Source organism: Pipistrellus kuhlii, unplaced genomic scaffold (assembly GCF_014108245.1).
Source record: "Pipistrellus kuhlii isolate mPipKuh1 unplaced genomic scaffold, mPipKuh1.p scaffold_m20_p_13, whole genome shotgun sequence".
In the NCBI taxonomy this organism is placed as follows: domain Eukaryota; kingdom Metazoa; phylum Chordata; class Mammalia; order Chiroptera; family Vespertilionidae; genus Pipistrellus; species Pipistrellus kuhlii.
The window spans coordinates 11,004,984-11,062,272 of NW_023425438.1; the positions used below are offsets into that span (position 1 = coordinate 11,004,984).

The 57,289-nt window shown below is 49.2% G+C and overlaps 1 protein-coding gene across 1 annotated transcript; it reads right to left on the reverse strand.

The window, feature by feature from the left end:
- Positions 1–3,806: 3,806 nt before the first annotated feature.
- On the reverse strand, positions 3,807–29,695 carry LBH (LBH regulator of WNT signaling pathway). The gene is made up of 3 exons (XM_036434866.2): positions 29,432–29,695; positions 26,808–26,910; positions 3,807–6,491 (listed from the first exon to the last, which is right to left on the reverse strand). The coding sequence occupies exons 1-3, from the start codon at positions 29,455–29,457 to the stop codon at positions 6,303–6,305; spliced, it is 318 nt and encodes a 105-aa protein (XP_036290759.1). The 5' UTR covers positions 29,458–29,695; the 3' UTR covers positions 3,807–6,302.
- Positions 29,696–57,289: the final 27,594 nt, after the last annotated feature.

The window sequence follows — 57,289 nt, forward strand, 5'->3', positions numbered from 1 at the left end:
CTAGAATAAGGGCTTCGCAGCCTCAAATTTATACAGTCCCAGTGAGGTAGTGCCCCTCCCACCTTCCAACTGACAGACACCTCTGCCCAGTGACGCCCAGAGAAGATGCTGAGCCTTAGGAAGGGGTGGGCCTCACAGCTGGGAAGTGGCCGGACCTGCCTGGGACCCCCTCTGTTCATTGCCACCAGCTTTGGGAGGCCACACAGGAAACGTCTGTCAGTGGTCGGCAAACTCCTTAGTCAACAGAGCCAAATACCAACACTACAACGATTGAAATTTCTTTTGAGAGCCAAATTTTTAAACTTAAACTTCTTCTAACACCACTTCTTCAAAATAGAGTCGCCCAGGCCTTGGTATTTTGTGGAAGAGCCTCACTCAAGGGCCTAAGAGCCGCATGTGGCTTGTGAGCCGCAGTTTGCCAACTACTGGTCTATGCGATCATCATCACTGTAGCTATGATAACAATGGCCGTGTTCATTTCCAATTGTGTCTGTAACAAATTACCATAAAACGAATGACTTAAAATGAATTTATGATCTTACCGTTCTCGAAGTCCGAAAGGCGAAATGGGTGTCACTGGGCTAAAATCAAGGTGTTTCTGGGAACTTTAGGGAGAATCATTTCCTAGCTCTTTTTTCCAGCTTCTAGGCATACCTAAATTGCTTGGCTAGTAGCCCCTTCCTCCATCTTCAAAAGCATCGATGTTAAATCTACAAATTTCTCTTTTGCCTCCCCCTTTCATTGCAAACACAATTGTGATAGATTGGGCTCACCTGGATAATCCAAGCTCTCCCCGAATCCAGGCCAGCTGATTCAGCAATCTTCATTCCCACTTGCCATGTAACATAACATCCAGGTTCCTGAGATTAGGACATGTGCCTCTTTGGGAGAGGGGGCATTACGGTATTCTGCCCACCATTATTCTACAATAGCTACTGTTCCTTGAGCACTTATTATGTGCCTGGTACAATTCCAAACATGTTACCTGTAATAATGCACTTAAACTTCACCATTACTCTATGTACCCATTTTACAGGTGAAGAAAGTGAGGTGCAGAAAACAAAAGTAACTTTCCCAAGTAACTTGACATAGCTAGTAAGAGGTAGGACTGAGCTACAGATCTGGGAGTATGATCTCAGAGCCCATTCTCTTAGCCGCAAGCTCCCTTCAGTATTTGGAGGACAGATGAACGAACTGAATTCTACCTCACTTACTTCTTCCGTTGATGACCCAGAAGTCCCTTCAGGATGTGGTAGTGCCTCAGATCCATCCATACTGACTGCCATATGTCTCAAGTCAGGTAAATTTGGATGGACTGACCGGTAGACTTTTAGGGGCTGGGATGCCTGGCGAGCCTGCTTCCTTCCCCCGGGGGGCTTCTCACAGTGGGCAATAGTGATTCTCTGTGGTATCTGACCTCAGCTACTGCTCTTTCTCTGTACTCCAGCCATGCCAGCTTCACAGATATTCTTCAAAAAGGCCAATTTCTACCGCGGAGCCTTTGTGCTGGGTTCATCTCTGCCTGAAAGCTCTCCCCAATGAACAATATACACAAAGCTCAACCATCGCTTCAAACAGATCACAAAGGAGCCAGGCATCAGGCCTATTTAATGGGTCATGTCTCCCACTTCCCTCCCCACTAATTTGGTGGGAAGAAGGCATTAAAGTTCCCGACCAGACAGACCTAACTGGTTTGGCTCAGCGGATAGAGCGTCAGTCTGCTGACTGAAGGGTCCCAGGTTAGATTCTGGTCAAGGGCATGTACCTTGGTTGCAGGTACATTCCCATTAGGAGGTGTGCAGGAGGCAGCTGAATCGGTGTCTCCCTCATCAATGTTTCTAACTCTCTCTCCTTCTCCCTTCCTCTCTGTAAAAAATCAATAAAATATATTTTAAAAATAAAGTTCCCTCCTTTTCCCTGCTTTCGCCACCCCCCACCTCACAGTAAAGACTAAGGAAGTTGGGTTTGCAAACAGGGAAATGTCTTCATCTTGAAGTTTCCCTTGACTCTGCCGTGCACAGATATCCCGGAGCAAAAAGTGGGAAGAGAAGGCAGGAGCTAGTTTCATAGACACCAGATCTTCAAGGGAAAGAGAAAAAAAAAAAAAAATCCTGACTTGTGTAGCACCTACTGAATGCTCACTTTCACACCCCTGTACAGGAGGACTAGTCTGTCTCATAAAGGACACTAAGGATTGTGGACATTAAGAAACTGGCTCCCATTGACACATAGAGGGGCAGAGCAGAACTTGAATGCAAGTCAGCTTGAATAACACAACAAAGGTCACCAGGTGCCACTCAATGCTCCCCCTTTAGGGAGAGAGGAAGCAGTCTGGGGTGGAATAGGGACGGTATTGAAGCTATTGGCCAACCATGAAAAAGAAATTTATTTATAAATGCATAATTTTTCTATTTAGAAAATTACATGAAAACCATGGGAACAGAAGTGAAGACAGACCTTCCTATCTCCTGGGACTATAGCCGGTGAATATCCAATTGTCCCAGCATCATTTGTTGTAAAGACTAACCTTTCTACTGAGTTGCCTTGGCATTTGTCAATATCAATTGACCATTTATGTGTGCATTTATTTTTAGATTCTCTATTCTGTTGCGTGAATCTATTTGTTTGTCTAGATGCTACTCACTGTTTTGATCAACTGTAGTTTTGTAATAAGGTTTGAATTGAATTCTTTGTTCTTTTTCAAAATTGTTTTAACAATTCTAGGTTCTTTGCATTTCTGTATGGACTTCAGAGATTGTCAATTTTAAAAGCTTGCTGGGATTTTGAATGTGTTGAACCCATAGGACAACTTGGAGAAAATGACATCTTAACATTATGTTCTCAGATCAATGAACATAGTATATCTCTCTGTTTATGTAGGTCTTATTTTATTTATCCCAGCAGTGTTTTGTAATTTTCAGTGAAGAGATTTTGCACATCATTTGAAGATTTATCGCTAAAGTTTATATTTTTTGAGGCTAATGTAAGTGGTATTTTAAATTTCAACTTCCATTTGTTTACTGCTATTATATAGAAATACAGTCAATTTTTAATATATTGATCAGAGCACCCTGTTTTTCCTGCCTTGTATTCACCATATTTGTCATTGAAATGTACACTACAGCAATGCCATATAGGGCTGGAACCATTGCTATTTTGTTTAGCCCAAACCTCTCAAAATGCCCAATAATTAGTCAGCACTCAATAAATGGTTTCAATGAGTGCTAGCACTTTATTTAGCTGCATACACACCCTTCCATTCACCCCTAATTTTTTGTGAACAAACTTATAGAGGCCCAGTGCACAACAGGGGACAATGCAGCTGCCCCCCTGGTGGTCAGTGTGCGTCATAGTGACTGGTGGTCATTCTGCTGATTGTTTGATTTGCATATTAGCCTTTTATTATATAGAATATTGGGTATTTCTCTTCCATTAGAATTGTGGTCTGAAATTGTGTATTAAAACCTTCCGAGGTGATTCTAAAACATACTAATGCTTCAGCCTCATGCCGGCCTACTGAAAGCCACCTCCAGGGTGTAGGGTACAGGTATTTATATATTTTTTAAAAAAAATATTTCTTGGTGATTCTGATGTGCATCCAGAGTTGAGGAACACAGGCACAGAAAAACAGGCTGCCTGCATTCAGCCAAGTTATAAAATAAAGCCGTGGATGAGCTCCCCTGGAAGGTCCAGCAGGTGAGATACGTAAGGATCTCCCCAGCCTCCTCTGAGAGTTGTGCCTTGGTTTCTCTCGCACTGTCTCCGCTACAATAGGGCAGGAAGGAAAGAAGGAAACCAGAACTGAGTGGAAAGCATTTTCAAACTTTATTTACAACTGTCACAGTGACAAAAAAGTAGTTTGGAAAAAAAAAAAAAAAAAAAGCTAGTTTCTCCCTGAGCCTCAAAAAAGAACAGATAGAAGTTACAGGAGGTTCATCTTACAACAGGCATGTTTACTGAAATACTAGTTTGTTTTTTCAATACGATCAGTTAGAAATACACACAAGATACTTAAAAAAAAGAAAAAGAAAAAAAGAGGAGGCCAGACAGGAGCTCAGCCACGTGTCCAAGCGTGACTGGGTCCCCCCCAACAGGCTCACCGCTGAGGGGCCTGACTTTAGCCGTCAGCATCTGACCTGCTCAGACTCCACATGGTCGTACAAAGGGGTCTAGCGACCAGCAAAAACAACAAACCACCCCCATAAACACACACGTACACAAAGTAGGTCTGTTATGCAGTTTACAAGCACGTTCCCATCACACGGACAGATGATACAGGGGAGCACACTGGAAGGGGACACGGAGACACAGGGTTTTAAAAGGCGAGAGAACCCATCCACAAGGGAGGCACAGGATGAGAAATGCTGCCGTGAGGGATTGGGAGTGGGAGGGAAGGGTCTCCGCAGCCAAAACCGAAGGAAAGGGAGAGCGAGAGAGAAACACGCCCAGGGCAGGCTGCAGGCTCTCCCACTTCCTCGAGGAGCTGGAAGAAGTTATTGCCATCGATTGGGTGTGAGGAACACAAGCAGTCAACACAGAGGAGGGGAGCAGGGGCGATGGGAGAGTGTCGGCTGCCCAGAACCAAACCCTGCTGGCTATCAAACAGCACCCCCTGGTCCTCCTGCCCAACCTTCCCCGGAGCCGCACAAACCTTGAGGTATTAAATCCAACCTTGCTGCAAGTCCGAACCCGGGCAACCTGGACTGACTGGACACCTGAGGGCTCACTTGGAGGCCTCGCTGGGCAGAGTTCAGCCCAGGGCTGCTCTGGAGCCCACCTCTGGGCGGCACCGTCCGCTCTGAGATAGAGATGAAGAGTGTCCTGCCTCGTGCGGCTCCTGGTGGTTCTGAACTATGATAAGAAGCTCTAAGTCCAAGGCTAACTTTCTCAGGGAACCGTGCCCTTGAAGGGGATAGGCGGGAGGTGGGCTGTGAGGAGGGCCACCGTTCAATGCTCCCCTCACCATGCCATCCTCCCACCTGCACCCAGGAAGGCAAGGGGAGAAGCCAGGGACCTCATGACACCCTTTAGTGTCCCACTCGATCCCAAGGTGGCTGCACAGAAGCCTCCTCACCCATCCAGTAATTCCCGGGCCTCGCCAGCTCTCGGGATGTACCTAAATGAGCTCACCTCCCCAACAAGAAACAGAAAACGTCTCCCCTGCTCTTCATGCAGCTCCCACCGGGAAAGCAGGCCCCAAGTCCACACGGAGTGGGTGATGCCGCTGACTAAGCTGGCTGGAACCCCCTGCGGGGCTGGGAGCCACCTGGGCCTCATGGCTTGGCCAGGGGATGGGAGGGCATGGTAAGGAGAGAGGAGGGCCAGCCTGGGAGAGCTTCCCCCTCCCCCACTCGCTCTGTGCCCCTCTCAGACTAAGAGCATGTGTGGGGGGACCTTCATGTCCAAGTGTCCACATCAGTCCTCCGACAAGGGCAGGAAGTACTCTCACTACTCCCAAAAGGGTGAAGGGGGGTGGGGGAGACATTGAGTGGGAGGCAGAGCAAAAAGGATAAATAAAGGGAGAGAAGCTCAAAAGCACTGCTTCTTGAAAACAACCACTCCAGCTTACCGCAGGTAGGTCCGCCTGCCACAGCCTGGAGCAGCGGGGCAGAGGGGCCGTGGAGGAGAAATGGGGGGCCTTTCCCTTTCCCGAGCATCACCCCAGCTGGCTCTGCAGGCAGCCAGGGTGCACTGCTCTCCTCTCCCCGCCTCCCCTGTAACAGGCAGCACACCTGAAAGGAAAGCCAAGGCTGGCGGAGGCTGAAGCTGCAGAGAGATGAAGACTTGGTTTTCGGATGTCCCCGCAGCAGAGAGATGGCTCACTGAGAAGCAGGTCCTTCCTGGCTGCCCCTCTCTGCTCAATGCTTTCCTTACACCGTGCGTTTTCTCTTTTGTCCCGTGTTTGTTCTTTTAGCCCAAATGTTCCTTGCTCGCTGTGCACGCCCCATCCCCTCACCCGCAGGGCCCCCTGGAATCCCAACACTGCCTCTGGGTGCTGAGTTCAGATACTGATCTCGAAAACCAAAGCTTCCCCACACCCCAGCCCCTGCTCGAAGCAGCTTCCTTTCTCAGAAGGCCTTGCAAAGGGCCCCGGAGGGCTCCAGGGCGGCTCGACATAGTTCAAAAACAAAAAGAAAAGAAAGGGAAAGAAGACCAACTCAGTGATAACTCTCGAGCAAAACGGAAGCCTCGCCTGACGTTTCAGAACAACGGAGGCCCCCTCTCTTCATCCATCACAATGGGAAAGAACACAGTTCAGGTACAGATGCTGGCTGTTGTGACCTGCGGGAGCCGGTGGGAATCTACTGCTCCTTGTTCTCTGCCGCTGTCTCTTCACAGTTGTCCTGCTCGTCCTCCTGGACCAAGAACTCCTCGGGGGGCCACCGTAGCTCCCCGCTCTCCACCTCCCCCTCTGTGGGTTCCACCACGATGGAGGGCAGGCGGTCCTTCAGTTTGCAGCAGCGGTCAAAGTCTGACGGGTCGGGGAAGATCTGAAATAAAAGCAGAGCGAGCGCCTGGTCACGTACAGATCTAAACTAGGGGTGTCGAACTCAATCAGAGAAGGGGCCAAAATCTAAAATCCAGCCTAAATCACGGGCCGAATGGTTTACTGAACAGTCATAAACTGTCATTGTGATGGAAACGCAGCGGAGTGCAGTGATGACAGCGCGGTGTGGGCCACATTGCAAGGCCTGGCGGGACGGATTTGGCCCGCGGGCCTTGTGTTTGACACATGTGAACGGTGCAGCTCCTTTCCTTTCTCTCACACCTGCGGGCAGGGCCGGGCACCTGCGGTATGCCATGGACGGTGCTAGGCAGGGGTACAGCAACCAGGAAGTGAATTCTGGGCAACAAGGGAAAGCATCCCTCAGCTTGAAGCTGAAAGGTTAAAGGGCAGCACCCCCAAGTCTAAAAGGTGTGGTAGCTCTGTTTGTACTATTTGTTTTATTTTATTTCTGATAAAATGATTTGAAACCATGTCATCCTCAGTAAGCCACATCTCTGTTTACAGCAATCATTTCACTCTGCCAGGCTGGCAGGTCTCACTCAGTAGCTCAGTTGGTCAGAGTGTTGCCCTGATACACCAAGAGTGTAGGTTCGATCCTGGTCAAGGCACATACAAGAATCAACCAATCAATGCATAAATAAGTGGAACAACAGATCAGTGTTTCTCTCCCTCTCTCAAATCAATTTTTAAATTAAAAAAAAAAAATCCTGCCAGGATCATTACTGGCACCTTGTATCAGCCAGCTACCAGGTGCTTTACATTTATAATTTTGAACTAGTCATACTGACAAATAGGTGTTTCTGGTAGTATCTTAAAGAATCCCGGGCTTAGAGAAGCCCAGGCCATGCCGCCTGGAAATGGGTGGTGGAAGGAGATTCAGACCGAGGTCTGTTTGACTCAAGTGCCCGGGGGCCCCAGTACCGCCCCCCGCTCCTCCCATAGGTGGGTCCTGATCTCCTTTCAACTGAACAGTCAAGGCCAAGTAAGGGTTGAGCTGTGCCTGCCAGCCACAGGCAGGCTGGGGACAAAACCCCAGGCTCCCTTTTCACCTGTGAGCAATTCCTGGCCCCTCAATAGCTCCACACCTGAAAGAATTGACTTCTCTCTCCAGAGTCCCATCAACGAGGCTTTTTAAAAATGCCTACCTACTGTGTGTCCTGCCCAGAAGTGGGAGAAACCCCAAACCAGACCATAAAATCGAGACCCCTGTGTATTCCCTTCGCACACCCTGCCCTGTGACTACAGCTGACCCAATTCCTTGCCGAGCAGCTTAAGTACTTAATCCGATGGGCTGCTGGTCCCTTGCGTTCACAGTCCTTGGTGACATGTCCCAGAGCTGGAGAGAGGAGCCTCTGGGACTCTGGGGCCCTCAGAATCACAGGGCACCTTCAAGGCCATCTCTTCCAACCTCTCTAATGGATAGCTGAGGAAACGGAGGCCCAGAGGGGTCAGGAGACTTGCTCAAGTCACACAGCTCGTTAAGTAGCAAAAGAAAGAAAGGCAAAACCAAGAGTGGGTGGGGAGAAACACACATGTGAAGAGATGCCTGGCTCAGATCCCAACAGGCCCACGGCAGCAGACAGGTGGCCTCCATTCCTCAGGCCTTCTGTGGTGCTACGAGGGGGCCCCATCTTCCTGTACCCCAACCCCAAGCAGTGCTGTCCCAGTCAAGTCACCAACATGTCACAGGTCACACGGGGCTGCCGGGAGTCATGGGCCTCACCGAAACCTCCTCCCCAGTCCCTGCAGACAAGTGATTATTAACAATTTATCCAATAAAGCCTTATTGCTGGGGATTAAGCCTTAAGCCAGCTGCACAACCAGGCATCATTAAAGACTTAACAAGCCTTATAAAAGTACCCTAATGGCAGCCAGGAGGAAAACAAGGCAAGGGAGGGACTTGGGGAGTGGGGCTGGAAGAAAGCACGGGGCAGGCTGACCCCACTGCGGGCCTTCTCCCCCTGATGTGGCCAGCCCTGCAATCCTGCCCCCGGACGGTGCTGTGCACACAGACCCGCAGGTGCTGTGCTGGGAGAGGGTCAAGGGCCTCTCTGGGCCGCCCCTCACTTCTTGTGCAGAGGGAGCCCCTCCCCGTGTGTGATGATACCAGGCGCCCTCCCAAGCACAAGCTCAACATGAGTGAGGAGAGCCCCAACAAGTGGAGAGCATGCTACCGTCTACGAAGCTTTCAGACATCACCTCCTTTCGGCCGCACCACCCCCAAGAGCAGGGAGAGGCTCTGAGGGCCACGTGGACGAGCCAGGATTCAAACCCAGATCTTCTGTTTTCAATGTCTGTGCCTTCTGATGCCACTGGGTGAACATGCCTATTGTACAGACAGAAAACTGACCAGGGAGGGTGGGCAAGACTATGGATTTCCATGGCTCCTTCGGCTGCTGGGGCCCCATGATGACCCTCCGGGCAGCTGAACTTCCCAGTTCGGACAGTTGTTCTGATTCTTTAGGACACGAGAAAGAGCTGTGAAATATCAAGAGGAGATGGACACCTGGCCCAGGACAGACTCAGCCCCCTACCTTGACCCTGTGACTGCAAGCCCAGGGCTGTGCCTACTCTGTGACTCCCATATGAATCTGTGGTCACCCATCTGAGCAAGAGTGACAGGGACAAGGAGGAAGAGGAGGAGGAAGAGGAGGAAAAGAAGAAGGAGGAGGAGGAGGAGGAGGGTAATAAGGATGGAGAACATGGAAGTTTGTTTTAAGCTGGAAGCAGGTCTTTAGCTAAAATGGGGGGGGGGGGGGTGGTTTTAAAATAATGATGATGATGGGAAACGGAGACATGCCAGGCATATCTGCACATCCCAGATCAGATTCTCCATCTTTGCAATAGTCCTCTGAAGTAAGCAGCGGTATGATCCCTATATTATAGATGAGGAGACTGAAGTGCAGAGAGGGGAAGCGACTTCCTCAAAGCCACAGAGCTAGGAAGTAGCAGATCCGGGACCCAAACTCAGACCTAAGGACTTCAAGTCATGTGTTCTAGGATAACACAGTGTCCCTCCAAAGACCCCAGATTTTCATTATGTCCTTGACATCCCTTGTTGAACCCCAACCAAATCCCCTCAATCACCCCTTCCTATCTCACTAGATGGGTACAAGTGCTGGGCAAATACAAATATAATAAAAGCCTTTGAGGACCCATGCTCAAGTCACGTCTGAATGTCCTTTCTGGAACAGTTTCAACAGGACTCATGTAAGTGTTCAATCTGCCAACAAGAGGCAGCCATGCTAAGGCAGCAATTAACATAACTCCACACAATGCCTCTCATACCAGCAGCTGCACAATTAAGTCTCTGACGTCCTTGGGGGGGGGGGGGGGGGGGAGTCTGAGCAGTGAACTTCTGATACTGCTTAGCTGCCAGAGAACTTTGCTCCCTGAATTGTTCAAAGCAGGCGCCATAAACACATAAACACACACACACACACACAATAAAACTTTGTTTTTTACAAAGCCTGTTAATTACATTTTTAAAAATCACTGTGATAATCTAACCCTTCCATCAGAGATTTTAGTTTATTAGCAGATAATACCCATTTATGACCCCGAAAATGGTAGCTCTCCAAAGACAAACAAAAGGCACCCAGAAACCAGCAGCTCCTGGTTTCCCCGCGCACAGACAGAAAGCCTCGCGGAGAGCAGGATCTCGCCTGCGCGCTCTTATCTCCGGCAGCTGCTGAAGAGGCTGACCCTAAGGAGGTCAAGATTTTTCCACTAAGTCATGCTTTTTAATCATCTGGGCAGCAGAAAAATGAGAGGTTGCCACTGCTATTTGACAGGGTGGGGAAGGCAGTGGAAAAAAAGACTCAAGTCCGCCTTGCCAAGCACATGACAGGTAGGGCCAGGGCGGCAGGCCAGCCCGGCGTGCCGTTTGCCTGCAGGAACTGGCAGGGAATAAGGAATGGCCCCTGTTCCAAAAAGAAAAGGCTTCTGGTTAAACCGCTTACCCCAAAGCGCCCCTTCTCTCTGGACAAGGAAAAGCAAAAGAGGAGAAAAGAAAAGAAAGAAATGGGCAGGAAGTGATCAACCGAAGAACTTGTTTGCATATCTACATAACCCATGGACACAGACGATAGGGTGGTGAAGGCCTGGGGGCAGGGGATGGGGGCAGGCTGTGGTTCTCTCAGCTCTGCCCTTTCCTCCCTCTGCCAGTGCTGGATTCCACAATCCAGCTCTCAACCTCGGCTGGCTGTCAGGGTCAATGGTCTGGATTAAACGAATGGACACCATGTTCCCTCTTTTATAAATGAAGTGACAAACACATCAAGAATACCCCGGGCCCCAGGTATCCCCCTGTGTAGAAACAGCGGGCACACAGACATGGTCCTGGTGAATTTTATGGGAGACACATCTCAGGCATCCTTTGCAGGGTGACCTCAGATGCCAAGAGGCCCTGACGTTTTGGGAACTTAAGTGGGTTCAGTCAAAAGGTCAACTTTAGGTCCTTCCCGGAGGAAGAAACGACCTGTGGCATGTGGTTTGGATGTGGGGACACTAGAGTTTCTTGCTGTAGATCAGAGCTGTCTGACAGAACTTTCTGTGATCATGGAAGCGTTTCCTACCTGTGCTGCCCAACAGTAGCCATTAGTCACACGTGGCCACTGAGCGCTTGAAGCAAGGCTAAACATGTTTTCTTTCATTTTTATTAACATAAACGTATAGGATATATTTAAAATATGTTTGTTCCTGTGGCAACCACACTGGACAGCACAAACATAAGCGTGTAAGGAGAAGGACAATGCGGGATGTTTGGCTGGTGGACCCACACAGGTGGCCTCGGAGCAGCGAAGTCTGGGGTTAAGGGCGAGCCCTGCAGATGAGGAGCTGGTCGGCAGGCTTTTGGCTTAAGTATAAGAGTTGCCAGTCAGCCAGCTCCCGTTTCAACCCTGGAGGGGGCCTGAAAGGCAATACCAGGGCCCCAAAGGCCTGAAATTTGGGGGCCTAGCTATCAGCTGTCTGCCTCGGAGCCAGGTGACCTAAACCTGGCCATCTCTGGGGTAGTGAGAGGAGCGAGATGTCTGGCACCTGGGGTGGAAAATGTGAGCGATGCTGGTCGGACCGGCCCTCCCCTGTGTGCCTGTGCGCGTCCCTCAGCCATCGCCCCTGACAAACAGCCGGAGCTGGCCACAGAGAGAGGGCTCAGCAGAGAGCTGAGAGATGCTCGCGGGGAAAGCGGACACCGGCAGGTGGAGGGGATGCAAGGTGGCTCGCTGGACACAAAGGGCTCATTACCAGCTCTGCAAGCTGAGACCTCGGGAGCTTAACCGCCCTGCTCCTCTGGGCCGGGGTGGGTGGAAAGGGGAGGGAGGTCGGGCAGAGGGCCTGCGATGAAGAATCAGGTAGCTCCCCCAGGACCTGAGAGGGATCTGCTTCTGTGTCTGCCTCTCCCCTCTCTGGTTCCAAAGGGGGAAAACGTCACCTCCGACCTGCTCTGGGCAATGGCCACTCCCACGGGAGTCTGAACACCCGGCTGAGACCTGGCCCCAAGGCATATCGTCTCCATGACCATGGCCACATCATTTTAACTTCTCTGAGTCTCAGCTGCCTCCTGAGTAAAATGAAGAGGGAATTTCCATGCTACAGCACTGTTGCAAGGTTTCCTTTATGCTGCATGTTGAGTGCCATCATAGTACCTGTCAGGCTCAAAGAAGTGGAGACACCCCCCCCCCCCCCCAGCCCTTCCTCTATAAATTGGGGTTAATGCTAATTTCCATTTCATGGGGCTTTGGAAAGACTAAAATACAGGGATCTGTGTACGTGTTCTGTGAACTTTAAATTCCTAATGATGGTTCTTATTAGGTTAAAATTGGGGTCTCCAGGGACCATTTAGAGCAGTGGTTCCCAACTTTTTTTGGCCGTGCCCCATCTAAGCATCTCTAAAATCCCGATTCTGGGAACATATAATTCTTATTATTAAAAAAGTGAGCTCCGGGAGGGGGGGGGGGGCAATGTTAAAATATGTACACAGATAAAAATTTAATAAAAAATGTAAAAAATAAATTAATTAATTAAAAAAGTGAGCTCCTATTCATGTGGAGGAAGCCCAAGAGGCCATTAACTTGGTCTAAACAAGCTTCCAAAGAACATGGCGTCCATGAAAGAGAAAAATAAAAGAACGAAAGGACAGTTGAAGTCTTGAGGAAGAAATCACTAAGAAATTGTTTAAGAAATAATAAATATATGCCGAAACTGGTTTGGCTCAGTGGATAGAGCGTCGGTCTGCGGACTGAAGGGTCCCAGGTTCGATTCTGATCAAGGGCATGTGCATTGGTTGCGGGCACATCCCCAGTGTGGGGAGTGTGCAGGAGGCAGCTGATTGATGTCTCTCTCTCATCAATGTTTCTAGCTCTCTATCCCTCTCCCTTCCTCTCTGTAAAAAATCAATAAAAAATATTTTTTAAAAAAGAAATAATAATAAATATAAAGGGATGCGAAAAAAATATCAGATACATTTCAAAACATAAAATAGAGAACTGAAATGCATAAATATGTCACAATATATATTTAATATACTGTATACGAGGCCCCTAGAACCATAAGAAATGCAAAAAAATTCACTGTTAATAACTCATTTTCAAATTGCCCCCCTTAAAAATCAAACTGCCCCAGGAGGTGGGGCGTGTGCCCCACCTTGGGAACCGCTGGTTCAAAGTGAAGGGCTGGGAAGTCAATCACTATGGCTTAGGACAGGAGCAAGTCAGCACCTCTCCTGGGCTTGTGCTCACAAACTCCAGGCCAGGTTCTTTGGAGAAATGGTTTGACCTCATTGCTTCCCTCCCAGCCCCTGTTTCCACAGGGCCTGGGTTCGCCAGCTGGGATGGAAGCCACTGGCTTATCCAGATCCTGGTCTCTCGGTGGAAGTCCTAGAGCTGGAGGTCTTTCCATTCTGTGCCTCTCCCTCAGCCTATTGCATGGGAAAGTCAGGCCCCTCCTGCCCCTCGAATCCCCGGAGTCTGGGTTTCTCACTTCTCCTGCAGAACAGCAATGTACTGGCTCTGTGTGTTTCTTCCTTCCCAGGAGGGAGGGGCTGGTTTCTAATCCCGGGCAGATCTCTACCCGTATCCTGCGTTCCAAAGGCTGAGTGAATGAGCAGCAGCAACTAGTTAAAATGAAAAGCACACCCTGCTTTTTGGCCCCCAACAATAAGGCAAGAAATATGTTCTTTGCAATACTTCCATCCTGCTATTTTATCATCACCGCAATCATTATTATTTACATTTTACTGACTTTTCAAAGTGAAATGTGGTTGGTAAGAACAGAAGAGTTACAGCGAAGGGGCAGAGTGGCTGCTGCCCAGATTCAGGGAGGGAGGAACATTCTCCAGTTCCCGGTGAGATGCGAGTCACCCTCTTCTCCATCCTTGAGACTCTCACCTGGCTCAGATCTCGCCTGACGGCGGCTACGGAACAGCCACCTCAACCCTCTCCTCCCCTGCTCTGGTGTTTCTGATCCTATAGGAGACTCCAACAGAGAGTTGAGGCTCAATAACAACTGTTGGATCTCCTTCCTTTGAATTAAAGATGCTTAAGCCTCTAGCCTTGCCTTAAAAGAAAAGGAAATTCCCTGGATAAACACCACCTTTCATAAACATCTCTCACACACACACCCATCCTGCAAGATGAGAGTTCCAAATTCCAATTAATTAGCACTAATTACTCCTGATTACTCTACAGGACGGAGAGGGCTGACGGGGGCCTTTGGAATGTGAAAGAATGTTCTCCAGGTTCTCTAGGCTGATGAGAAAAAACTGCAGTTCTCTGGCTTAGATGATTGAAAAATACCCACATCCTATCATCTATACTATCAACATTGCCCTTTGGAAAGAGGACACGCCTCCCAGTCACCTCTGGGCCTCTGCAGAATTACAGATCCCTTTCTCTCTTTTCTCCTTTGGTGCTACCCAAAAGTCCCACAGCCCCACCCCCTTCTCTCAGAAAGCCCGGATGGATGTGGCTGCCATTTCCAACCACTCCCTCATTCTTCATTTTGGAGACAAAAATCTCGAAGACCTGGCCTGGTCCCTCCCACAGCCTTCCCATCGTTGTCTGGGGTTTCCTTCCTAACCCCTACCAAGCCCACCCCTGTATGGGAACAACTCTTTCTGGTCTCTAGGACCTCATTACCGCCCTGCCCACAGCCTTCACTCAGCCTCCGTCCGCACCACCTCTGCAGCACACGACCTGGCCAGCCAGCAGGCTTTGGGCCGTTCACTCTCCTGATCCTCATGACCTGGCCCAGGTTCACCTGACCTGTCCAATCTCGTCTTCCCCATGCCTCCGTGGACTCAGAGTCATTCTAGGATTTCTCCACCCTCACACAGCTTCCTAACTTCGCCTGTCCATCTTAGGCTGCTGGCTCCCCAGTCCACAGCTACATGTCCACCTTCCCACGCTCTGTGAGACATCTCCAGTCGGATGATACCCATCACCTCCAACCCACCTTGTCCCACACTGAGGTCCGCAGCTGATTTCCGTGTCTTTAAGTTACCCCCCCCCCCTCCCCCCCCCCCCAAGCAGGAAGCCTTGCTTGGTAGTAGGTCCTGTAAAAGAGGCCTGGACATTTCAGTTGGTCATGACCGCAGTATTGATGCTAAAAATCAACAACACCCTGAAGTAAACAGGGCTCTATTCCCAGCGGAACACTCCTCTCACGGAGGCCGACCACACTCACAGGAAGGCGAAGGCCCTGCTATCCTCTGGTCAGACATATTCTGTTCAGTTTAGAGCGGTGGTTCTCAAAGCTCAGTTCCCTACGTTCTTTCAGAGAGGGAATGTCCATGGAATTATATACTTTCTTAACAATACTAAGATGTTACTCGCCTTTTCTCCTGGGTTGACACTTGTACTAGTGATATGAAATACAATGGTAGGTGAAATTGCTGGCCCCTTAGCAAGAGTTAATAAATGCAGTGATATTAACTATATTTATAGTCATTCTATTTTTCGCCACAATTAAAAATTTTTATTAAATATTGACTCCTAAGTGCATGTTGTTTTTTTAAATATTCTATGTGATGAAATGGAAAGTCAGCATAAAACACCTTTGCTGCATAGCAAAGCACAATGGTTGTCTTGAGGAGAGAAAAAAAAGCATTTATGTGATTGAGTTGTAAGCTGAACTAGCCACTTTTCCACGGAACACTATTTTTACTTGAGAAAATGACCAACAAACTATGATTATCCAGATTTGATTATTTTTAGCAGACATGTTCTCAAAAGTGAATAAAATGAGCCTCTCACTTCAAAGGAAATGACTGATGGTGTTTGTTACCAGTGATAAAAATTGAGCTTTCAAACAAAAATCAGAATTTTGGAAAACATGTATCAGCCACTGTAAGCCTGACAGTTTCCTAATACTTGAAGAGCTTCTGATGAAGCCAGTGGAGACATTAACAAATATGATTTTTTGACACTATATAATGATATGTGTCAACATTTGGAAGATCTTTAATGTTCATTTGTGAAGGTTTCAGATTCCACTTGTCCCCTAATCGGTTTGGCTTGGGGGACAGAGCATCAGCCTGTGGACTGAAAGGTCCCAGGTTTGATTCCAGTCAGGGGCATGTACCTTGGTTGCCAGCACATCCCCAGTAGGGGTGTGCAGGAGGCAGCTGATTGATGTTTCCCTCTCATCAATGTTTCTAATTCTCTATACCTTCCTCTCTGTAAAAAACCAATTATAGCCGAAACCGGTTTGGCTCAATGGATAGAGCGTTGGCTTGGGGACTGAAGGGTCCCGGGTTCGATTCCAGTCAAGGGCATGTACCTTGGTTGTGGACATATCCCCAGTAGGGGGTGTGCAAGAGGCAGCTGATCGATGACACTCTCTCATCGATGTTTCTAACTCTCTATCTCTCTCCCTTCCTATCTGTACAAAATCAATAAAATATATTTAAAAAAACAAACAAATTATATATATATATATATATATATATATATATATATATATATATATTTTTTTTTTTTTTTTTTTTTTTTTTTTTTTTTTTAAAGAAAGGAATCATCACTTGTTGAGTCTAGGTGAAATATCAAAGAAAAACATATTTCTTTTTGTGACTACATATTCTTTTTATAACTACATATTTGCATAAGCCAGATTTTCTTTATTTACTATAACACATATGACAACAGATTGAGGCAGAAACAGTTATGAGAATCCAGCTATCTTCTATTAAGACAAGTCTCCGTTATGTTCAGATCTACTACCAAACACATTTAAAAATGAAAAACAATGCTTTTCTTTTCACTAAACTTTTCTTATTTTGGAAAATATATTTGTTTTTATAATAAACTTATTTATGTTTAACATGTAATGGTTTTATTATTATAAAGGAATTAATAAATACAATTTAAAAAGACATAATCCTCAGAAGACATCATCAGAAAATATAATCCACATAAATAAATATCCACGGGGCTCTCAATCATTTCTAGGAATGTGAAAGGGACTGAGACCACAGTGTGAGAACTGTTGGCCTAGAGAACCCACAGGAGGAGGATTTATAAGTCATGGTTGAAAGTGAATACATTTTAAACCTGGAAAAGCTTTACAGGGAACCCAAAAGCTGCCTTCAGTACAGGAAAGGCTGACACAAGGAAGAGAGCTGACTTTTTAACTCCGGGGCTGATCTGGGATCAGGATTTCGGATTTCACCTCACCACACAGTGTTCTAATAACAAAGGTGATACAACCCACCCTCCCCCAAAGACAGAGGAGTCAAGGCCCAACGAGGTGACGAGAGTTGCCCGAGATGACACAGAGAGAGGCAAAGCCAAGATTAGAGACCAGCTACCCAGATGCGCAGTCCATAATCCCTCCGTGCCGAGGGTGTCTGGGCTCCACGGCACGGGCAGCATCCAAGGAGCACCTACGTGAGCCAACACCATGCTCCGTGTGCTCCCTCTGTCTGACAGGAGGCTGGCACAGGCGCACAGGTGCCTTCCCACCCTGCAAGACTGTCGTCCACAGTCCTGATTCTAAGAACAGTGTATACATCCACAATCTTGTTTGGGTCCCTCCTAAAAGGATTTTGAAAAATTGTGTCTCCTTTCACCTGTTTCTAAACTGACACCTAAAACCTCTGATATAAATCTTAACATTTTAAAATAAAACCTTTATGCCACTCTTTTCAATGTACTCAGTTGGCCACAGCAATTTGATATCAACAATCACCTATTTTAAAAAACAAAACTCATAAACAAGCTCCTAAGTCAAATCTTATTCCTTTCTCCATTTAAAACTAAAACTATATTTCCAGTCTACTTCCCTATAGGATTTTCCTTAATGTATTTTTAAGTTTGAAAGTTTTAAGTCATTAGCTTTTCATTCTTCACTGCAATAAAAAAGATGTATTTGTGTATATAAAATGACTTAAGGTTTTATGTCTCATGACACTAAGGCTTATTAATTTAGAAATATTCTGAACTGGCTTATTGTGGCTATTAGAATATAACTGATCAGTAAACATACCATAAATAGTTATTAAGCACAATGATACATTATTTAGATTGGTTTCTTAATGTGAGAGATAGATAGGAAGATTTCTGGAGCTTTCTAGACCATAACATTGTGAATGATTCATTTGTTTGATGCTGCCAGGATTTCTATATCCTGGAGGAAAGCACCTTAAAATATTGGGGGGGAAAGGGGAAAGGGGCAGGTCCTTCTCTTAAAAGGGGGAGGCGGGCAATTGTGATGGGAAAGGTAGGAAGAGAAAGCCCGTCTCCAGGAAATGCAATTTTAGAAAAGCAACAGAAGGAAGTTGAAGATGTGGAAATTGATTTTCCGAAAATGCTCTCTGCTGTCATATCCCTTGGAAAGTTTCTGTGAACCCCGGGGGCAGCTGTCCTCCCGTTTTAACACTTTGTTAAAACACGAAGTAATAAAAAGATTCTCTTTAAAAAAAAAAATGAAGTAATATATACATAGAACATTCTGTGTATTAAAAAGTAATCTGGCGTGAAAACCTCCAATATTAGGATGCCAAAGAAAACAGCTAGGAAGGATCTGACCTTTTAACTGTTATATCCAAGGGGGCAAATGACCAAACGAATACAGAATTCATCACTGAGGACTAGCGAACCTTTAAAAATGCTTCCAACTAAGAGGATCACATTCAACTCTTGAAGAAAAAAAAAAAAAATTCCTTTGTGGTGACAAGAGTTATGTCAGCCTCAGGAAGCCCTTATCCCTTCCCGCCCATGCACACATATGGCTCAATTCTATTTCTGCTTTACTCATTGTTTGAAAAACATAAAACCATCTCCACACAAATGGGAAACTGGTATTGCTTATTATAGATAGCAACCGTAACGTTACACTGGCATTTTTAAAGTCTGTCGGTGTAGCACCTAAATGAACTTTTTGAACCATCAGGAGTATGTGGGCCCTGGACCATGGCCAAGGCTGCTTACTCGCTGCGAAGCACCTGGGGCCTGCAGGGTTGGGCAGAGGGCCCCTGAGCCCTGAGCCCAAGTCTCCGTTATGTTCAGATCTACTTCTAAAAGCACAGTCCATGCTTGACTTCAGCCATGACCATTCATGAGCCAGACCTGGAACCCCGGAAATACCAAGATGGCTCAGGGGACGGAGCATCCATCTGTCCAACTTCCATGGGACCCCAGGCTGAGGCCACGTCACTGGTCCTCCTTCAGGTCACGTGGCACGCGGATGTCATGAACAGGATAAAGGAGATAAGGAAAGCCTGTACAAATATACATGTGTAATTTTGTCCCCACACCCACTGTGAGACAAGAATCCGATCACCAGCTATTTTGCAACGCTGGCTAATGGCCTAACATCAACTGCGATCATCTCTGCTCAAAATAAGCAATTAACAAACAAGAGGAAGATATACATCTCCTAACCACTTCAAAATAACCAAGCGCCTTTCTGACTCGATCCACAAAGCTCCATCCCTCCAGATCTGACACCCGAGAGATCCTCTTTGCTAGAGCTTTCAAGGCCGGAGGCTTATATTCGGATAAACTCTTTGATTTGTTTTCTGTTTTTAAGGTAATAAAGAGGCTTAATAATGTTGAATCTCTTAGAATCAGTAACTCCACTTCCAGGAATTTAGTCCAAGGAAACGAATCAGAACGAGGCAGAGATTTACGTAAAATGAGGCTTGGAGCGGTGCTCTTTATAAGAACAAAACATGCCACCACCTAACTTTCCAAAGATAAGAAGTGGTACATAACAGAATGAAATGCCAGTTTACAAGGAACACCAAATTACAGGAGCACAGTCACAGAATTGTAGTACGTGAACAAAAAGATTAGGTGTAGCATAGACAGTATTAAGTCAGTTTTTTAAACACGCAAATGCACATTAATATACTGGAAGGAAACATACCAAAATGGTTCAGTAAATAAGAATATGGGTGTTCTTTTCTTTATGCTTCTCTATATTTTTTTTCTACATTTCTAAAAGGAATGAATATTACCTTTACAATATAGCATACACACACACACACACACACACGCACACGCACACGCACACGCACGCATGCACGCCCTTGGGAAGGATGCCTCTCAAATTCAAGATGGGCAAAGCAAGTATTTCCACTCTTCAAAGTAAAGACAGAAGGTGTACTATTAATTCTGCCTGGGGACAACTATTAAATTCAAGGTATTCTAGTAACAGAGACCAACCACCTCTGGACTGAGGTTTGTGAACACCCTCGTTGCTCAGGCCAATCCTACTTTGACCGAGAAGCCCAGACCCTTCCTCTCCATTGGCTCCAATGAAATTCCTGCTCCAGAAGCAAGCTGTCGCTGCTGCTTCAGCTAAGTGCTTGGGTGCCTCTTCTGCACAGTTTACTGAAAAGGAGCTCCTGACAGTGCAAGGGCATGAACTCCAGCGGGAGGGGCCGAGGGAGCTCCTGAACATCCCCTTGGTCAGAGTGCTCGCTGGACGGCAGCTGGAGAAACTTCTGGCTGACTGTAGTTTTTTGCTAAGACAGGTCTGCGCCAGAAGGGGCCCTTCCCTGCTGAGGAGCTGAGCCGCAGCCACAGGATTTACTGACTAAGACTCCTCCTGAGGTGGGCTAGGGGACAGGGGAAGGACAGGTGGTGAGGCGACAGGCAGCAGAGGTGGCACGGGGCTGACAGACTGGAAAGCAGTAAAGTCCCATCAGCTCTGAGCTCCGTGTGAATGAGGGGCTGTCTTCATCCCCTTCGAGGATTATTTTAGGACTCGGGCCTGGGAGATCATTTCAGGACATTCACTAGACACCAGGAATAGCTCTTGGCTCCAGTCACAAGATTCGCCACCCAGACTCATCCCTTTCCCTAACAGTACAGTCCTCCTTTCTACCCAACTTGGGAGACTGGGGCGGCAGAGAGAAAATGCTGACCCTACAAAAGTCTACGCCATGGGGTGACCAGGGTAGAGGGATGGTCCTCAGTGCGGGGAAGGGAGGGAGCAAGGGCCCAGCCAGCCCCTCAGCCCTTGGTGAGCAGCTCCTGGAGGACACCGCATGGAGCACCACAGGAACAAAGCAGAGTCTAAGACACAGCCCCAGCTCCAGGCGCCATGAACACGCCAGCACTTGAGAGGCGTCGGGCCTAACACAGGCCCTTTGAGAGCAGGCCGGCTGTATGGTTCCAGTGTGCGCCACGTTGGCTCGGAAAGTGAAGAGAGCTTGTTCTCCCCCTGGACGGGCTACAGACGCACTGTTGTGATCACGGTGTGTGTGAGTAGGGGGTGGGGGGAGAGGTAGAGGGGAGGGGGCCCCCCCACGGGAATAATTCTAGCCCTCTGCAGGCCCTCACCCAGGGGCCTTCCACACAGAGAACACTATGTTTGTGTCCAGGCTTCGGGCCTGGGAAGGAAGGTGCTGGACCTCTTGTAGGAAGGGGGCTGGGGCCGAACAGCCTGGGCTGACTCCAGAAGATGCAGGCTGCAGACACCATGCCGCTCAGAGCACCAGACGCCCTGGGCTTCTGCACCTGGCAGCCCTCCCTGCCTGACTTGCATCCCATGATTATGATGTGTACCAAGGGGGGGGGGGGGGGGGGAGCGGGACAGGAGAAAGAAAACTCGCTGCGATTCCAGTAACGTGCCGTGTCCATGGCTGGATGTCTCCTGCCAAGTGCGTTGGAATGTTAGCTTTATGTCTCTCCAGGGATGACCGAGGCCTTTTAAGTCTCATGTTGTGAAAGATGCTTTCCTGGTGACTGTGGGGCCTCCAAGGGGCCGCTCAGCAGAACGTGCGGGGGTGCCACAGCTGGGGGTCACCCGCGAGACACAGGGCGAGGAGGAGAAGGAGGCAGGCAGCTGAAAAGGCAATGCTCAGAACAGACTCGTGAGCAGGGGCTTGTGGGAGACGGAGGCAGGGGGGTAGGAAGCAGGAACCTCCCTTAGAACTTCGCTCAGAGAAGAAGCTCAACCCATCGCCTATTTCAGCACGTGCCTTTAACAGGTGGGAGGGGCTCGGGGAAAGGCAGGCTGGTGTAGACGTGAGTGAAGACAGCATTTCTAACCACTGACTTCAGTGACTGAGCCCAGCCTGTTCGCTGCTTCTGATAAAGAGTGAGGAGGGGGAGAAAGGAGCTGGCTATTGTCAGGCCAGGGAGCTAGAAGAGGCTGGAATTCCATCTAGGGAGAGGTGAGCGAAGCCAGCCTAGAGCTTTAGGTCCCTCCTGATGCGGAGCTAGAAGCAAGGCACTCGGACTGCCAGGAGCAAGTGACAGGGCTGTGGCAGAATAGGCCACCCCCCGTCCCTCCTCCCTACCATATAACACACCAGGATGTCCCTCCCTCCGGTCGTGGGAGATGCAGGGGAAGACGCAGGGAAGCTCTGTGGATCCCAGGGAGGACATGGGCACGGAGCTCAGTGGTGTGTGAAGACCTCTCTCCTTCTGGGTGACAGCACATCCTTCCCTGAGAGGGAGAGCCGCCGCCTGTGTGGCTGGAGGATGGGCATCAGGTGGTAGGAGTGCGTGACGAGACCAGCAGAAGGAACACAAAGGGCCTCCGGGAAGGGACACGTGTGCCCATCCGAGAGGAATTTAAAGAGCCTGGGGAAGGATAAAGTCATCAGATCTTGGCCCAGAGGCTTTAGAAGGGACTTAGCCAGGGAGTAAACCTGGAGAAGCTCAGCGCGCTGTGCCGGGGGGGCCCTGGGGTGGTGGCAGCATCCGTGTCCCAGGCAAATGCTCAGGACCCCTCCTCCCTATTCGGGACCTGGGCCAATCATGGGCAACATGGAGGGAGACCCGATCAGAGAGGCATTCCTAATGCCACACACTTAGAGCCCCTGAGACAGGGTCGTGCAGAGCAGCACTGACCTGCCTCCTTGAATTAGGGAAAGGAACAAGGCCTTAGACGGCATAAGTTCTATCCCAGGGCAGACCCACAGATGCAGTGTGTGTGTGGGGGGGGGGGGGGGGGGGGGGGTGCAGCCATCAGGGACATAAATATCCTCAATGAGACCTCCCACTCAGCCCCGTGAGCTGCTGCCACCCACAGCCAGCCCAAATGCACTCAGACTTTCTAGTAACCGTTTACTCACCCAACTGGTGGGTGTTGTCATTCATGCCAAGTGAGTACGCAGACAGGAATTTCTCTTCACGACTCTCTGAATAAATGTGAAGACAAACCAAGGCACTGGCTCTGTTGATTTTTATACAAAACAGCACTAACGTCCGAAGCACAAAAAGATCGGGCTTGCCTGAATCTTTCAGGGCATACCAAGGCATTTTCTGTAAAGCTGGGACCAGCATTTCTGCAAAGCTGGGACCGGCATGAGACAGAGGCGGCCCTTTGCAGGTCCTGAGGTGGCAGCGAGGCTGGCTAGCTTTAGAACCAGGAGACTGGGTGGCACTGAAACCACCACCACCACCACCACCACCATCACCACCACCACCACCGTTTCGGCGGCGCCTGCTCTGTGGAGGCCCTGAGCCAGTGGGCACCTTGATTTGGGGAGGGATGTAAGAAGGGTGATGGCTGCTGGGCACCAGGAGGGTCAGCAGACACCCCCCTGCCCTCAGAGACCTGAGCAGAGAGAAGGCAAAGTGGGACCCACATCCTCAAATCCCAGGGCAGCATCCTTTCCGAGCACAATGTGCCACAGGTGCGGGAGGGGGTCAGCCACAGCGCGGAGAAATCAGGAAAGCGGGCCTGGGAAGTGGGAGAGTGACTGACAAAGCCCAGTGCGCCTATTTGCTTTACGACCTTGTTCCAAGGTCACATCACAAGCCTCTGATTCTATTTCATCTGCCAAGTGGGGATTGATGTCTCCTTCCCACTTTCAGTTCCCTGGAAAAGCAGGTCTCAGTGAAAAGCCGTGTACTATTATTACCCGCAGGCAGAATGCCAAGAACAGAGCTCTGAGATCTTCCGCCCCCAGATCCGAGCCCAGCCTGAGCATGCACAGTGGACGGCTCTGGCCAAGCACAGTCCCAGCCAATCCCCAGCGCGCCGGTGGGAATGTGTTTGATGGGAAGGCACTAGCTTGGAGCGCCCGAGAAGACCCATCAGAGAGCCGTTGTTAAGCCAGCTCTCTGCAGAGCCCCGCACCTGACATCCAGGGGGCACGCCAGGGGGGGATCTGTAGATGCAACAAAATTTTTTAGAGAGTGAGGGGCCTTCTCAGAGTCCTAATTTTCTTTCAAGGCCAGCCCCAGTTTGACCTCAATCCAAGCCTTCTCATTGCCACATATACCTGGATTGACCATGGCTTCTGCATTGCTCCACGAGTCTGCCTCGGTTCCCGTTGTTATGTATCTGCTGGCTTCCCCCATGAGCCCTGAGCCCTGTCTGTGCAGGTGCTCAGCCCAGCACCTTACCCTTATCAAGGGGCCGATGTTTCTTGGTTAAATATGACAGGCTTTGCCGAAACCGGTTTGGCTCAGTGGATAGAGCGTCGGCCTACGGACTGAAAGGTCCCAGGTTCGATTCCGGTCAAGGCCGTGTACCTTGGTTGCAGGCACATCCCCAGTAGCGGGTGTGCAAGAGGCAGCTGATCGATGTTTCTCTCTCATCGATGTTTCTAGCTCTCTATCCCTCTCTCTTTCTTCCTTTCTGTAAAAGATCAATAAAACATTTTTTTTTTTTTAAAAAAAAGATGCTGGATTTCCCAAACAAATAAAAAAAAATCTAGTGTGTGTGTGTATATATATATATATATATATATATATATATATATATGACAAGCTTTCTCTTCACCAGCAACCAGAGACCTTTCTGAAATTCTGTGAAACTTCTAGGAAAGGTATTTTAGAACTGGATAGTAGTCCCCGCGGCAGCGACAGGTTTCCTGCAGGGCTGTGAGATCGGGACCGTGGCCCTCAGTCCAGCAAGCAGGGAAGAGCTGAGGGCCCGTTCCTCAGGCAGCACCAGGACATTTTGGGAGCCCAGAGGTGATGTGCTTTTCATCCTGCCGTTGCAGCCCCAACTCAGGCTTCCTCGCCCCGTCGTGTTGCAGCCCCGTCCTCCATGGTCGCCTGCCCTCTCCCTCAGACCCAGCACGACGGCCTGAGAAGAGTGCCCTGTAGGATCTGGCCTTTTATCCCGGGACACATTCAAACGGAGAATATAAAAAGCACACACCGCACATACCAACGGCTGTGCCTGGAAAGGTTCTGTGATGGAAATCTAAAACTCAGAACTGAAAGAAAACCTCACCTGTAACCACAAAGGGAGTCAGTCTGATTCAGTGGCTTGGAAACTGGTATTTGAAAACACCCCAGCGGGTGAGCCAGGAAACTTCTGCCCTTCGACAGGCTGTGGGGCCGATTGTCTCGCTCAAACCCACTCTGGGTGTAGAGGATATAAACCCCCAGGAAAGGGTATCTCCCCGACCACTCAGGCCACCTGAATATTTATTTCCAGCCAGAAAATGTGTTTAGACCACACTGACAAAGCAAAGGGGTCTTCTTGAACTTCCCCAGCATGCCTGTGAGTGACTCCCCTGCCACCTGCCAATCTACTTTACCCAAGTAAAAGCTTTCACCAAGGCAGTCTTTGATCACCCTCTCTCCACTGCATCTACCTGGCTTTCTATTTGTTTCTTCCTTGACTACATAAATGCCCCTGGGAAGGAATGGCTAGCCGGAGCAAGTCTGGAACCCGGCCAAGAACCAACTCGAGATACAAACACATGATCCATCAGAAGAGCAAGGCTTTGTAGTTCCAGACCCAAGTCACCTACTGAGTCTGAGCCTGTTTCCTCATCCGTAAAACCAGAATTCCCCGCTCAGGGCTGTGGTCAAGAGAGAGGGAGGCACTGGCTGGGTAGTTCGGTTGATTAGAGTGTCATCCCCATGCACCAAGGTTGCGGGTTCAATCTCCAGTCAAGGCACATACAAGAAATAGCCAATGAATATATAAATAAGTGGAACAACAAATCAATGCTTCTCTCTCTCCTTTCTTCTCTCGTTATCATCTGTACAGTGTGTGGCCCACAGCAGACATTCAGTTAATATCTGCTGAATGGGCCCATCACTCTACCTGCCCGCACGCCCATTTTTCTTTCCCTGGCCAGCCACCCTACACAATTCCCCTCGCCCCAAGGTCTTTCCTTAAAAACAGACTCCTAATGTCATAACTTAGGGGCTCTCCTCGGAAATCTGCCCCACAGCTAACCACAGGCGTTCCAAGGCTGAGGATCTAGGCTCTTACTTACGCCACATGTTTGGTCCTTTAGATAGTATGTTAAATCCACCACACAGGACGATTTCTAACTAGATCCCAACAGTGGCGCCCCTGAGGGAGCCTCTCTTTGGGGAAAGCTCTCTTCAGTTCTAAATAGTTTGAACATGAACTCTGTTGGAATCAGTTGATCAACCACTGTCCTGTGGAAAAAGCAGCCTTTGACACAGCTATCTCTCCACCACACCGCCCTTCCCCATTAGCTGCCCCTCAAAGCGACCTTCCCACCACCCAAGGCCAGGCTGGGAGGGGAAGTTCTTTCCGAACTGACTTCGCAGATTACTTCCTCCTTAGCTGCCTCGAACGGGAGAGTCCGCAGCTGCCCAGGATGACTAATTATTGAAATAATAGCATTGGCTCACGTTTGCTGAATCCTTACTGTGTCCCAGGTTCTAAGTGTGCCTTATCCACATTCTATCATCATCATCATAGTGAATCTTCCCCACCGTTTTATGAGGTAAAGACTATGGTTGCCCCATTTTACAGACAAAGAAACTGAGGCTTACTGGCATTAGGGGACTTCCCCGAGGTCACACCGCTGTTAGTGGCACTGGGAGTCTGCCACCGGGCCCAGCGAAAGCCACGGGGCTCCGCAGAGCTAGAAGGAACCCAACACTGAACTCACCTGATAGGAAAGGCCATCCTTTTGGGGGTTGAGGCCAATCTCCTCCATGGATGGGGTGCTCATCATCACCTCAGTCATCTCGGCCGATCTCAGATAGTCAGGGCTGCCAAGAAACCCAGACCAGAAGTCAACACACACACACACTTTCATATTCCTCCTCTCGGTCTCTGCTGCTAGATCAAGGGAGTGTCTGGAGGCAGGGTGAGAGGTGTTCAAAACACAGCTCACAGAAAAACAAGCTCACACCCCGAGGAAGTGCTGCACAAGGCCAGCGCATGGGCTCTCCATTTGATCAACAAAGCCCATTGTCTGAAAACCTCTCCGGCAAACCCCCTCTTCCCTCCTCTCCTGTACTAACCAGTCTCCACTGGCACTGAGGGATGGGTTTTTCTTTTAAGTGACAGGACTAGAAAGAAACCAAAACAGCAGGTAACTGAGCCATCCGTCTATATGAACACCAATGCAACCCTTCTCCTGGGGAACTGCATCATAAAAACAGGTCAGCCTCAGGGAAACCAAGCCCAATAACGCTGCCTTCTTAAATTCCTCTCTGGTGTTACTTTTTTTTTTTTTCTTTCTTTTCCAAAAGGTCCCACTTAGAGCTCCAAGGGGTCAGCTTTCTGCAAGCTTCACATCTGCCATCCAACCCCCTTCTCCAGCCACAGCCACAGCAGCTGCAAGCTCACAGCTTGAAAAACATCCCTGGATAAAAAAAAAAAAAAAAAAAAAAAAAAAAAAAGCCTTAAGGATGCCCGGACTCTGATCGCAAAGGAAATTTCCAGAGGGGCCAAGCTGGCCCACCAATGGCAGGCATGTGAAAGTGCTTTGTACTCTGGAGGCAGGATGCAAACATTCCATTACTCTCACACTGGCCACAGGCACATACAGGGTCCCGAAAGCATGGAGCCAAGTGGTAGCAGCGTCAATGTACTCACTACACAACACCCTTTATTTTCATGCCTTTACACATGGTTAAAAAAAAAAAATTAAAAACGGAACGGGCTGTAGAGAGATTGTGTCTAAGGAAACAGAAGTCCCAAACGCTTCTTCATTTCATGGATACCACGGAATAGAAACGATGTTGGATCTGCGATCAGACACAGGAGGTTCTGGCCCAATCTCTGCCACTCAGAGGCTGCGTGGTTTTGAACAAGTCATATCACTTCGCTGAGCCACAGGTGCCCTGTGTGTCTGTTACCAAGATGCTAATAATGCCTACCTCCCAGTTATGCTGAGGGGTGGGGGGGTGGGGGGGGAGTGCCAACCAACTATAAAACCACCCCAAATCTTACCTTCTCCAGGGATAATAACCCCGGTGAGCTCTAAGGGGTTCGCCTTGGCAAGTGTTAGCGGCCACGGGCACAAAGCCTTCAATAGCCTTCAGTCTCACCCATATGGCACCTGGCTGCTTACACCCACCCCACGGAGGTGGTAGGGAAGGGGTCTAAGAGAAGATGCTGGGATTGTGGCAAGTTTCGGGTCAGGAGCGGGGATTCCAAGGGCATTTCCCTCCCGGGTCATGGAGAGACTGCCGTCCCCCCTTCCTCGCCGCCCCCCACCCCCCATCCCTCAAAGAGCTCGGCCAGAAGAGCGAGAGCGCACAGGGCTCTCTGCAGGCTCCTCGCCTGGACTAGGGCGCTCGCTCCCCCGCCGGCCGGGAAAGTTGAAGTGAGAAGCAGGAACTTTCTGGAGGGCACCCGGGCCGAGCGGGAGCGCGCCGGGCTTGTCTGCGGGGCCGGGCTCCCTGCGCCCGCACCTGAGCGCACGCTCCGCAGCCGCCGGCGCTCGCACCCCGGCCTCTCCTCTCCCCGGGCGCAGGAAGGAAGGAAGCAGCCAGCCGCAGGCGCAGGTCCCCGCGGCCCGGGGCCTCGCTCCGCAATAGGCGCATCCCTTCCAGCCCAATCCCCGGCCCGGTGCAAACCTCCGCTGCCCTCTCCCTGCCTGGCCCTGGCTCCTCCCCAGCCCGAGCCCCCCCAAAAGCGCGTCGGTTTGTAAGGGCGATGGAGAGGGACGGGGTTGGAAAGGTGCAGCGTGCGCTGGATCTGCTGCTGTGGCTTCAGACGGGTTACATTCTCCTTCTCTTCCCCCCCCGCCCCCCCCGCCCTCCACCCTTCCGAGATGGGAGAGCGTTTCCCCGCACCGCACGCTCCGAGCTCTGCAAACGCCGCCTGCACCAGCTCAGCCCCGCTGCCCCGGCCTGGGCGCTAAGACTTGAAAGCAAACAAAAAGAAAAAGAGGATTGGGGGGCGGAGGGGGCTTGAGAAGAGCAGCAGCCCCCCAGCACAGGGCAAGGCTCCTGCAGCCCTCCCCACAGGGTGTTTTATTAGCGGGGTTCGGACGTGACCCCTGATTCTCCCCCCCATCCCACCCCAGCATACCTACACCTTCCCAGGCGCTCCTGGAGTGAGGGCTTTGAGTTCACTTCCTTTGTCTAGAATGCTCTCAGCACCACCTCCCCCCACCCCCATCGTTGCAACCTTGACGTTGACTCCTGCACGGGCTTGGGCGGCGGGTGAGTGCCACGCCGCCGCCGGCTCGCTCCGCTGGCACCCGAGCTGGCACAAGTGAGGCGCCCGGGCCCGGTAGCCACCACGGCCGCGAGATGGATGCCCCAGGATACTCACCAATGAATGGGGAAATACACAGACATGAAGTCCTAGGGGAGGCTGACCCACGCCCTTGTGATTTAACAACGGTCACTGCGTCCCGGGTCAGGATGGATGGCACGGGCGCGGGCGGGCGCGGCGGGCCGGGGGCGGGCGGCGGGGTGCGGGCACCGGGCGTCCGCGGTCCGGCTTCCGGAGGAGACAGCCCCGCTGCCAGCTGCCTCGGCGGCAGAGCGGACGGACAGAGCTCAGGGTTCTCCACCGAGCTCGCGGCCCCACAAAGAGCCCGGGAAGCCGTATTTATAGGGGTGGAGGCGGGGCCGGACCCCGCGAGGCCCCGCCCGCCCGCGCCCACCCCTGGAATAACGTCACCAAAAGTATGAATGGCTCCGGGCCTGCAGGTCCTGCGGGCCGCCGCTCGGGGGCGCGCGCGGCTCTGCTCCTCGAGGGCCGTGTTTGCTGCAGCTTCTAGTCCTCCCCCCCCCGCCCACCCTCTCCCCCCGGGCCCACGACTCACACACGCACACACGCGCGTGGATCCGCGCGTGCGCACACACGCAGGGACGAACCGGGGCTGGAGTTCAATGTCAATGCCGCCTTGGAGCTTACAAGCCAGCCCGCGTGGGCGCCCCCTCCCTGCACTCACCCCTAAGGGCCTGGGGGGCGCGGAGGGCGCTGGGCCCGCTTCTCCTCCGGACGTGACCGCTGGGCGACCGCGCTGCGCCGAGGGAGGGCGCCGTCCCTGGAGCCTGGCCGCCGGGCACCAGCGCTCTCCTTTGCACTAGCTCGCCCTCCCCAACCCGCACCTCGGGACCCTGCTGCAGCGTCCACCCCCCAAGCGAGCCCCCCCCCCCTCCCCATCGCTGCGTCCCCGCTATCCCTGGCGAGCTGCGTGGAAATGAGAGCAGCGCTTAAAGGAACAGTGGGAGGTGGGAGGGGACGCAGAGCTGGGGGGAACCGAGGCCCGCGAGGGTCGCGTTAGCTTTCGAGAGGCTAGTCCTGAGATCCACGCAGTGTGTTGTTTGTGTGAGAAAGGAAGTGGTGTCTGTCGACTCAGGGTTTTTCCAGTGGACACACACACAGACTCACGCGCGCGCACACACGCGCACAGCAGCGGCGCGGAGCCGGGGTGTGGGTGGGAGCTGCTCAGCACACCTCACTGGCCTTGGCTCCCAGATCTGCTCCAAGGAGAAGGAACAAAGAGCTTAGGCGGCGGGACCCCTCCACACTGCCCGGGAACTGCAACTCCAAGGGTCTGTCCAGGCAGGCGGTCTGCACAGCCCCAGCGCCGGGATGGGAGTCTGCCCCTCTGTGGCTGGAGTGCACTGCTTCATACCTCTGCTCCAGACACTCCTGCAACATGGCTTTGTAACCCTGGCCCATGTGTGTACTTGGAGGACATGTGTGTGTGTGTGTGTGTGTGTGTGTGTGCTCGTGCGCGCGCGGGGGGGGGGGGGGGTAATAAAAAACTTGGCAAATTAAAATGTGCTTTGAAGCCAGCCAGCTCTTTGAAAGGCAGCGAATGTACTGAATCCATTTACATGCATTTACAAGGTAGAAATGAATAATCCTATCTCCAGTAAAGGATGATAGGCTTAATGGCGAGGGCGAAACAGGTGTAATTTTCATCAGCCCACCTAATCGATAAGAATGGATGAGTATTGATTATATACATAAAAAAGAATGGATAAGAATAATTAAAAATAATTTTTGCTGTTTTTAGTCATTCATATATACACTCTGAGTAAAAACTGTACTTTCTAGGAAAAGGCAGCTTCAGGACAAACCCCCTAGCTGTTCCCTCCCCGCAGTGAAATTCAGAAACTTCTCCCCATTCACCACCCGAGAGTTAAATCAGAAATTGACTTTCCTGCCAATTCTGCTCCTCTGGAGGGCAATACTTCTGCGGACAGGAGCTGATTGGGATGCTCCAGGGGTGGCTGACTGCTGGGGACTGGCTGTTGTGCCTTCTGCATAGGATGGGGAGCTTCTCACAGGCTGGGAATAACTTGTAGGTGACCACAGGAGGAGCCAATGGGTTTCTAGGCTGGGACTTGGGGAGCCCAGAGCTAGGTCCTGGGCAAGCAGCACTGATGCCTCTTCCCATTTCTCCCCAGTAGCAACCCCTGGCAAGACCTGGATGAAAGGACTTGTCTCACGACTTTTACGTACCAACAGCCCTGCCTGCCTTATATATTTGTGTTTATTGCTTTGTGACACTTTAAAAGCTCAGAAAGAGTCCCATCCTCACACACCCATATACCCCTGAAGTATTGAAATGGCCTCAGATTGGAGCAGAGGGTGGGAAGTAAGACTGCCACCAGCAGAGAGCCAGCCTCCGGAACAAGTCCCTATGCTGGAGAACACTGAGGTGCCTACCCTAAGGGAAATGCTGGGGGAATGCCCATTTTAAGTAAATTTCACCTCAGTCAGTACGTTGGAGTAGAAACCAAGCCTTGGGCTGTGACCCCCAAATCTACACTTTCTGTTTCCCTTCTGAGACCACAGTGGCACATCCATTCATTTGAAAACACTGGAGGCAAGGGGCTGAACTTGGATACATCTATGGCAAGTATGCCATTTCTCAATCAGAATACTTTATATAGTATCCTGCGGTTTTTTCAAAGCATTTTCTTCATAAACTCAGCTCTCCAACGAACATAATAAGAGTGACACAGCACAACTAACAGTCCCCAGTTTACAAATATTCAAACAGGCTGAAATAAATGAGGGGATTTGCCAAAGATCACAGAGCTATTCTGTTACGTTGTTCTGGGTTACTGCACTTCCTTCGGATTTTTAAAGAGAGGGGCATTGGTCATGCAGAATGACTGTTTCTTCTTAACACCCTCTGAGATAGGTTCCTATCCCACTGCTTTTGAATAAATGAAAAAAAAAAAGAAACACAAGGGAATGAAGTTACCTAGAGCCCCAGAAACTTAGAGCTGAAAGAGACCTTCCACATCACCTAATCCAGTTTCCTCATTTTACAGGTGAGAAGACACCTGAGAGATTAAATGGCAGGTCCAAGGTCACCAGGCTATTAAGTGGTGTAGATGGAACCTGAACACAGGCCTTCACGGGGATGGTCAAATGTTCTTTCCACCACAACCCTACATCTCGCATTGCACTTGCCAAGAAGTCAGCAACAGAAGTCAAGTACACGATCTGGACTCTCTCAACCACCTCAGCCAACCGCCAACATTTAATGAGCATCTACTATGTGCAGATCAATGAACTAAATACTCAGTCAGAGCCCTCTGCACCCCCTCCTGCCTCCCACCGTTGTCCCACAAACAAAAGAGTTGAATTGCAATTCTGCTTCAATAAAAATCCAAGTGTAATCAGAACTGCTTTGTTTTCCAACATTACACAAGTCCAGTTTTCCAGCTCCTTCTCTCCCTCACCTAAAATTAGGATTTAAAAAATAATAAAGGTACCAAGCTTTATGTCTTACTAGAGGCCTGGTCCACAAAATTTGTGCACTTGGAGATGTCCCTCAGCCTGGCCTATGCCCTCTCGCAGTCCAGGAGCCCTGGGGGGATGTCTGACTGATGGCTTAGTGGGCCTAAGCTGTCAGTCGGATATCCTTAGCATTGCCACGGAGGCAGGAGAGGCTCCCACCACTGCTGCTATGCTCGCCAGCTGTGAACCCAGCTTCTGGCTGAGCAATGCTCCTCCTGTGGGACCACACTGACCACCAGGGGGCAGCTCCTGCACTGAGTGTCTGCCCCCTGGTAGTCATTCCACCATTAGGACATTTGCATATTAGCCTTTTATTATGTAGGATTAGAGTTACCTCCTGTGCCATGTATGCAGGACATGTAGCTAATGATTCCTCGAGTAAAAATGTCCCCATTAAAATTCATTTAGCAACACATTCCTACACCTTTTCTCCCCTCTGGCTTGCAAAAAGATAGCCTTGCACTTAACTTGCCAAGTCATGGGGCAACTGGTGCTTTGGCTAGCTGTAAGGAACTTCACTGAGTAACTGTTTGCTGAGTGAGGCACACCTAGAGCTGTTAGCATATTTATGCCTCACGACAACTTCAAGACATAAGCGCCATTGCCCCATTTTACAGATGGAGGAAGAGAGGCTCTGAGATGTTAAGAACCTTGGGCAAGACTGCAAGGCTCTCCAATGGCTGAGCCAGTATTTGACTCTGGGGCTTATGTGCCTTTCCCACAATACTGCACTTACCCTGGCCTCTATGGTTTTGTTGGTTTGTTTTCACGGCTGAACTATAAACTAGATACAAAAGTGTGGGTTCCAATAGCAAAGTCCAGAACTACTGGTGTCCATTCTTGGGGACCCGCTAGCAAAATACTAAACAAATTTCCCACCCGGGGAATCTGGAAGCTTCTTAAAGGTATCAGTCAAAGGCCTGGGATTGAAGAAGAAGAAGAAGAGGAGGAGGAGAAGGGGAGTTTCTAGCCGATTTTTCGGTGAAACTTGTTTGAGTACATAAGAAATCTGAAAGGCAAGAATGTGTGTGGGTTGATGTGAGGCTGAAATGAGATAATGTTATGAAAACACTTGGTGAGTTGGAAAGCACTGAGCAGACACATAGCTTGTTTTTAAGGTGTTGGGGGGAGGAAAAGGGGGTTCAGCAGAGATGATTGCATCTGCTTCAGTGTTTCACTCATTTTAACCACAGACTGCCCCATTTTCCCCTGGAGCCCCTTGACCGAAGTTTCCAGCTTTTGCGGGGGGGGGGGGGGGGGGGGGGGGAGGCACACAACAGAGGCAAATAGTGAAGCTTTGCCTGTTGGGCACTGCTGTGGTCCTAGTGTCTCCCCAGTTTCCTCTCCAAGTCCCTCCGGTCTTTGGTGCCTCCCAGAAGCGTCCAGCTGGGCTCTGGACACAGGATGGAGGGGCAGGGCCTGAGGGCGTGAGCATGGCTGTTTGGGAATTAGCAGTCCACAGAGCAACCCAAACCCACCACCCCAGATCCTCCAGCCTTTCATTTGCTTTGCTGCGCATCCTCAGGCGAGTTGCATGACCTCTGTGTTTCAGACTCCTGAAGCAATAAAGCAGGCAATAGACGTCTCTTTTGAGCTCTCAGGGTGCTAATAAGGCTGGGAGAAATTGCTTCTATAAATGCTCTGGAGGAAAGTGCTTTGCAGCCTATCATCAGAGCTCTGCGGCCCAATCTAAAGCCTGTGGGTACCCCCGCCATGTGCCACCTCAGCGGGAGCCTCCTTCTTTCTGCCCAGAAACCCTCTCGCCCCCAGAAGCAGCCTGGGATCTGGCAGCTCGTGAACGCTTGCCTTCCCAAATATCAAAGAGCGCGAGCCCTGGCTCTCTCTTTATGTCTCCCAAGGGGCCTTTGAACCAAAGGGATTTTTCAGAGAAAGAAAACTATGGAATCTTTAGGGTCCAGGCCCTTAAAAGAAAACACTAAGCCTGGAACCAGTTCAAGGCTCTCGCGTCCAATTAAGGAAATACTCACATTCCTGTCCCGGCTCTGACCCGAGCATGCTTTCTCTCTCGCCACAGCTCCCCAGGAATGCGCGCCAACAGCCAGAGGAGAGGTTGCTATCGCCAGGACACATGTCCTATAGCCAGGCTCCTGGGGCGGGCTCCCTCGGGCAGATACCTTCCCCAGATTAGACAAAGAGCACGGGCCACGGAACAATCCACATGTCCCTCATTCCTCTCGGCCCGTCCACCCCACCCCCAGGACGGTTCACCCACAGCTCTGGGCCCGAGAAACTCCACTGTACCTGGGGGGGAAAAGGGGGCGATGAAAAAAGAGGAATACACTTACAGTAGTTTCTTGTGAAGAAAAGCACTTTCAGTTTTCTTTTCAGATCGACAGGATGTCGGCTAGCTTCCTCCAGGGCTGTGTCCCTGCGATTTCACGCCCACTGCTCCTCCTCAGAGGAGCCAGCGTGAATTATGCAGAGAGGAGCAGCTCCTCTGAATGCCTCTGCCAGCTCCCCGACCTGCAACCCGAGCTCCCACTGGGCCGCTGGAGTTCCAGGTGTGCTTCACACCCACACGGCGCCCAACCTGGAGATCAGATAGCTGGGTCCATGTTACACCTTCGTGCCCTTTCGACAATTCACCTGGCGGGCAGTAAGCACCCAGTATGGACCAGAGGTGTTGCTTCCAAGAATCGCTTTAGGAGAACTTCTGTTCCCTCCCATCTCCATCACCCCCAACCATTCCAAACAACACACATGCTGACAGGCCAACACAGCTTTTTATATATATAATATATATATTATTTACAGAGAGGAAGAGAGAGGGATAGAGAGTTAGAAACATCGGTGAGAGAGAAATATCAATCAGCTGCCTCCTGCACACCTCCTACTGAGCAACCAAGGTACATACCCTTGACCGGAATCGAACCTGGGACCTTTCAGTCTGTAGGCCTACACTCTATCCACTGAGCCAAACCGGTTAGGGCAAGGCTAACACAGCTTTAAGATGTTTTCTAAATTGCCCTAGTGAACAGCTTCAAGACATTATCATGAAGCTGAATGGAAAAGGCGCACTTGCTTTGCACGAGCAGTTTGCGTAGAAGACCCCGAGTCTCCATCCTTCCTTCCAGATTTGCTGCTCCCAAGTTCCTTTTCTAAATAAATCAGGAGCTGCCTCTAGAGCAGGGCATGGTGTTGGTCATTGGGGAGACTGGAAGGACCAGAGGCCAGCCTCCTGTACGATCCACCTATGATAACTGCAGCAGTAGAGGCATGTGACCTTGGAAAGGAGGGGGTGCTGTGATTACTCTTGTCTTGGGGAGATGTGCTGACCACCTGGGAGAGTGCCTGGCACACAGTAGGCACTCAGGAAACATTTGTTGAATGAACAAATGAATGGCATCAGGAGAAGCTCAAGGGAAAGGATGCCACCGAGTTGGCCTCAAAGGATGCGTAGGAGCCAGAGAAGGGCCATCCTAGCAACAGGAACACCACAAACAAAAGCACAGGGTTGAGGAAGTGCGGGGGGGGGGGGGGGGGGAGGTGTTGGGAAGTGAGCAAAAGAATCTAGATCGTGGGAGGGGGCACTGGAGTGCCCACCACTTCCAGTCCACATGCTAACTGGAATTCTTGTTTGTTAGTAGAGGCCATGTGCTCTGCAGAATGGACCGTGCACAGAATTTCTAGCAGGAAAACACTCCTGTCCCTTCTGTTGGCCAAACCAATCCAGTTTCCGTCACCTGTGCATTATTTGAGTGAACATCAGCATGTCTTCTGTGGCGGGTGGGGACCAAGCAGAAGTGTTAAATAGGTCAAATTGGGTTTATGTGAAATGTGTGTTCTGAGACTTCCCCTTTCCATTCCCTCTTCTTTCACACTTCTCTTCGACCGGCCCCTGGCACCCACTGATCTCAAAAACAACAACAGGACAGCTTCCCAAACTCCAAAAGCTTCCTTTTCTTTTCCATTGACACATTCATCTGTTCACTCTCCAGCTCCATAACCGCAGGCAGCTGCCAGGCAAGAGAACTTGATCTGACAAATCAATTCGCACTATGGTGAGAATGACCTGCTCATAATACCTCCAGGCCTCCGTCAAATAGCAGCATCCAGGCGGGGTGGGTGGGTGAGAGGCAAGATCTTTGTGGTCTCCGAGGCAACCAATGGTTAACAGCTAATGTATCAAGTCTGAGGGAAACCATGCCAATGTAAGACGAAGAAGGAAGTGAACCCTCGGAAGGGCTGGGTGTGTGCAAGCAGTGGGCACCCATCTAGAATGACTTTCCCACCAAAACCGGTTTGGCTCAGTGGATGGAACATCTGCCTGCGGACTGAAAGGTCCCGGATTCGATTCCGGTCAAGGGCATGTACCTTGGTTGCGGGCACATCCCCGGTTGGGGGTGTGCAGGAGGCAGCTGGTCGATGTTTCTCTCTCATCAATGTTTCTAGCTCTCTATCCTTCTCCCTTCCTCTCTGTAAAAAAAATCAATAAAATATAGAATGGCTTTCCCTATTGGTCACAGCCCTATGGAGGATCTGGTTAGAATCCTTGTCCTCAGCTGGGATGCGACAACAACATTTTAATGAATGACCTGCAGTGACCAATGGGAAGTAAAAATGGTCTCAGCAGACTCTTTTCTTCCTCCCTGCTTAAGAAGGGACAGAGCTTCAGACTGAAGGGGACTGACTCCTACAGGTTGGCTCCGGGCACCCAGTGCCCTTGCCAGGCCAGGCCAGGCCCGGAAGTCCAGGTGTGCACCGGAGAGGTGGCCCTGACCCAACGCAAGGCCCTGCGCCAGCCAGAGCAGAGCAGATGACAGGTGATGGTAAGGGAGGCCAAATGCCTTTTCACCGGCTTCACGAGGGAGTCTAAGCCCAGTGAGCGACAGGGTGGCACCTGACGGGCCTGGAGAGCCAGTGATGTGACCGCCTGTCAGCTACAGAGGGCAGCGGGCAGCTGGCTTCCCGCCCCTTCTGCCCTGACTCCTGAAGCCGGAGGACTCCAGGCTGCCTCTCAGCCCGCACCCAGCTGTCTTGTTCCTCCGTAGCCAGGCCTCGGCTCAGGAAAGGAAACCAGAAAGGCGAAAGGCAGTTCTCCTGAGACTGTTTTCCACGCTAATTCTTTAATTCCTTGAAGTCACTATTGAAAAAAGCCAGAGCATTTTGTGTGTTTGAGTCTTTGGGGTGGCGTTCCCCTCTCCTGGTCTCACGCTCTCTTTCATTTGGGGGTGGTGGGAGAGCGCGCCAAAGCCCTGACTCACTCACTCCCAGTTCCACGCTGGACAGGATCCCCTCCCCACCCGCGCACCAGGGCCATTCTCATGGCATTGCCCCGCCACCATTTAAAAAGAAGAAGACATAAACACCGAATGAATTACACACCCCATCTGATGTCGTCTGACGTGCGTAATAAGAGAACAAACTCAGTTTACTCTTCTGTAAAATGGGTCTGACATCCCTGCCCTCAGCTCCTCGCTCAATAGGGGAGCCACAGTGGCAAGCGCTGGTCCGCCTTGGCAGAAAGGGGCAGTATCAAACTCTCCCCTGTTGGATCTGCTTGCAGATGGCCAGTAGGGAAGGGAAAATAAAAGCCACAACCACAATTTCATTTGGTTGCCTGTTCACGGGAAAACTTGAACAGAGTCAGCAGCCCCCTTTTGTTTGCCAAGGAAGAGAGGCCAGGCCAGTTCCCTCAGGAGAGAACGGTGCCAGATAGGGTTGCTATCCCGAGGCTCCCTCTCAGCAGCACGTTTTTAGATAATTTGCACCGGGTCTCACCCCAGCCGAGGCCCGGGCTGGATGCACCCAGCTGTGGGAGTGGCCGCCCTCGGTGGCTGCCCAGGGTGGTTACGCTGGCCCTCTCAGGCAGGCTCGCCGTCTCCCACCTTCACAGCCCGCCCTGCCACACGCGGGGACACTGGCACCTTAAAGCTATTTGTTCAACTGGGAACCTTAAGAAACAGCGTGGCGGCCGCTGCCAGCACGTCGCCCAGCCTTTTGTTCCCGGGACCGCCACGTGTCCGCACAAGCACCGGCCCTCGCGTGCCAGGGGCGGCAGCGCGGCGGCTGAACGAGTGCTCTGTTTTCTGGATCCCAAATCCAAACAGAAACAGAGGCCTCTCGCCCCGTGCGCTTTGTTGTACCACCTTTGTTTGTGTTTGGGGATTTGTCACAAGCAGCAACGAACACCTCCTCCCAGTGACTTCAGGGAAAACAGGTGTGAGGGACGGGTGCCATTCCGGAATGCCTGGCCTTCCCCTCCTTCTGCAGGGCAATGGCAGGGAGCCGCGGGAGGCACCCTGGGGATGACCTGATAGCAAGAGAGGAGGGCTGAATGGGAGATAGGGGGGTCAGCGAGGGGCTGCTGCCGGACCCGCCCGGGAGTGGAGATGAGGGGAGGCGATGCGAAGAGGAGGCTCCAGAACTCACTGGTAGCAGCTGTTTGGGTGCAGACAGCCTCGAAGCCCTGGGTGCCAGGCCCTGTTGCAGATTGGGTTCTTCCGTGGCAGATGCGGAGATGGGGGTTGGGACCAGCATCCATAGAAGGAAGAGGGGAATAGCAGGCTGGGCCGAGAGATAGAGAGAGAGAGAGAGAGAGAGAGAGAGAGAGAGAGAGAGAGAGAGAGAGAGAGAGAGAGAGAGAGAGAGAGAGAGAGAGGAAGAGAGAGGAAGAGAGAGGAAGAGAGAGGAAGAGAGAGAGAGAGAGAGAGGGAGATGTTTAATTGAGATGCGGCCCCACAAATCCCAGCCGAGCCTAGGCAGAGCTTTGGAGCAAATATTTCCCGTCCGAGGGTCCCGCATTGCGACAAAATGCCTGGCCTTTGTTCCCCTGCCTCTCTCAGCCCTATCTGTGGGCTGTCCTGGGAAAGGGCCTGGGCTCGGGAGAGGGGCTCTTTGCCCACAGAAGCCGGCCTTGATGGAGCTGACAGCTGGAGGCAGTTTGCTGGCCCCACTCACTCAGCTGGGCAGCAGGTCCTCCAATCTGTGAAAGGGGACCCAGGTGACAGGTTTTTATGTCCATCACAGACCTCCACGTTCACAAGGCTCCTTCATTGCCTCTCCTCCGTTCGCCATGCATTGCAGAGGGTGCAGCTGGGGGACCCTCAGGGAAGGGACAGATTAGGGGCTGGTCCATCGTCCCCATTTCTCAGGCAACAGCATAAGGGTCCAGAGAGAGGAGGCGCCTTTTCTCAGTTCTGACAGTGAGTGGTGAACTCAGGGCAGCCCTTGGGCCTCCGGCTGGTCGGCCCATGCTTGCCCTAAGAGAGAAGGCTGCCCCCTGCTCCACACGTCACTGTGGGAAGATCACTGCTCCTAGGCTGTATTCGGGCTCCATCCTGTGTCCTCTGTCTTGCCCTTCAAGGTCTTCCATTTTGCTGGGAGTGCCAGGGATTCATGCATTGAGTGAAGGTGCGCCAGACCTGGGGAGAAGACCACATTCAGATTCTCAGAGAGAAAGGGTGGAATGGGGTGCTCAGAAATTGGCAGATTACCAAAGCAGTTCCTAGCTTCTGGTTTCTAGCCTGGGACTAAGTCAGCTCAGCAGGGGTCATTCTGGAGTCTTCCATAATTTCTCTCCACGGGCGAGGCATTGGCATGGCTACCGGCATGCATTGGGATGCTATAGGAAACATTCCCACGAGACGACCTGGTGTCGAGGACACACGTGACATTCCACTGTGTCCTCTGCTTGCCCCGTTGAGGCCTTGCGGGGGGCGGGGTGGGGGGAGCTCAGCATCAGGAACGGATGTGCTTCTCTGAAGCAGCTGCTTTGTTTTTTTTTGTTTTTGGTTTTTTACATCAGATGTACAGTGAGCTCTGTATGTGCTTTTCTTGCACTTTTGGTTTTTAGGTTAAGAAGTCGGGGTTTGAGTTGAAGGTACCTTAGTCCAAGTGCATGGACCTTACCGTGTTTGAGAAGATTCTGACCACACCAGACTTTGTCCTCTTTCACCTTTTATTTACCCTCCTCTTAATCTTTTCTCTTCTTATTTGTTAAAAATGTATTTTTATCGATTTCAGAGAGGAAGGGAGAGGGAGAGAGAAGTAGAAACGTCAATGATGAGAGAGAATCATTGATCAGCTGCCCCTGGCACACATCCCCAACCCCCACTGGGGATTGAACCCACAACCTGGGCAGGTGCCCTGACTGGGAATTGAATTGTGACTTCCCTGGTTCAAAGGTCGACACTCAACCACTGAGCCACATGGCCAGGATCTCTTGTTAAGTCTTAAACCTTGTTTGATTTATGTGGTCTCTGTAAACTCCCTCACATACTTCCTAGAATGATGTAATATGTAAATAACATGACTTATTTGCAGGTCTTCAATTTGTCTTAGGACTTGCCTCTCTGAGAAGGTTCTTCTGTGTCACAATGTCCCGGGAGGGAGTTGTGATGGGACTCCAGAGGGCCTGGTCCTTCCTCTTCCGCTGGTCTCATCTCAGAACCGCTGTGGATGAGGTTCTAGTGCGAATGGAGTCCTGGAGCAGCCTGACGTGTAGAGTGGCCACCACAGTCCAGGTCTTCCAGGGTCTGAGGGGAGACTCCTGGGCTTTCCCCACGTGGCCCTGAGTGCAGCGTGCAGCCAGCCGGGCTACCTTGCTCCTTGAGATCCAGACATGATGCAAGTTCATACCTGAAGGCTGCTGGGTTTTACAAGGGCACATCGCAGTTCTCTGAGGCATTTAATTATTTATCTCTGGGTGGGTCAGTTGGTTATAACCGCCTTCACTTTGGTGCTTCCACAAGCTGGGTCATCTCCCCCTCCTGCAGTCCTGAATGGCCCTCAAGCGGCATTCTTTCCAAGCTGACTCATCAAAGCATCTCCTCCTGGTATTAAGAACCTCAAACGAGCCCTAACGGGTTTGGCTCGTTGGCCTGCAGACTCAAGGGTCCCAGGTTCGATTCCGGTCAAGGGCATGTACCTTGGTTGTGGGCACATCCCCAGTTGGGAGTGTGCAGGAAGCAGCTGATTGATATTTCTCTCTCATTGATGCTTCTAACTCTCTATCCCTTTCCCTTCCTCTATGCAAAAAATTAATAAAATATATATTTTAAAAGAAGAACCTCAAACAACATGTCCTATGGATGAACATATCAGCACTGGAGGGGTTTGAAAGCCACACTTGTTCACCTTTCTGAGAACCTGTGGAGGCTGGGGCTTCCTAGGTCAAACGCTGATTCTAGGCTTCCTGAATTCCTGTGCTTGGACCTGATAGTTCTCTACAAAATGAATTACTCATTCTCAGGTGTCAGGAGGGCCAATTGCCACAAGCAGACAATACTCAGCCCTCCCATGGGGTGTTTGCTGTCTTTTGTCTTTGGGTTATTTCAGATCACTGGGAAGGGAAGGGAAGGGAAGGTAGTAATAACATCTCTTGGAGATGGCACACACATAGCACAAATTAACCTCTCTCAGCTTTCATTTCCTTGCCTGCCAAGGAGAGGGCAGGGACAAGAACGCCCCCCTTGCAGAGCTGGTGTCAAGAGTACAAGAGCTAGGTGACAGAAAACACCTGGCACAGCACCTGGCACAGAGCTATTTCAACTGCATACAATGCACACGGTCACCTGAACACTGAGATTTTGCCAGCTCACAGTGTGGTCCTTGGACCAATCTTCACCAGCATCACCGGGCAGCTTGCTAGAAATGCAATTTCTCCACCCTGGCCCTGTCTCCTGAGTCAGAAGCTGCGTTTTAATGAGATCCCCAGGTGACCGTATGTGGTCGGAATCATCAAAGTAAGGGATGGCAACTTTACCTGTGAACCTGGTAGACCTGATGGCATGTCTCTTGGCAACCAAGAGTCAGTACATGAGTCTGTCCACCACACTTTAGGCGATATTTACCCAAAACAGCCTGCTCCTGGGCCAGGCCGGCTCTGCAGTGGCTCTGGCAGCCCTCAGCTCACCCTGCTCACCTGCCTCCTGCGGTCACCTGCTCAGTGGCCAAGGCTCCAGGGAGATTGAAGGCTCCTTGTTTACTGGGCAAGTACAGATAAAGTTTCTCACAGCCCCACCTGAGAGCCCGTGCCAAGGTAAACTTGCTCTCCAGAACTGCTCCCTGACTGGAAAATGTGTCAGTCTATTTATTTCTCACTCCCACTGGAAAAAAGGTGGGGTGGGGGAGTGGTTGGTCATGATGTCATTCTTTCCACGGAACTTCTCAAAGGCATCGCGTTTCACGGTGACTTAAGGCACCGCTTGTGTTTCGCTGCATAGCACGGAACAGAACTGGCCAAGAGCAAGGGGTTTCTTTTCCTTCTCCCGGCACTCTGCCCCTCTCCCCACACTCTTTCGGGCTGGGGGGGGGGGGGGGGGTGGTGGTGGTGGAGGGAGGTTAACTCCCAAGGGTTTTGCAAGCAGCCCAAAAAAGGAACCTGGAATCCAAGAGGTGTGGGAACGTTTTATTAGCATTTCTTACAAAGGTGACTTGAATCTGGGGGAACAGTTCCTGGTCCAGGGCGGGTGGAGGGCAGGTGCTGGCTCCAAGGGGGCAGGGAAGGGGCTCCCCGGGGACAAGCCTACTGCCCTCAGACACGTCAGAGAACTGGGAGCAAAGGGGGAAACCATTTTTCTAAAAGCCATACAAAGGGTCAGCAATAGTTGGGGCCATTGCATTTCTCACAATTCTTGTTTGCGTTTCTCTGAAGAAGAGCTAAGACTTTACAATGGGGTTTCTTCTGTCTGTCACAAGCTAATGGCTAGCAGAGAGCAGCAGGGGGGAGGGGGGGGGAACCTGGACTCATGCTGGAAGTGTGAACTCATCATTCCTTCCTCTGATGAAGATGTCCTGTAGTTCAGCTTTGCTTCCATCCCAAGTCTAAAGTACTTATTAAATAAGAGTGGGCCCTTGCACAGACCAGTGAAGAAAATGTGCTATGAACTGAGAAATATGATGAGGTCATCACAGTTTTAAAACTGTTTTAGAATTTTATTTGTAATATCTTAACACGTAGCTAAAAACCAAAGACTAATACAGTGGACCCTTGTGGACTCACTTCCAGGTGTATCAGTCAGGATGAACTTGGTTGTGCTGGGGTAACAAACATCCCCAAATTTCAGAAGCTTAAAACAGCAAAGGTTTATTTCTCACTCATCTACCTCTATGTCCTCTATGGGTTGCCTGGGGATAGTGTGCTTGCTCATGGACTTGAGGACAAAGCTCTGTCTTTGCACTGCCATGTTGACCAAAGCTCTTGTGCACTGGCTCATGAATGAGGCCAGAAACATAAGTCCCTTCCACTCCAGTTCATTGGCCAAAGTAAATCTCTAGGCCACCCCTAATTTCAAAATGGATGGAAAATGCAATTCTACCATGGACAAATTTTAGCAGATTGCCTTATTTGTTTCAGGTCTTTCTACTTTAATGAGAGTAAATATTAAAGAGATAGCTGGGTTTCTCCCTGTATTACTCCCCATCCCATTCTCCTCCCTCATTTCCCATAGCTAAGTGCTGTTTTGAACTCAGTGTCCATCATTCTTATGAATATTTTTACATATCTTTATAAATGTATTAGAGGCCCAGTGCACAGATTCATGCACTGGGGGGGTTCCTTGTCCTGGCCTGCACCCTCTCACAATCCAGGACCCCTCAGGGGATATTGGAAATCCAGTTTTGGCCTGATCCCCACAGGCCAGGCCAAGGGACCCCACCACTTCACAAATCTGTGCACTGGATCTCTACTATGCATATACGATCTTTGTTTAATCTCTCCCCACCCTCTTTCCTCTCCCCTTCTGTCTGACATTCATCAGTCTGTTCCATGTATCCATGCCTGTGGTTTCTGCTCCTGCATTGAGCATCTTCCCCCTGGTGGTCAATACACATCATAGCTATCAACCGGTCAGCCGGTTGGCTGGTTGCTTAGGCTTTTATATATTCAATATATAGATTAGAGGCCAATGCAGCAAGAATAGGCCTTCCTTCCCCTGGCTGCTGCCACCGCCTTCGCTCTGGCTGGAGCTGCCTTCTGCCTCTCGCTTTGTCATGTCAATTTGCATATCCCCTCCTTATTGGCTGTGGGTGCTGCCATCTTTGTTGCTGAACTATGGTCAATTTGCATATTCTGTCTTTATTAAATAGGACATGTATCCATAAACAGTTTAAGGTATTATGCTGGCTTTAAAAAAAAAAATACACTTTATTGATTTTTTACAGAGAAGAAGGAAGAGGGATAGAGAGTTAAAAACATTGACGAGAGAGAATCATTGATCAGCCACCTCCTGCACACCCTCTGCTGGGGATGTGCCCACAACCAAGGTACATGCCCTTGACCGGAATTGAACCTGGACCTCTCAGTCCCCAGGCCGATGCTCTATCCACTGAGCCAAACCAGTTTCAGCAGTATTATGCTGGCTTTTAAACTATGAGTGTATACATAGAATTAAAATCTTCAGCAATGAGCATTTCCTTTTTAGCATTGCAATGATGAGATATTTATCTGTGCTAACAATGCTTGTTGCATTTCATTATATAACACAATTTAGGCATTTACTCTCTTGTCGATGAGCATTTAGGCTGTTTCCATGCTGCAGCTCAATCCATTTTTCCTGTGCACACATACAAGGATATATGCTTCAGAGTGCATTTTCTGGACATGACCACCTACGAGTTTATTAGTTATTGCAAAATTGCTCTCCAAAGTACTGGTATCAACTTACAGTCCCACCAGCAGTGAACGAGGCTCTGTGATTAAGCGTATCTTTGCTAACATTGGCATTGGCTGACATAAATTTCCGCAGATCTGGTGGGTGTGAATGGTATTTTATTATTATTTTGATTTGTATTTCTGTGATTAATAGTGAGAGCAATCATTTTTCTGTACTTGGAGTTTCTGGGGTTCCTCTTCTATGAATCGACAGTTTATATTCTCTGTCCATCTCCCCCTGTGCTAGCTTTTTAAAATTAACTTGAGTGATTTTCTTACATATTATATTCACCCCAGGCTATGGCTTATTTTTCACCTTGTGATAGTAGCCTTTTGTGGTGTAGAAGCCAATTTTAATGTAGTCAAAATGATCAATTTTTATGGTTTCCATTTTGTGCGTGTGTTTTAAAAGCACTCCTTCATCTTAAGGTCATAAAGAATTTTTCTTTATTTTCATCTTGTGTTTCAAAGTTTTGCTTTTTGCTTTTAGCTCTTTAATCCACCTGGATTAAATCTATAAGATTTAAGGTAGAAATCTAATTTCGTATTTTTCACGTGGATAGAAGTTGTTCCTAGGACTCATTTATTAAACAGCTGTCCTGTCATCCAGCTTTGTAACATCACCTCTGCCTGTGTGTCCCCAAGCATGGATGAGCAGTGGCTCCACTCTCTGTTCTGCTCTACTGATCTATCCTTTTGCCCCAACCCTATTGTGTTCACTACTAAATATTTTCATAATAAGTCCTGACAGGGCAAGTTCTTCCACCTTGTACTTTTTCAAAATTGCTTCTCAGTTTTTCTTGGCCCTCTGCCTTCCCAAATCAATTTTGAGATCAGATGGTCGAGTTCCAAACCAAATAAAACGCAACACAACACCCTGTTGGACTTCCATTAAAATCCTATAGATAAAATTGACATCTTTATGACTTGGACTGTTTCGTTCTGTTCCTTTTTGTTTTTGTATGGCATGTGCATATAATTTCCAAGCCCTCCAGTAAGACCCTCATTTCCTCCTTTGCTCTCCTCGCCAACCTCACTTACCAGTACGTTGACTCAAACATTGCTTACTTCCTTTTTTTTTTTTTAATTGTGGCTTCAGTTTCTTTTCTTTTAAGAAATACTTTGTTTTGAGAGTTTGTTTATTAAAGCTGAGGACAGTGAAACAAGGAAGGACCTAGAATAGAAGCAGCAATAGGAAAGAGCCTAGGAGGGGCTGCTTCGGCTCTTGAGCCATGCTATGGGAAAGAAGTGAGCCTCGGAGAGGCTGCTGTGGGCTCACTGGGGAGTCAGAGAAAAGGGGGCCTTGGGGATAGGTTTAGGGGGTTAGCCTGGATGAGCTGCTGCTGCCGTTTGCTCCCTTGGTGGCAAGTCTCATGGGGTCCCTTAGAATTTAGACATGCAGTTTTCCCGAAAATAAGACAGTGTCTCATATTAATTTTGTCTCCCAAAGTTGCGCTAGGTCTTATTTTCAGGGGATGTCTTATATTTCCATGCACTAGGTCTTATATTCAGAGGATGTCTTATTATATCATGGAAGATTATAGAAGAGGAGGGTTAGGGGGAGGAAAAACGGGAGGGAGAAGGGTTGGGGGGGAAGAATTCGAGCCAGACAAGCGCGAAAGCAGAGAGAATCGAAAGGCAGAAATACAGAACGAAAGACTCACGAAAGCCAGAGCGACACAAGCGCTCTTTCTTTAGTTCTTCTTGTTTTATTCTTCTTTCTTCTGGTATTTTTTTCTTTCTTTCTTTCTTTCTTTCTTTTTCTTCCTTCCTTCCTTCCTTCCTTCCTTCCTTCCTTCCTTCCTTCCTTCCTTCCTTCCTTCCTTCCTTTCTTCCTTTCTTTCTTCCTTTCTTTCTTTCTTTCTTTCAAATATATTTTTATTGCCTGTCCAGCATAGCTCAATGATTGAGCGTCGACCCATGAACCTGGAGGTCACAGTTCGATTCCCAGTCAAAGCACATGCCTGGGTTGTGGGCTCCATCCCCAGTGGGGGTGGGGGGAGGGCGTGCAGGAGTAATTATCTCTAAGGTCTCCTAAATCCAACTCCTGTCACTGTGCAAAAGATAAAACCAAGACACAGGTTATAATGATAATGAGATAAGGGAGAAGGTTTGGTAGTCTCCTGTGAGGAGATATGACAGTACAATTATATTTGGGGGTGGGGAGGGGGTCACACAATAATCTTTGCTGAGCTTCAGAAGGTAGTATGGAGAGTGGTTAAGAGGCCAGACTGCTGCCAAAACCGGTTTGGCTCAGTGGATAGAGCATCAGTCTGTGGACTGAAAGGTCCTAGGTTTGATTCTGGTCAAGGGCATGTTCATTGGTTGCGGGCACATCCCCAGTAGGGAGTGTGCAGGAGGCAGCTGATTGATGTTTCTCTCTCATCAATGTTTCTAGCTCTCTATCCTTCTCCCTTCTTCTTTGTAAAAAATCAATAAAATAGTATATATATTAAAAAAGGCCAGACTGCCGAGTTTAAACCCCAGTCTTATCATTTATCAACTCCAATTCAGGGCAAACCTAAACTCTCTGTGGCTCAGTTTTCCTTTCTGTAATGTAGGGATGAAAATATTAATTACCTCATAGCATTACTGTGAGAAATTAATAAGTTAATGTACGTAAAGTACTTGGGACAGTAGCTGGTATATTACATGTTATCTATTCCTGTCATTACTAAGATAGGATTTTCGTGGCACGCTGGCAATGTTCAAACTAGATGATGTCAGAGTAAATCACTAATCTTAACACCACCTAAGAACTTGCTGGTTAGTGCTTTATCTTCTCATTAGGCAAAAGGGCATCACCCACATAATCGAAGGCTTAATCATTAGTGATCCTCAATGGAGCTTGTTTAGTGTTAACCACAATTTAAATTTCATAGAATCAATGAGTTCAGGGTAGGATGGTGCCCAAGTTAACCCAATCCGATCTCCCACCTCACGCTTGAAAACTTTTAAAAAAGCTCTAAAAACAAACAAACAAACAAACAAACAAACAAAAATGCTATAGAAAAGGAAGAGTTTTATGAAAGAAGATCAGAAAATTAGGAATATTGAGAGGACATGCGATCTACTTTAAAAAAATAAAACTGAGGAGATGGTAGGAAAAGCATGACTCAATAAAGGTTCAAAGGTAAAAGTGAGAGTTGATAGCCTCCATCCACAAGTATTTCATCCACGAAAATGTCTGCACCTTGGAAATCAAGGGAGTATTTCTCAAGATTCTGCATCACTGCTTAACTGGGCTATTTGAGGGGCTTAGAACATCTCCTTACCCCTTCCTGACACCAGGCTACCAAGGGACCTGACATTTCCACCACTGGTGCTCCTTTGAAGTAAGACTTTAGGTGCCCTATTGAAAGAAAAAAAATATATAACGTATGAGGAGTAAGCCCAAATCATCTATCCTCTAGGAGACCCTTAAATTGAATTCTTCAATAGAGAAATAGAGTACAGCAATAAGACATAAAACAATCTGGGTGTTTTTAAAGGTTATAAAATATACAAATGCAGGACAAATTAATGGAGAAAAGGAAGAAAGAGAAGACATAAAGATGCAATTAATATGGAAAGAAACAAACACAACAAAAAGTTTTAAACTAACAATATGATGAAGAATTGTAATTTGGAGACTTACTAAAATTGATGAAATTCTAGAAAAACATGAAATTGCAAAATTGGAAGAACAAATAGAAAACCTAGTTTAATTTAAAATTACATTATAATCCAAGACCCACACTTCCTGGAAAGTCACACATCAGATGGTTTTATAGATAAATTCCACCCACTTGTAAGGATAAGATAATCCCCTGATAGGTATAAATTGTTCTGGAAAATAGAAAGCAATTTCTTCTTTGTAATAAGATTGGTGTAGCCTTTATTACAAAGTCAGATAATAATGGTTAAAAAAAAAAAAGCTATAAGGCTATTTCATGCTTGAATATAGATATAAAAAATTAGAAGTAAAATATTAGCCAACTATATCCAACAGTGTGTTTAAAAACATGTGACCAAATAAAGCTTATTTTAGAATATGGGAAAGTTTAATGTGAGAAAAAAACCAATTAATGTAAATTTTACCATTAATGAACTGAAAAATAATTTTCATGAGTACCTCAAAGTTTTCTTAAAGCATTAAGTTTTACTTAATTAAACTTTTTATAAAAGCTAAGAACCATTTGATTTCACTCATATGTGGGATAGGAAACTGGAACTCATGATACTGACACCAGCATGGTAGCTACCAGAAGGAAAGGAGGTGGAGGGTGACAAAAGGTAAAGAGAGCCAAATATTTAATGATGGAAGATGATTTGACTTTGGGTGGTGGGCACACAATGCAATATACAGATCATATTTCACAGAAATCTAACACTTGAAACCTATATAATCTTATTAACCAATGCCACCCCAATAAATCTAATTTTTTTCTTAAATATGTTTTTACTGATTTTAGAGATGAGGGAGAAGGAAAGAGAGATGATTTGTCTCTTGTATGAACCCCAAATGGGAATTAAACCTACAATCTGGGTATGTGCCCTGACCAGGAATGGAACCAATAACCTTTTGGTGCATGGGACAACCCTCAACCAACTGAGCCATACTGGCCAAGGCCCCAGTAAATTTAATTTTAAAAAGTTAGCTCCTCAGTCACACAAGCCACATTGCAACTTCTCAGTAGCACATTTTGCTAGTGGTTGCAACTCTGGACAGTACAAAAATATAAAATATTTCCATTTGGTGGAAGTTCTGTTGGACACCACTGCTTCATCATCCAACTATTAGAGTATGTGAAAGTTGTCAAAGGATCCAGATGAAAGAGGATCAATGATTTACTGTCAGCCTTATAAGGAGTTTCCTCAGACTTCTATGTGCTGGTTGAGAACTGACCTAAAATGATTAATTCTGGATGGACATCATTGTCATCTACTTGGATGAAGGACTCAAAAGCATGTACAGTAGATAAACAAATAATACAAAATAAGCAGGGATCAAGCTCCAAGGTGACCATTAAAGTCCAGAATAATATAAAACAAGTCAGAAGCCAATAAAATAAAACAAAGTAAGCATAAGTAGCAAGTAATATATTTAAGAATGGCAAGAGTGGGAGATAGCATCCTATCTAATAAAAGAGTGATATGCAAATTGACCATCACTCTGCTACGCCCACAAGCTACACCCACAAGCCAATCAGGAGAGAGTATGCAAATTAACCCAACCAAGATAGCTGCAGCCACAGAGCGAGAAGGAGGCTTGGGTTTCCCCTATAATGGAGGAAGCCAAGCTTTCTGCACACCCTGGCAAGCCCAGGCCTCCACTCAAGGCTACAAAGTTTCAATTATAGGAGATAAATAAATCCCAGATACCAGGGCCTCCACTTGGGTCACCATGGGGCCTACCCATGCACCAGGCCTCTACCCTATCTAATAAGAAAGTAATATGCAAATTGACCATCACTCCAACACACAAGATGGCTGCCCCTATGTGGACACAAAATGACCACCACAAGATGGCCAGCAGGGAGGGTAATTGGGAGTAACCAGGCCTGCAAGAGAGGGCAGTTGGGGGTAATCAAGCCTTCAGGGGAGAGCAGTTAGGGGTGACCAGGCTGGCAGAGGAGGGAAGTTGGGAGCAACTGGGCCTGCAGAGAAGGGCAGTTGAGGGGGACCCAGGCCTGCAGAGGAAGGCAGTTAGGGGCAAACAGGCTTGCAGGGGAGCAGTTAGGCATCAACGAGGCTGTCAGGGGAGTGATCAGGCTGGCAGTCAGAAGCAGTTAAGGGCAATCACGAAGGCAAGCAGGCAAGAAGTTAGGAGCCAGCAGTCCTGGATTGTGAGAGGGATGTCCCACTGCCTGTTTAGGCCCAAACAGGCAGTGGGACATCCTTCAAGGGGTCTCAGATTGGAGAGAGTGCAGACTGGGCTGAGGGACACACATACCCATGCACAAATTTTGTGCATCAGGCCTCTAGTATAAATTGCCAGAGGTCCCAGGAGTTGTGAACAGCAATAACAAAAAAATACTTTGTTTAAAAAAATCATAAACACATTATTGGTCAGAATTGTAATCTGTCTTAAGCCTCTGATCAAATGAATGAATGAATGAACTAGCCAACCAACCAAATTGGAGGAAGAACCCATTTGTGAGAGGGAAAGGAAAAAGTGTATAGAGGAGTAGAAATACAAATTGGGGGTAATAGCAAAAATGAAATAAAATTAAATCAAACGAAATAAGAATTGAAAGTGATGACTTAATATATCTATCTGAGACGTTTAAAAAGAGAGAGAGATGGAAAATCTCTGTTGGTGAAAACATTACTGTGAGGTGATGTTTTAAAGCCACAAGACCGGGTTCTGAGTTTTACTTTGTTTTGTTTTTAACCACTGTGACTTTGGGAAAATCAGTTAAGCTTGCTGACTTCTTCATTTAAAAAAAAAAAAAAAAAAGGTGTGTGTATTGGCGGGGGTCAGGGGAGGAGGGGAAGTGGTGAGGGAGGGAGGATAAAGCTGTATTTGTTTTGCCTGCCTCTCCGGATTATTGGCCTGATGCACCAAGCCACGAATGGGACAGAAAGCTGTGCTCCTGGGCAGAGCTGCAGTGCTGTGACTGTAACAAGTGGTATGTGTGGGCGGGGTATGCGGACTCTCATGCTGAGCCGTCCAGCTGGGAAGGAACTCTGACCATGATCCCCGGGGCTGAGGGAGCTGTGTCACATTGCTAACACTCGGGCTCTCGGCACCTGCATGTAGGGCTCTCCTTGGAGGACATGGGACCCCAGGGGGCAGGCCACACTTGAAGCACATCACACTGGGATGGAGTTTCCTGAGGTCAGGTGACTCTGACCAGAGAGTGGGCCAGTGGCATCTCCCTCTTCCTAGGGTACCACCTCAGTGCCAGCCCAAGCCTCTCCCCCTTCCCCAGCCTCCCAGCATAGGCTGCGCTTGGCCACCTGGTCACCAACTCATGTGCTACTGAGAGACACCAGGGGGCAGCATTCCAACGCACCTCAGCTAACCTGTGGGCATATTTCATAGTTTGTAAAGTGCTTTTACCTGGTTATTCCAATACTCCTGTGAGGCAGTTGTTTTTAATTTCTTTTCATGGATGCAGAAACAGAAGCAGAGAGAGAAAATGACACAGGCTAGATAATGGCCAATGGAGGACCCAAATCTTGGCTTTTGTGTGTGTGTGTTTAAATCCTGTGCGAGCTCACGTGGTGTGCAGCTGCCGGCCTTCTGGGGGCAGGCCCCCGAGGGAGGGCTTTTCTTCCATGCACCTGGCTCTCAGATGCTCGCTGCCTGAAGCCTGCCTCCAGCACAGTCCACACTGGCAATTGCCTGCTTTCTCTGGGTTCCCTCTCAGTGAAAGGTATGGGGTTCAAGGAGAGCAGGCATCGGCTAGTAAAAAGGCAGACTCCTGCCCCCTCCTGGTGACTCAAGAGCACTGCCCTGACAGCTAACGCACCCATTCCATTCCCCCTTTCTTCTTCGAGATCATTTTCTTTCTTGAAGATAAAAACTGTGTCCGAACAGAATACAAATCATGATATCGTACTATGAGCCTCATGCTCAGAGCCTGGAAACCTGGGCTCGAACCACTTACCTTTTGTGGGACATTCACCTTCTTTGAGCCCCAGTTTCCTTATTGGTAAAACGGGTACAATATCTAACTCTTGTTGGAGTGCTCGTGTTGCAGAGAGGACTTGAGGACAGTTCCAGTTAATGTTTGTTCATACTTATTGTTTTTGCAGGATTATCATTGCTCCTCCCCTTGCAATCCAAATACTTCAAAGAACTGTGACATTGCAAGGCATTAAAAGCAGGTCACAAAGTGGGTTTTAGAGGTTCCCTGTAAGGCACTTTCAAAGTATCCAACACCCTACCCATTGTTCAAATAGTCCAGCTCTCAAACCTTACTTTACCTCCTCACAAAAGGGTTCCAGTGCCGAAACACCAGCTCATAAAGCAGTCCAACTCCTCTTTGGCCATCTCTGCTGGAGGGAAGGAGTCTCTCCCTCAGGGGAGAGGACCCCCCCCCACCCCACTTGACCACACTTGCTGAGGCCCAGAATTGAGGTCAAGGGCAGACTTAGGGTGTATGCTGTTTTTTGCCAAAATGTTATTTACCAGATTCTCTTTAGTGCATCCATTGAAGTTGGGGCTGCCTGGTTTTTATTGATTAAAATATCTCGTTCTTGGATCCCCCTGGCTTTTGTAGGAACAGAGGCCTAAAGTGCTCTGGAGCAGGTCTCCTGGCCATTCCTCCCTCCACATGGAGTTCAGCTCAGCTCACTGTTGCCTGCAGCACAGTCAGAACCATCACTGAGAGGTAACGTGGGGACAGGCAAGCCTAGATGGAGTGAAGGACGTAGAGTAGTGAGGGGACCAGCTGAGGCCATCTGGGAAGCACACCCAATAGTGGGGGCTGGAGAAGTCTTTGGAAGAAAGCGGGGGAGGAGGGTGCAGAAGTGACTTTAGCTACTCAACAGTGGAGCTGCTGGAAATCATCCCTGCTCGGCCTTTGAAACTTGTGAGAAGGGTGTGCATTCCCACACCAATGTTCACCTCATCTGGAAGGCCACACTGCAGCCCCAAGAGCCCTCCCCATCACCCCCAGAATTCCAATCTGAGAGTCAGGCGGCTGCCCTGCCACATCACAGCGTTTCTATTTGACCCGGGTCCTACTCTCTGAGGGGAAGGGAGAGGGGAAGTGATGATGGAGGAGATAGACAGGTTCCTGCATGCCTGCCTCTGCCTCCCCTTTAATCTGTATGATCCAGGCATGCAGGAACCTGAGTCAATCTCCTCCATCATCATTACTTCCCCTCTCCCTTCCCCTCAAAGGGAGTAGGACCCTTTTATTTGTAAGATCCAGGCAGCATTTCCGTTTCACCGTTTGTGGGGCCTCCAGATGAAATGAATGCTGCATGTCTTATCGCCCTTGCTAGACGGTGGGAGCCTTCCAGGTAGGAACTGGGGCTGATCTCCTACAGTCTCTGGAGCCTCACATAGTTTCTGGCATACAACGGGTGCAAAGATGGGTGCTGATGTTAAATGAGCAAGTCATCCAAATGGCTTAATGCAGAAAACTGGACATCATTTAGTCTAGTAGTTCTCAAACCTGGAAGTGCATTAGAATCATCTTGGGAGCTTTAAAAAAAAAAAAAAAATCGGTGCCCTCGTCCCTCCTCAGACCAATTACATGAGAATCTCTGATAGCGAGATTTTCATAGTTAAATGCCCAGAAAGAGCTCATCACCTGAAGGCATGTTACAGTGAATCCTTTTATCAACCAGATTATTTTCTAGTGCATGATAATTATCCACTGTCTTAAGTTTGAATTATCATATAATGCATTTTCTTAAAGTTAAGCCCATGTACACGAAATAAATAGAACTTAATTTTATTTATTTATTTATTTATTTATTTAATATATTTTTTTGATTTTATACAGAGAGGAAGGGAGAGAGAGAGTTAGAAACATCGATGAGAGTCATCAATCAGCTGCCTCTTGCACACCCTCTATTGGGGATATGCCCGCAACCAAGGTACATGCCCTTGACCAGAATTGAACCCGGGACCCTTCAGTCCCCAAGCCGACGCTCTATCCATTGAGCCAAACCGGTCTCAGCATAGAACTTAATTTTAAAAATAACTAGAAATATATATAAGGAAAAAAGTACGTTTCATTGGGTATTCAGAGATTTGCCCATTCATGGAATGGCAAAAAAATTTAGCATATCACAATGATTGGGCTGAATTTCACTAAAACACACACACATACACATGAGAGCTAAAGGGATGAAATGGAGTGAGGGAAGGAAGGACCTCCCATCCCCCTTAACCCACCGACTCCACTAAGAGTCTTCCAGTGACCTGTTGGGACAGATTCCAGTTCAAAGACACCTTCTTTGGAAATCTGTGCATATCTGAATGTCCTCCGGTTTCCGCAGAGCAGGAGTGATAACCATCTGAGTGTGGGTTTTAATTCCATTAAAGTGTCTGCTCAGAGAAGCTTACTTGGCAGCATCTTGCCTACACAGATCCAGCTGCATGAAGGATGGGTGGATCAGAGCACTTCAGGGCTGGAGCAAGGCAGACAGGAGGAACCTCAGCACCTGCTTCTCTAGGTGTGGTCCTCACCTGGGAGCCCCTTGGACTTGCTGAACCTGAATCTGCCCGGTCCCAGGATCCCGGGACGGCTTACAAACACACGAAAGAGGAGGAAACACTGCCGTAGAGGGTGCCCCCCCTCGGCCTTCTGATGACTGCCGCCAGCTTCCCACCACGAGAGCTAGATCTCCATTGTCACCCACGAGCCAGTGTGTAATAACCCTTCCGATCTCTTAACAACCTTGCTGAGTGCTCCTGGCTTTCCCGCTTTACAGGGGAAAGAAAAAAGAAATGAAATCGCTATCATCACTGATGGGAGGCCCAGAGGGAGAGGAAGAGATCAAAAGTCAACATCTGTGATTCTGCAAATAGAGAAAGAAGCATTGCTCAGGTGGGCTGGGAAACGGCTCTCAGGGCTTGGCTGCTCCTCCGTGATGTGGTCCCATCCGAGGTGGCTGTGCTCAATCCAGAGTTTTTAAAGGGAACCCCAGGGCTGACACCACGGAGCAGCGGGTGTGTTCAGAAGGCCTGGGTACCAGCAGAGCTGGGCACCATCAGCCCTTGCGCTCCCTGGAGATCCCTAAGAAGGAGCAGGATGAACTGTCACCCGGGAGAAGGACACGTCCAGTTACCTCCTCCTCACCCTGGCTCTGAGCCAGCGCCTTGTCCTTCCTTCATCTGGGATCAGGTGTATCTGGGAAGCAGGAGCGTCGTGCACAGTCCCAAGCTTCCTCTCTGGTCTTCCGGTCCAGGTGCTGCAAACTCATTAGTCAACAGAGCCAAATATCAATAGTAGAACTATTGAAATTTCTTTTGAGAGCCCAATTTTTCACTTAAACTTCTTCTAAGGCCACTTCTTCAAAATAGACTCGCCCAGGCCTTGGTATTTTGTGGAAGAGCCACACTCAAGGAGCCAAAGGGCCCCACGTGGCTCAAGAGCCACAGTTTGCCAACCACGGCTCTAAGAGAAAAGCCAAAACACTGCTAAGTAGTCCCGCAGCAGGGGTGCCGGGGCTAGGGGCAAATGTGGGACCCAGTGTCCTCTTTGGAATGGGGGAGGGAGGGCTGGTGAGCCCTTGGAAGCCACTTAGTGCTGGGGAGCGAGCGCTTAGTCTCAGAGACTGACCCCTGGCTCCTCACCTAGTCGGGCTTCCCCAGCCGGGCCTTCAGCAGAGGTGACGCAGCCAAGGAGGTGAATTTGTAACTGGCGGTAGCGAGCTCCTCCTGTGGGCCCAACGTCACACCAGGTCCTTACGAGCCTTCTCCAGGAGGATCCCTACGAGGCAGGCAGCCCCGTTCACAGAGGAGGAAAGCCGGAGCTCGGGGAACGTGGCATCAGCCCGAGGTCCAAAGAATTGCTGCAGAGCAGAGCTGAAACGGGAGCCCGCGGCCTGTGACCTTCCCCTACTGCACCTGCCTCTGAAGCGGGGCTGGAAAGGCAGCCAGCTCCAGTCCAAACTCTTTAATTTATTGGCCCTGTAACCTTAAGCAAGGCCCTTTGTTTCTCTTGGCCTTGGCGCTCTCACTTGTAACAAGGGGAATATTAACAAGTCTCTCGTGTACTGTAAAGAGCACGGCCTACAGCAGATCCTCGGGGGAAACTGGTTTTCTTTCCTCTTCCTTTTCCAGTGGAGGGGTGGCCTTGGCACCGGGGAGCAGACCGTGAGGGTGAAGGCTGTGTGACTGA

What these genes read in the sequence shown, in the direction of transcription:
- LBH (XM_036434866.2), bottom strand. Translation starts at nt 29,457, where the DNA reads ATGTCTGTGTATTTCCCCATTCATTG. An exon ending in GTGTATTTCCCCATTCATTG is followed by an intron (nt 26,911 to 29,431) that starts GTGAGTATCCTG and finishes GTTTCTTGGCAG; the next exon opens with CCCTGACTATCTGAGATCGG. An exon ending in AGGATGGCCTTTCCTATCAG is followed by an intron (nt 6,492 to 26,807) that starts GTGAGTTCAGTG and finishes CTTTTATTTCAG; the next exon opens with ATCTTCCCCGACCCGTCAGA.